At 37.6% G+C, this 60,948-nt stretch overlaps 4 protein-coding genes across 5 annotated transcripts; 1 reads left to right on the top strand and 3 right to left on the bottom strand.

Moving 5' to 3' along the window:
* The first annotated feature begins 15,134 nt into the window (after window positions 1–15,134).
* Window positions 15,135–17,369, top strand: LOC115710240 (thioredoxin-like protein HCF164, chloroplastic). Of its 2 annotated transcripts, none has more exons than XM_030638592.2 (4): window positions 15,135–15,402; window positions 15,993–16,214; window positions 16,728–16,831; window positions 16,951–17,369. In XM_030638592.2, the coding sequence occupies exons 1-4, from the start codon at window positions 15,232–15,234 to the stop codon at window positions 17,231–17,233; spliced, it is 780 nt and encodes a 259-aa protein (XP_030494452.1). In that variant the 5' UTR covers window positions 15,135–15,231; the 3' UTR covers window positions 17,234–17,369. The 2 variants fall into 2 exon arrangements, with proteins under 2 accessions (XP_030494452.1, XP_060962803.1); XM_061106820.1 differs by having other exon boundaries at window positions 15,154–15,402; window positions 15,996–16,214.
* A 2,249-nt stretch (window positions 17,370–19,618) lies between these two features.
* On the bottom strand, window positions 19,619–20,891 carry LOC133032683 (protein ALP1-like). The gene is made up of 3 exons (XM_061106819.1): window positions 20,648–20,891; window positions 20,322–20,553; window positions 19,619–20,248 (listed from the first exon to the last, which is right to left on the bottom strand). Exons 1-3 carry the CDS (start codon window positions 20,852–20,854, stop codon window positions 19,770–19,772), a joined length of 918 nt encoding a protein of 305 aa, XP_060962802.1. The 5' UTR covers window positions 20,855–20,891; the 3' UTR covers window positions 19,619–19,769.
* LOC115714765 (uncharacterized protein At2g29880-like) lies at window positions 20,886–24,740 on the bottom strand. Its single transcript, XM_061106000.1, has 6 exons — window positions 22,911–24,740; window positions 22,509–22,837; window positions 21,978–22,313; window positions 21,405–21,895; window positions 21,007–21,152; window positions 20,886–20,899 (listed from the first exon to the last, which is right to left on the bottom strand). The coding sequence occupies exons 3-6, from the start codon at window positions 22,302–22,304 to the stop codon at window positions 20,886–20,888; spliced, it is 978 nt and encodes a 325-aa protein (XP_060961983.1). The 5' UTR covers window positions 22,305–22,313; window positions 22,509–22,837; window positions 22,911–24,740.
* A 2,939-nt stretch (window positions 24,741–27,679) lies between these two features.
* On the bottom strand, window positions 27,680–30,216 carry LOC133032684 (uncharacterized). The gene is made up of 2 exons (XM_061106821.1): window positions 29,831–30,216; window positions 27,680–27,902 (listed from the first exon to the last, which is right to left on the bottom strand). The coding sequence occupies exons 1-2, from the start codon at window positions 30,211–30,213 to the stop codon at window positions 27,899–27,901; spliced, it is 387 nt and encodes a 128-aa protein (XP_060962804.1). The 5' UTR covers window positions 30,214–30,216; the 3' UTR covers window positions 27,680–27,898.
* Between the last annotated feature and the right edge of the window lie 30,732 nt (window positions 30,217–60,948).

Here is a 60,948-nt window from a genome sequence, read left to right as displayed (position 1 = left end):
TGAGATCGAAGAAGAAGAGAAGAAGAAAAAGAAAAAAAAAATAACTTATTTTATTTTATTTATTTTTAATTTTAAAACAATTTTTGTAATATTTAATTTTTATTTTATTTTATTTTATTTTTGTAAATAGTTTTTGTAATTTTTTATTTTCTTAAATATTTATTTACGTGGACCAATAAAATTGTGTCACGTGTACACTGGGCCTACGTAGACATTCCACCATGGCAGTTAACAGCTTAAAATGGATGGAAATATTAAACTGCTAACAGAACACGAGTTTAGGGATTTTACCACCAAAAATTTAGAATTGGGAGTTAGTTGCAAAAACCTGACTACTTTAGGGGGTTATACCGCAAATTACTCGACTAAAAATACATTTAGTCACAACAAATTATAATTTATGTGACTAATACATCTAGCCATGGACCTTTTAGTCTCAACATAGGAATAATAATTTATAATTAGTCACAACTTTTTTACTTTTAGTCACAAGTTTTGTTGTGACTAAAAGTAAGATTTTTTGTAGTTTTTTGTTTTGTTAAATGACAAAATAGACCCTGTATTTTCTAAAATTGTACAAATAAGACCCAGAAATAATTTTTCGTTAAAATAAAATTTAATAATAATCTGATCTAAAGATGTTATGACGAAACTGATTAGATTTTTTGTATCTGTTCGTGTTAGAAATTGTCTTAAAGTTAGTTATATTAAAAAATAAAATTGTTGAAAATTGAGCTCATGGTCTTATTTTTACTATTTTAGAAAATATAGGCTCCATCATGTCATTTAATAAAACAGAGAGGTTAATTGATAACTTTTACAAAACACATGATCTAAAATATTTACCCTAATATACTACAAATAAAAACTGCGAAGCCACATAATTTACACTGAAAAGGTTCAATGATTTTTGTGCTTTAATTTTAGCCTTGCATAGTAATTAATTAGGATGATACATTTTTTTTTCTGAAATTTTTAACAATACAATTTTTTTTTATATTTTATTTATAATTTTTTGGCCTAAAATTTTTAATTACAAAAATATTCTTTAAAAGTTTTCAAATTACAAAAATACACTTTGTTCAGCAAAAAGTAAAAAAAAAAAAAAAACTAAAAAATAACGTAAAATTAACTCCACAACAACTATAAATAAGCTATAAAACAACTAAAAAAACAGTTTATTATTTTCACTGAAGAGATATTTTTATAAATAAAAAAATTCAAAGAAAAAATTAAAAAAAAAATTCGTGTTATGTATTTTTGTAAATTTTTTCAAATTTTTAGTTTATTATGTAATTTTTATTTTTGGTCTTTTAGATTATTTTCATAAAATTAACAAAAAAATTTGCAGATTTATATAAATATGTATACTAAAAATTAAAGAACCTTCTAACCACATATGTGTCTCTATTATGTACACTTTATACACCCAAGATATATGATTTGGCATAATATATAATAGATTTGGTTTTAATCACTTGGGGCTAGCTCAAGTGGCCATAGGTGGGTGTGTGAGTGTTGGAGGTCTGGGTTCGAGTCCCAGTAAAAACATGTTGTAAAATATAAACGCTTAAATTAAAAAAAAAAAAAAAAAAAAAAAAAAAAAAAAGGCATAATATATAATATTTTTCAAAAATAACATTATATTTTAAAAATTCTAAAGTACTTTTTAATTTCCTCTAGAGAAAAAGGTTCTTTTTAATTGGGACTTCTAAATTATTTTAAGTATTATGTAGTATTTCTCAAGTTTTTGGCACCAAATCCTAAAATATGATCAGATAGAATTTAATAATGTACTTGTCTTATTATTTTCACCATTGAATATCCTAAGGACTAAGGAGTAGGTTTGAGTTCATATATTGCTCTTACAATTCTCAATTCATTTATAAAAGAAGAATATTGCCAAGTGTTCTCTAGAGAAAAAAAGTCAATGATCTTTTCTTTCTCTAATGAAAAAGGAATCATATTATTATATGTATCAATTTATATATGTGTCATCATCGATGGGTGAGGACATAGGAATTAGTAGAAATTATTATGTTTTTGAATGAGAAAAAAAAAAAGGGTATAGGATTAGTATACTTCTCATGACTTGTAACTATTACTTCTATTATTTAATGTTAATTGCTAATCATTATTCTTCTCTTATCTTTATCCACATTAGAAACAGTTTAATAATATCATAAATTAAGAGTCTTTCATATACATGAACCAAATGAAAAATAAACCGATTATATCAAAGGAAAACAAACAAAACAAATATTTAATTGTAAATATAATAATTGCATTTGCAACCATTTTCTAGGTGAGGCATGAAAATGTTTGGTAGGTTGACACTAATTAAAGTTGATATGTGAATATTGACTAGGTCTCATATGCTTTACCTTTTGTTTTTTTTGGTCATAACAATACTAAAGAGAAATGCTAAAGGGTATTAGTGGTGTCTAGCACCCTCCTATGTGTCAATATCGCTGTTGGTCCAACTATTGGTCTCATATGCTTTACCTTTTGTTTTTTTGGTCATAACAATATATAAGAGAAATGTTAAAGGGCACTAGTGGTGCCTAGCACCTTCCTATGTGTCAATATCGCTATTGATCCAACTAAGTATCGGATCTCATATAATTTAATATAATAGCTTTTAGGGAGTATCGCTAGCCAATTGAAACACGACATGTCGAGAAGGTGCTAGGCACTACTGTTGCCTAATAGCAATGCTCAATATATAATTGTTGAGAGTTAACTGCTAATTAAATCACATTTTAAAGTATATTAAATTTTATATATCTTAATTTTTAATAAGTAATATAAGAATTCGTTAATCACTCACAACTCGATATTATTATTTTTTATTATTTTCTTTTCAAAAAATTAAATTCACACCTCGATATTATATTGATATTATATTGTATTGATATTATATTGATATTATATTGGGTATATGTATAATAGCAATACCCATAATTTATACATAAACTCATTCTCTAAATAGGATATGTTTTCTTGAGAAAAAAAAAAAGAGAATTATTCCATCTATTGTTTAATTTTTTTTCTTTAAATCAACGAATTGGGTTTATTGGTAGTTATTTCGGTAGTTTCTATGTATTATTACAATTAATCATAATATTTTCTCTTTTTGTATGTTAAAAATGAAATACTTATTAAACACCACCATAAACAATATCAAATATCAACCAAAGCACCACAAACAATATAAAATATACAAAACAAGCATAAAAGTGAGACACTAAAATTTTTACGTGGAAACCCAATGCGAAAAAAACTACGGGACCGTAGTCCGCTCAAATCATCCACTATCACCAAAGTTCAATAATAAGATTACAAAGTTCTTCTTTAGTAAAACTAGAGGCTCACAATAATATCAAAATTAAACAATCTTGTATCACCAATACAATCATATCATCTCAAAAGATGGATACACAAATAGAAAAAGTTTGGGTCTCACCAATTGAGTATTGTAGAAGAGCACCTTAGAGAGGACAATCGCCACATTGGAACTGGTAGATTTGAAGAGCACCTTGCAAGGATTCACCACCCAAAATTTGAGCTAAAATAGATAAGAATCAACCACTTGATCTTCAATACAAAGTGGCAAAACCTCTTTCTCTCTCTAACTTTCTTTCTCTTCTTTCCCTCTCTTTTTCTTTTTCTTTTTCTTTTTTTTCTGCTCACAATACCATCAACTACTTTTTTTTTTTTAATTGTTTCCTTATAATTATAAATGGGCTTTAGCCCTTATTGGTCCAAGCCCAACAATAAGGGGCAGACCCAACACTATGTAGGTTGCTATGTGGATTTTAGTTGCGATTTACATTGCTCCGTTAATTTTTATGTAAATTGCTATGTGGAATTCCATAAAAAAAACTGATTCAAAGTGTAAAAATAAAAAAAAAAAAAAACCTAAAAAATAATAATTAAAATATATGCTTCTTTGTATTATTTTATAAATTATAAATTATATTATCCCAATTCCAAATAAAAATTACATTATTATCTTAGTACTTAAATATGATGATCCTTAAATAGGATGATCCGAATTTTTTAAAAAATAAAATAATTATGAATTTTCTCAGTAATAAATTGAATGAGTATGTTGCCGTTAATACTTTTGTTTTCTTCCCTGATCTTATTTTATGTATGAAATAACATAAATTTCCATATGGCTTGTTCGAAAAAAAAAAAAAATCTTATGTCATACTAATAAAAAATGTATTTGATAAAAAAATAATCATGATATTATTAATTTTTGTGTATTTAAAAATAATAGTTGTTTATAAAGAAACAAAAAATATTTATAACTGGTTTAAATGATTCAATATTACAAATCACGATAATATTATACAAGACAAGTTATTAATTCATGTTTTTTATAGATCGTAAAGATGTCTATTTGGTACGTTGTATTGTATATTGTTTGTGTTGAATTGTATTAGTATTATCTAATAAAGTACTATATTTGATATTGATTTGTATTAATAGGTTGTGTAAAATTATATTATCTTTACAATAAACTCTACCTCAACTCTAACCCGGCCCCAGTCAAAAAAATAAAAGCAGTAACGAAGAAAGAAAATGCAGGAAAGAATGAATACTTAGCTCAATTGAGTCTGAGGCAACTGTACTGTATTTATAGGAAAAGTAATTACAATCAAGGAATATTCTGGAAATAGGACACGTATATATGACAGCTCATAGTTTGTTACACTACAGAAATTGACAAAGAAAAGATATTTTACAGGGTATCAATCATTGTCTATAACAGAATCATTTCCAAACTTCTTGGGCCATGATTGTTGATGCTGTACGGTGGGCCTCCTGGTGTTGGACTATCACACGAGTTGGCTTCAGCTGATACCTCTATATTTCTTACATTCCCTCTCAAACTAAGTGGGGTAGATACCACACCTAGTTTGTTTACCAAGGATTGAAATTGGCCGTGTGCAAGGCTTTTAGTAAGAAGATCTGCAATTTGCTCACTGGAAGGAATGTATCTCACTTCTAAGGACTTCTCAATGACTTTATCTCGAACAAAATGTACATCTAGTTCGATGTGCTTAGTCCGAGCATGGTAGACCGGATTGGAGGCTAAGGCACTAGCTCCCAAATTGTCACACCAAATTACTGGTCTTGCTGGCAGTGGGAACTCTATTTCTTTTAGCAAGCTTTGAACCCAAGACATCTCAGCTGCAACTTGGGCGAGAGCCCTATATTCAGATTCCGTGCTGGAGCGTGAAACCACGGATTGCTTCTTTAAGGTATCACCAAGATAAACGCAAGTACCTGCTATCGACCTTCTGTCATTTGGGCAACACGCCCAGTCAGCATCCGAGTAACCAACGAGACTCAGTCTATCCGAGTAGCTTATATGTAGGCCATGATGCAGTGTTCCTCTTAAGTATCTCAATATCCTTTTTGCTGCACTCCAATGAGCTGTTGTGGGAGATTTTAGAAATTGGCTGAGTTTGTTTATTGCAAAACTTATGTCTGGCCGAGTATAAGTTAAATATTGCAGTCCCCCAATAATGCTCCTATACTCTGTTGGGTTCTTTAAAGGTTCTCCATCTTTGATTGACAACACTTTCCCATTGGCCATAGGAGTTGGACAGCTTTTAACATTTAACATCTTCATCTTTCTTAATAACTCTTCTATATACTTAGGTTGGCTGAGATACATACCAGTGGAGTCACGGTTGACTTCAATGCCCAAAAAATAGTGTAGCGGTCCAAGGTCTTTCAATGCAAACTGCTGATTGAGTTTTCTGATGAAATTCTGTAAGATGATGGAGTTATTTCCAGTAACAATGATATCATCCACATAGATGAGAACCAACACTATGTGAGATGCCGATTTGAAGAAGAACAGGGAAGAATCTGCCTTGGAATTCTTGAACTTCCAGCTGATTAAAGTAGCTTTTAGCTTATCAAACCACGCTCTCGGGGCTTGTCGTAGCCCATAAATGGATTTGATTAACTTGCACACATACTCAGGTTTGTCTTTATCCTCAAAACCATAAGGTTGTCTCATGTAAACATCTTCTGTAATGTGTCCATTAAGAAAGGCGTTGTTAACGTCAAGTTGTCTCACCTCCCAACTCTTTGCCACAGCAATAGTGAGTACAATTCGGACTGTGGATGATGCTTTGATGACGGGGCTGAACGTCTCTCCAAAGTCAACTCCAGGCCGTTGATTGAACCCTTTCGCAACTATCCGAGCTTTGTTTCGCTGAAAAGAACCATCAGCATTTTGTTTTTCCTTGTATACCCACTTACAATCAATTATATTCATGTGGGGTCTGCGAGGAACTAGCTTCCATGTCCCATTCTTGATTAGAGCTAAAAATTCTGTCCACATTGCTTTATTCCAGGCTTTATGCTGCAGTGCCTCCTCGACTGAACTAGGTTCATTTTTATTTCCAACCCACTTGGTTTGAGCTAAGTACATTTTTGGCTTGAAGATACCAGCCTTGGCCCTTGTGATCATCGGGTGTGTTGCTTTTACTTGTGGAGTTGTTTGGACAGAGATCATTGGGGCACTTGGTTCTGCACTTGGCTCATGACTCGGTGTACTGGCGTCACCAGACCTGCTAGTATCATCAAAACTCGAAACAAAGTGGTCAGTATCATTCACCTGAAGTGTGCTTAATTTTTCAGGTTGTTGTTCATCTTGAGGAGTAGGATGAACTCCATCAGTTTGTGTTTGGTGAGATTGGAGTGAGGTATCAGTTGGTGGTGTGTTTGGACTATTTGGGCTATTTGTGATTGAAGTTGTAGACCAAAAGGGAACTAGAATGGATACAGGTGCTTCAGGTTTGTGTGTATTTAGGAAACCGCTCCTAAAGGGGAACTCCTCTTCATTGAATATCACATCACGTGAGATATAAAGTCTACCTGTACTAGATAAACATTTATACCCTTTATGACTCTCACTATATCCCAAGTTGACACACTTGGTTGAATGGAATTGAAATTTATGGTTTTGATATGCACGAAGGCAGGGAAAACATGATACACCAAAGACCTTAAGGAAGCTATAGTCTGGTTGTTTTCCAAATAAAACCTCCATTGGTGTCTTAAGCTTTAGGACAGGAGTAGGAAGTCTATTTATCAAATAGACTGCAGTTTGGAAGGCATCCCACCAGAATTTTTGTGGTACATATGCTTGAGCAAGTAGGGTGAGACCCATTTCGACTATGTGTCGATGCTTGCGCTCGGCTCTACCATTTTGAAGGGAGGTGTGTGGACATGGATGTTGAGAACTAATCCCATTTTCACTCACAAATCTAGTAAAACTTTGATATTCTTCCCCCCCCCCCCCCCCAAATCGGTTTGAATCTTTTTGATTCGACAGTTAAGCTGATTTTCTACTAGAGTTTTAAACTGCACAAAGGCACTAAGAGCTTCTGATTTTGCACGTAGTGGATAAATCCATGTATATCGACTAAAGTCGTCGATAAAATGGATGTAATACCTGAAGTTAGTATTTGACATAATGGGTGAAGGACCCCATATATCAGTGTGTATTAATTCAAGAGGTGTTTGTGCACGATTTGGATTGTTTGTAAATGGCAGGGAGTGTGATTTTCCCAGTTGACACGAATCACAGAAGCTGATTTTGGAATTAGTATTTTTAACATTGATTTTGTTTAAGATAACATCAAGAACCCGATTAGATGGGTGGCCTAACCTCCTATGCCACCTATCTTTGATTGAGCAGAAAGATTGACTAGCCACAGGCTGTGTTACATTTGACTCAACAGACGAAACAACAACACCAGAAAAACATGAAAGAAACTGGTTGGGTTGATATGGTAGTAGCAGTGGTTGGAACATCAAACTGATAAAGTCCATCTCTAAGCCTCCCCTTGAGAACAACTTGCTTTGTCACCTTGTCCTTCACAAAGCACAAATCAGAAAAGAATTCAACATACACATTGTTATCAGATGTAAGTTTTGATATACTAAGCAAGGTTTTGTAATTTTAGGTACATGCAACATCTGATTTAAGATTAAAGGTGAGGCAGACAAGGTTTGTAAACAACCTGTACCAATATGATGAATGGGAAGACGATTGCCATTTGCAACCGTTACAGATTCCTTACCACGATAATCTTCTTTCAGATTCATTTTGTTGATTTCAGTGGTGATGTGGTTGCTAGCTCCGCTATCCGCAAACCAAGCATCGTGATCAATGGTTTCAGCAGCTGCTGTAAAAGCACTTGAGGAGTTGTTTTGAGACTTGTTTTGGTTGTTTTTTGAACCACCAGGGACGCTTCCCATGTAGGTCTCGTCATAACGGTTATAACAGTGAGCTGCGAAGTGTCCATATTTGCCACAGACTTGACAAGTTGGTCGAGAGCCATTGCCTCTTCCTCCTCTACCTCTAGATCTGGTATTAGAGCCTCTGTTGTTGTTGTTTTAGCAGCCCCTGTTGTTGTTTGTGTTGCCCCTTCCAATACTAGGATGTGGTCCTTTGTTAGCTAAGCTTGCAGAAGGATTCATAGGTCCTCCAGTGAGTTTAGTTGTACCTGAAAAAGAATGGAGTCTCTCCATTTTGCTGTCGAAACTTAGAAGCATATCTTGTAGTTACTGCCATGTAGTGGATCCTCGAGCCTCAATGAGCAGAACCATTGGAAGATATTCTATGTCTAGACCACTAAGAACATTTGATACCAGCTGATTCTCTGGATATGGTTCTCCAGCAAGGGCAAGAACATCGGCCCTCTGTCGTTTTTGACGCAAGTAGTCAGACATGGAGAGAGCTCCTTTTTTTGCTGTTTGTATTTTTGTGCGATATTCATCCATCTTAGCTTTAGAGTGTGCTCCAAATAACTCTTCGAGAGTAGTCCACAAGGAGGAGGAAGAGTCACACCCCATAACTTCACAAGCTATTCCTTCGGTCATCGACCCATATAGCCAGCCGAGTAGTAGTTGATCATTGACGATCCATTGTTCAAATGCAGGATTTACCTGTTCAACAGAGCTAACACTGCCATCCAAGTTAATAGAAGGGGGAAGGAACTCTTGTGGTCTAAGTAAAGTACCTTTGAGATAGCCATCCAGTCGTTGGCCACGTACAATGGCAGAAACCATTGTTCTCCACAGTGAGAAATTTTTTCGATCTAGCTTAAGAGCAAAAGGCTGGTTGAGGGTACTCCCAAACTGAGGTACCACGATATTTGGAGCTGAGTTTTGTGTTGTAACATTCTGAGCAGGTGCTTGCTGGTTGACTGCAGCTTCTCCTCTTGTAGCTGAGCTTCCATCAATGGCAGAGTTGTCCATGGATCTCGACACACGCCGATCTTGCTCTGATACCAAGTCAGAAAAATAAAAGCAGTAACGAAGAAAGAAAATGCAGGAAAGAATGAATACTCAGCTCAATTGAGTCTAAGGCTACTGTACTGTATTTATAGGAAAAGTAATTACAATCAAGGAATATTCTGGAAATAGGACATGTATATATGACAGCTCATAGTTTGTTACACTACAGAAATTGACAAAGAAAAGATATTTTACATGGTATCAATCATTGTCTATAACAGAATCATTTCCAAACTTCTTGGGCCATGATTGTTGATGCTATAACGGTGGGCCTCCTGGTGTTGGACTATCACACGAGTGGGCTTCAGCTGATACCTCTATATTTCTTACAGCCCCGACCCGAACTTGGACCCTAGACTAGACTCTACCCTGAACCTGGACCCCCAACCGAGTTTCAAGGTTCAATTTTGGGGTCTAGGGTTAGGATTCGGGGTCGGGTCTAGATATGGGGTCTAGCGATGGGTCCAAGCTGGGTCTAGGTTAGGGGTTTAGGGCTAGAGTCTGAGGCTGGGGCTGAGGTATGGAATTGGGGATCCGACTAGGTCCAGGACTAAGGTTGAGATTTCGAACCGAGTTTGAGGCTAATGTCCCGAGTCTAGGTTCAAGATCCAGGTCCGGGTTCAGGGTCTAGGGCCTAAGTCCAGGGTTTGGGGCCTGAGTCTAGGGTCTCGGGTCGGGGTACAGGGTCTAGGGTTGGGGCTGGGGTCCGGGGTCAAGATTCGGGTCTAGGTTCTGGTCTAGGTTAGGGTCCAGGACTAGGCTCAAGGTCCAGGTCTAGGGAGGTCTAGGTTTTTGGCTGAGGTCCTGAGTGTTAGAAATTATTTTACCAGGATCTAGATTTACTAACATGTATCTTTGGTTATAATCTGTAATCGAGCACCCTAAATATGAATATCCTAATACGATGAAATAAACACATATAAAGTTTAGAAAACCTTAAATTGATGGCCACAAAATAATATGACTCCTTCCGTTCAGATCTCTAGCCCTTGTTCCAATCTTTCGCAGAGCATTATCAAGATCTGAACTTGGATCTTCTCTCCTTCAGTTTGGTTAACCACAATCTTCCACACTATGATTGAGTACTTGACTTGCTATGAGTGGGCATGGTACTCTATCACTAAAGGAACGAAATCAATGAAGAACAAGAAGAGAGGATTCAAACTCACTATAAAAGGAGTCTCTCATTTACTAGTTGTCTGACAAAGAATGAAAATTAGGTTTAGATAGGTTAGATGAAAATGAGAGCATCATGTTCCTTTTATAGTATTTCAACTAGGGTTTAGGATTTTAATTATATGAATTAAAAAAGATAAAATAATAGGCAAATAATTGCTTTAGTGGCCGGCCACTTAATGGGCCTCACTAGTTACAATTTTGCCACTTTATTTCAACAATTTGTCTAATCTTTCAATAATGTCATATTTTCCAATTTCATTCCTATAAATGTCAAAACTATTTATTTAATAATTATAATTAATTATCAAATAAAATTTCTATTTATCTTATTTATTAATTAGACTTAACAAAATCTCTTCTTTCCTTCACAATTAAGCACTTGCTTAGGAAAAATTCATAAATAAGACATAGTCTGATTTTAGAATTATAATTGATTAATTAAAACCAATTAACTGAGTCTACAAGTCGTATTATCTCAACTAGTGTGGGGACCATGGGCCTATATAATCAAGCTTCCAATAAGTAGAACTAGAATTTACCAAGTAAATTCTCTAACTTATTAATTCCTCCTTGCGCCACTATAGATTCGGACTTGCACTCTTAATTATATGTAACACTCTATATGTACTAAGATATAGATACGCTATGAATTTTCCATCGTTCTAATCCAAATAGTCAACGATCCTCTATAGATGATTTACATCGAATAGGGACAAATTTACCTTTCTACCCTTCAATGTATTTTATCCTTAAAATACTTAGCTACCTATAAATGATATTTCAGTAAACTAATATAATTATTAAAATGAGGCCTCAATCATTTATCTCTATTAAGCCAAGCTCGAAAAAAATCATCGTTTCACTTCTAGAAATTATAGAAGTTATAGATTTCATATCTTTGATTAGCGCTCCCACTCAATTATACTATCATGTTCCCAAGATGTAAGTATTAGGCCGTCCGAGCTTTAACAAACAACTTTAAGAACAGAAATAACACAATTGAGATCGAACCTAACCATATTAGGATTAAGATCTATTGACCTAAGATCAACTAACTGATATTGACTTAGATGGATACAACGGTAAGTTTATGATATCTTATCCAAGTTCAATATCTGTCCAATCCGATGTATACTCCATACATTCGATCCTAGCATACTTTGCCAATACCATGGAAAGGACATAACACTTATCCAATGTGTAAGTAAGCTCTATCATTGATTATCATGTCAGTCTAAATCCAGTGTATTGACAAATTATGGGACTTAAACTTTGAAATATATAATCATGATTATTATATTTCACTATGTTGACAATACTATAATCATGAATAACTATATATTCCGGATTTAATAGAATTTATACATTAAACTTATAATCATGAAAGAAATCATGTGAACCATACATCATAAAATAATTTCTGATCTTTTATTAATTAGTAAACCTGATTATATTGAAATGGATTTTATTTATAGGGCACAAAACCCAACATCGAGCTGGACCTCAGACCTAAACTTCGTGCCCGACCCTAGACCTAGACCCGATGCCGAACCCAGACCCCTAGCCCCAAAACCCAACCCCATTCCCAGACCCCAGACTCAGACCCGTATTCGAACCTCGAACCTGAACCTGGACCCGGACCCAGACCCAGAGTTGGAACCAAGACTTGGGACACAAGACCTAGACCCAGCCTCGACCTGGACTTGGGACTCGGGACTCGAGACTAAGACCTAGACCCAAGGTCTAACCTCAGCCCGGACCTTGGCCCCGACCCTGGACCCCGTCCCCGACTTCAGACACAGACCCAAACCTGACACCAAACTCGGATCCAGACCCAGCCCCAAGTCTCTAGGGCCGGGGTCGAGTTTATGATAAAGATAATATAATTTCATACAATATACTAATACAAGTCAATATTAATGTATTAAATAACACTAATACAATGCATCTGTTAATAAAGATAATAGTTATTTACTCAACCAATTTTTGGGATCCAAGAAAAAGTTCTATTATATCTTACAAGTTCAAGTTTATATGTATACATTCTCTTAATGTATTTAGCTTTTAACTTAAACAATTAAGCTAAATATATCTTATTAATTAGTCTCTACTAATTTTCATGTTTTAACCTTAAGTATTTAACCAATTCCAACACCTTTTAGATACCTTAAATCCCATTTTACTATTGACCATTAGATACCTTAGAATCCATTTTATACTGACCAATGCTCAATTTTTGGATTTAAAATGAATCTGTTTAACATACTTAATCCATAAGTACACACCATACAAGACATCAAATTTCCCGCACATTAAGCATATGGGACTTTACCCATATATAATAACTTGCCACAATTGCAAATACAGTACAATCAAGAAAATCAAGAGCTTGTTTGGTTGTGTTTTCAGTTTTCAGTTTTTAAATTTGTGTTTTTAAAAGTGAGAATAGAAAACAGTTTTTTGTCATTTTAAAAATTTAATGGTGTTTGACACAAATTTTTAAAAACTGTTTTTAGATTTTCTCTTACAAAAAAAAAATCAATATTTTAGCATCATACCATGACATTAACCCATCCGGATCTAGGTTCGGGTATGGTTTCGGGTCTAGGATCCGAGTATGTGAGCAAAATATAAAATATAATATGTTAGACAAAAAAAATTGTTTTTTAAAATTGAAAACAACATTTTGATGTTTTCTGTTTTCTAATTTTTTAAAACTCAATTTTTAAAAAACAGTTTTTAAAATTTTTTGCCAAACGACTCCTAATAGTTTTTAAAAACTGTTTTTCAATTTTAAAAAATAGAAAACAGTTTTTAAACTGTAAAGCCAAACAGCCTCCAAATCTCTTTGGTGGTCTTATTTATCTGCTTTCGTTATCTCTCTCACAAGTTGATAACTTTGTAACCCAATTTGAAATAAATGAAAACAAATTGCTCAATTTTTCTTTTTCTTTTTTGTTAATGTTAATTGCCCAAATTATTATTAATTGAAATATTATTTATAATATTATTAAAATTCAACAACATATCTCATAACAATTCTTTATTAAACAGATTAGTGATATTTTTTTTAGAGGAAAAAAATTTTTATTAGAAAGGCACAAAGTAATAGGTAACAGTGTTTTTCTTTTTTTTTTTTAGACAGAACAAATCTCTTAATTGAACTAAAGTTCTATTTACTCATTCTATATTTAATAATAACTACACAATCATATATTTATAAACTTTCTTACTATTTATAAATTACTAAGAGAGCGTTTGGTACGAGGTGTTCAAAGTAATTTAATTATAGGGAATATTATGAAGGAGAATATGATTATAGGGAAATGTGTAAACTGTGTTTGACTGTGTAGGATAATATGTAATCATATTCTTGTTAATTAAATTACACTGTTTGGTTGAGTATAAGAATCTTATATATTATTTTAAAAAATTAAAATTAAAATGTTTTTTATTATATCTATTTAATGTTAATTATATATAAAAATAAAATAATTATTTATTAAAGAAATATATTTATTAATTAGTAAATATTAAATTTTATTGTATTTTTTATTAATTAAAATGAACATTTCTATATATTTTATCACTATGTTATTTATTTTTGTTTGCTATGTCATTTATACACACCATCCATATAAAATTTATCTATAATAAATATATATATGTTATTGCTAATAATATAAAAATAACTCAGTTAAAAGAAAAACCGATTTCACATACTAAATATATATATCGTAATATTTTATTTATAATAAATTATAATATTATTGATATTAAAATTTATTTATTAATTCAAAAATGCTATTCAAATGAATATAATGGACGATAATAATTCAATCCTACCATTTTTTAAGGTATCAACATTACCCTCTTTAAGGGTAGTTATATTACTTGGGGAATAACATTCTAAGGCTAAACCTTCAAAACAAACAAGGTAATGTTTCACATTACCATTCTCTTGCTAGCATTAATTAATTCATTCTAAAGAGCTCCTAATAAGCTCTTCATTAATTTATATTGTAACACAAAGAAATCTAAAAAATGTACAACCAAAATGTCAAATTAGAGGCACGGGAGAAGTTCGAGACCACCAAACTTAAGAAGCATGAAAAGATAAAGGCCAATTAGGAATTATTCTTTATTTTGTAATAGAATCATTTCTTCTTTTATTAGTTATTTATTTTGTATTACTGTGAGAACTTGTAACTTTATAGTATATATATGTTTAAGTGAGCTTTTACCTATAATCATTAATCATTTTAGGCGTCTAGCCGTAGTATCTATTTTTATGAATATCCTAACCGGGAGGTCTAATTTTTTTTAATGAACATATGTTTTAAAAAAAAAAAAAAGCACTAACATTTTTTAATCCTTTTAAAATGGTTTATTGTGACAGAAGAAAAAGAATTCCAAGCTTGAAAGATATCAAAAACAACAATGCCAAAATAAAAATAAAATATTGCTTTTGCTTGGCTATAATTTTTTTTAAATTAAAATATTAATTGTTGCTTTATTTACAAATAAAACTAATAATAAGTTAATTGAGGACAGCAACAAAAAAAAATATAATAATAATAATAATAATAATAATAATAATAATAATAAAAGTCATTGCCATGGGAATAATATAATATGTTATTATTGATTGAATATCTGTTAGTTTAATTAGCAGAGAAAGAGAACTGGAAAAACTGAATTGAAGAAGCTCTAATGGCTCGTGTGGCCACCAATCCCATAGCTTTTCATAGATTCCAAACCTGTTTTCCAAATTCCCAGTCCCTAGTAAAAACCTCTGTTCATTTCCAGACCAAGACCCACAAACGACACATCGTTTCATGTCAAACGACTCCTGAACCCACCGAACCCCAACCCTCCACTGTGGTAAGCCTTATCTCTTCCTTTTCCCTCTACTTGCAAAGATTTTGGGTTTTATTATTTTTTTCTGGGCATTTAGCCATTGAGCATGAATTTTGGTATCTGCACCTCTTAATTTACAGAAATTGGAGTTTAGGAATGTACCCTTTGCAATAATTTTGGTATTTTTTTTTGTTTGTGGAAATGTCTTTAGTTTGTATGAAGATATGATTTTGGTATTATGGTAATATAAAGTTGGGAACTTTGAAGTTGCTGAACGATACAACCTAACATTAGCTTTGTATAAATTTACCAATTATTAATAAAGAATATATGAATTCCTTATTCTCTCTATTCTTTATGTTTCTATTTCTATCTTCCTCTTCTTAGTTCTAGGAGTAAACCAACACTCAAAGTATTACTGAATCTATATGATCAATATTAGTTTGTGTTTTCAAAATTGGTTTTTCCTTCTTTTCTGGATGCATTTTGGCCTTTTGGACTTGGGTTTTTTCTTCCATATTTGAATTTGATTTGTTTTACCTGTGTTGATTCTATGGCTGATAATCTAGTTTACCAATTATATCAAAAAGTGAAAGCTATTATCATTGTTTCAGAAGAAGTTGCCTGTTGAGCCTAGCTCAGTAAGCAATGAGAGCAGTAGCCAAGCTACCAGTTCTGCCCAAGGTTCTGGCTTTCCAGAATTTCCAAGCAAAGGTCTCAACAAGCAAATAGCAGTGGTTTCTACTCTTGCAGCTGTGGGACTTTTCTTATCAGGCAGGCTGGATTTTGGTGTTTCTTTGAAGGACATAGCAGCTACTGCGTTACCTTATGAAGAGGTTTGTCAATAAGTTAATACAACCCCTCTCATTTTAGTTCTAGCTCATCATGGACATCGGGTTTAGTAGGTAGGCCGGTGTGAAGAACTCAATTGAATTTCTCTTTCTTAAGATGTGGTGGACTTGTTTATATGGCATATCTTAATGATTGTATGCAGTATAATTTAGTAATATATGGTTCAATGACAAAATTTCAGGACTCGTTAATCAAAATTTGAGGTTCTTAATTGGCATTATGATTGTCTATGCCGTATTCCATAGCCTTCCTAGTCTTATTTGGGGAAAATATAGACTTTGGAAGTCGCCCTTTTATCCATCTCTTACAGAAGCAATGTTTTCATTTCCATATACCATATAGCAGCAATGCTATTTGTTAGTTTATCATCCGCATTTGTAGATTTGTTTTCGTTCTGTTATTTTCTCTCATAATGCATCAGGTGAAGTATTTTCTGGTGTATCAATGAATGCTGTGTAAATTTATGTAATAGATAGATTTGTTGGTCGATTCCTTAGGCTCTTTCAAATGGGAAGCCTACTGTTGTGGAGTTCTATGCAGACTGGTGTGAAGTATGTCGCGAATTAGCACCAGATGTTTACAAAGTTGAGCAGGAGTACAAGTAAAGTTTTATGCTGTAGCTTGCTATTCATTATCAATCCAATTCTAAACTTTTCTGTTTTAGGTGAAGTTTTTGTGGTCATGGGCATTGATTCTTTTTTCCTGGTTTCTTCTCATCAGGGATCGGGTGAACTTTGTTGTGCTTAATGTTGACAACACAAAGTGGGAACAAGAGCTTGACGAGTTCGGTGTTGAGGGTATACCACACTTTTCATTCCTTGACAAAGAAGGAAATGAAGAAGGCAATGTAGTGGGAAGGCTTCCACAAAAATACCTGCTTGAGAATGTGGAAGCCCTTGCTCGAGGAGAAGCCTCGGTGCCCCATGCCCGAGTAGTTGGACAGTATTCAAGTGCTGAAGCCAGAAAGGTTCACCAAGTTGTTGATCCCAGAAGCCATGGGTAAATCTTACTTTCTGCGTTTGTAAAGGAACATTCACATGGGTGCCTATGGAATTAGCTCTAGAAAGGTACTCTATCAAACAAACCTGTATTATACTGAATCATGTATCATAAAAGTAAGCAATATTTTTCTGACTAAATTCAGTTATACATGTTCATTGAATATTCCACTCTTTGAAGTAAATTGAATAATATTTCCTAGTGTCGGTATATGGCTCGAATGCCACACATAAAGATAACCTTGAGAAACCTCAAAGTTGTCTTTTAGAAGCTCGCTCTTTACAAGCAACCTACTTTGCAAAGAGCGAGCTTCCAAAAGTCGGTGTCCAAGGTTGCATTCATATGGCTGCTCGTATAGCTTGGTGTCAGTTCGATAGTTTAAATATCTCGATATTTTGGGGTGTACATGGACCTTAGGTTACGAGGTTGAGCGTATTGTAATCCACTTGTTTATTTTTCTTAGTTAAATAGTTGAATTAGGCAAATTGATTGTCAAACTACTCATATCGCTTTTATTTATAAATTCTTCCCCTAGTATTGTCATTGTCATCATCAATGTTTACCACTTAATTAACTGTGAATTTCTAAAATTGAATGTTGTTTTCATAGGTTTTGATCATAATTTACATTTATAAAGAAAAAACGAAATCTTAGTTAGTATTAGAAGTAGTTGGCCAAACAACTTTGACAAAAGACATGCAGCTATGCAAGGTCAAATTATCATAAATTGACATTAAATTGTAGCTTAACTTAAACATTGTTTGGAAAGTAAGTGTTTAGTTGGAATTGAGTGTAATTCGGAGTAGTTACCAGATTTGATGTGTTTGTAATTGGGGATAATTGAAGGGTGTCAATTATTTTCTAATTTTTATGATTTTCATGAGAATTGAGTCTAAGTACAAAACTATTACTATTTTTAGATAATTAATGTTATTTTTCTATATAATTAATATTTATTTATAAAATATGAAAATAAGAATTTATATGTAATCACAGTTTACAGCCAAATACACATTGTATTTTACAATATTTGTAATTATAGTGTTTGGTAATTCTACAATTACTTTCAAATACACCAAAAATGTCAAACTTGGTCTGAGATTCGAGTACTTATATAATAATTGTTATGGTGTTTTTATGTCCTTATAGTTTTAGATTAGACAGGAAGTCTAATGTCAAGAAAGAAAAAATATGGGTTGCTTAATAATCAATTCATGCTTTTTGTAAAAGCTTTTATAGGTTGTACTTGCTTAAGCTATATATACTGAATTTTCTAAATCACAAAAATACATTATTCAAAGTTGACAAATAGAACTCACCTTCCAAAATTAAGGTAGCTTATTTGTGAAAACTTATTCACATTTTAGTCTTTTTCACACTAACACCTGAAACAAAGATGTTGTGTAATTTTATTTTTTTTTTGAATTTTCATTTTTTATGGTTTTTAAGTTGTAAGTTTACAAAAATGTAGTTTTTTTCGATAAAATTATTTTATGGAAAAAATTTAGAACAAAAATAAAAAAATGGGAAAAATAGTATAAAGTAACTAGTTATTCTTATGATAATTAGTTACTCCTACTTATGTTTTTTTTTATATATATATATTTTTTAACTTTTTCTTGATTTTTTTTTTAAATATATTTTTTTTAAATATTTTTTATCAGATAGTATAAAAACCAATAAAATTTGTATTTTTTTTTTAATCTTATGCTGTTGTCTTTTGAGATTATCATGATAATGATAGATTAGTCATAGAGTTTAGTTGGTTTCATCTTTTAGCTAGGAGATAAAAGTCACGTTGTGATATGTATGTAACTTCTAAAATTTTGAATTTGCAAAACTACAAGAACAAAGTATTGTTTAAAATTAATCCTAGAAAGGAAGCTCATGGGGCACATAATTTATTCTCGCAAAGTTTGAAGTTTGGATCCATCTAAGAATGCTTTTCGGCTTGCCAAATATTGATGAATTAAGTAGAGTCTAGTTTTTTAGTTTTTTTTTTTATCTTTTTTTGTTCTTACTTTTTTTTTTAAGGGAAGTAGTGCCTGATTTAGAAAACAAAATGTTCAAAATTACTACTAATAAAAATTTAGTGCATGTTTGGCAATGTTTTGTGTTTTTGTTTTTAAAATTATGTTCTCAAAACAAAAAATAAAAACAGTTTTTTGTAGTTTTTAAAAAGTGGAGTTGTTTGGCTAATGTTTTTAAAAACAGTTTTCCAAAAACAAAAAACAAAAAACATGTTTGGATGATGTAAAATAATTTGTTTTTTGAAAACAATTTTTTAATTTTAATTTTATTAGTTTTTTTTTCTATTTTTTTTTATTATAGCATCCTAAAATATTTTTTTATTATTCAATTTTATATAATTAAAAAAATAAACATCTCCTTCCAAAAAAAAAAAAAATAACATCTATATAGTTTTAATTTTCTTTTTTTTAAAAAAAAATAATAATTAATCTAAAATTATCATTAAGTACAATATGTCTAAAACGATAATTTTAATACTAAAATATTCTCCCATATTGAAATATAGTAAACTAATTCCTGTTTGTATAAGCACTCCACATAGCTTGAGCAATACGATCCCGACTGCGTGCCATAGCTGCAGCAGATTCATCTGATAAATTCACTTCAGATCTTGATACACTGGTGCTAGCTCTTTCTGTGTTGTCTTCTTCCTCAAATTCTTTTTCTTCCCATTCTCTAAACATATGATCATGATGTGTTCGTTGACGAATAAAATTATGAAGAGTGCAACAAGCAATAACTATCAAAGTTTGTCGACTCAATTTGTAACGTGGCATCATCTTCAGTATAGGAAAACGTGCTTTCAACACACCAAAACATCGTTCAATCACATTCCTTAATGAAGAATGCCTATAATTGAACAGTTCCTTCTTACCACGTGGTCGATTACCTCCATTATTATATTCTTGCAAGTGATATCTTTCGCCACGATATGGTGGAAGAAAACCTTTTGTACATGGGAATCCAGAATCCACAACGTAATATTCACCTAATATGCCAAAAAGAATAATTAGTATATGCATCATCACATAAAAAAAAAATCCATATTAGGCTTTCAATACCTTCTTTGGGCAATGGAAATTTATATTCTGGTTTTGTAATTGCATCTATAAATATCCTGGAATCATTTGCGGTACCTTCCCAACCGGCAGATACAAAAGTAAAAAACATGTCAAAATTACAAGCACACAAGACATTTTGTGTTACTACACCTTTCCGACCTCTATAGCTGACTTGCTTATCTTGAGGGACACATGCACTCACATGAGTTCCATCAATTGCACCAATACAATTCTGATAATACAAAACTATTAATTACCGATAAATATTTATACACAAATAATATAAGAAAATGTGAAGGTATATTATAATGAATTTAGTGAATTACCTGAAACCATGGATAATATTTTGAGGAATTGATAATACGTGAAGGAAGAGGAGTTTGAGTTGGGCGAATGATATCCTTCCCTAATTTACATATTGCCTTCAATGTTGAATGGAAGTGCCTATCAATAGTTTCAAGTGAATGTTGAAATCGGTCAGCTACAAATCTCATGCCCATATTTTGCCCAACAATTATAAGAAAGATAGCCATTGCCTCTTCAACTTTAATCTCTCGCGTGTCTTTAATGTAATTTTTCTGTTTTACACAAGTACACAATTCATTAAATACATTTTTATCCATCCGCAATAATTCATAACATGTTCTCTCGTGACCACCTAATAACTCTTTGACAAAATCTTCACCACTTAACACAGATGTTCTTTGAGGCACTTTTTCATTAAATGTCTCATTGTAATCATTTAAAAAGTAAAACATTAAGAAATCTGTGAAGTCATCAAAATCGCTATCTGAAGAAGAAGATGAGCTAGAGTCATCCATTTGATTGGTCCTGCAAAAATTATATTGACATACATAATTACTTAGAAAAACGAAGAAAAACTTATATATGAAAATTATAACAAAGTCTTTACTAGATTATCTTAGTATAACATATTGAAATAATATCAATCACACATAAAACTAGAACGAACTCAACTCCATTATCAAATATCCTATTATGAATTATTAAACTAATCTATCTAGCCAAGCTCTCCTTCTAAGAGTAGACATATTAATAAAGGTCTCTCTCCAAACTCGCAACTTCTCCACAGCTTTCATGTAGACATCATCACTAACTCCCTCTATTCCTTCAAGTACTTGCATACATTTTGTGACAGAAAATTCATCATTTCCACTTCCCCCTTCAATTGCATTTTTATTTTTTTCAGCTTTAGCTAAAGTTGTCTCAACTCTTACTTTAGCTACTTCCGTCCAAGCAGCAATTGCAGCACTCATTTGTTCTGATCTTTGTCTTTTAGCTTTTCGCTCTGTACTTGTTACAGAAGTTTTTGCTTCACTTCTAAAAACTTCATCAACAAGCCGAGTGCCCATAAAACTAGCACTATCATCAATGTCATTCAGGCCTATGCGCTCAGAGTCATTTTCAATTTCTTTTTCATCATCGGTGTTTGGTGGACCTAAAGCAGCAGACCGATGGAATTTACCACTAGCAGTAGACTTACTAAAAATTAGTTCCAACAATACATAATGATCACATCCTTTCTTGCGATAGATTGCCGCCTTTGGGTGTGCCTATAATAAAAAAAAAAACTATTTTTATCAACTTTATTTAAGACTAATTTCTAAATAAAAAATTGACTAAATTAATTCTTACCCTCAAATAATTCTCCCATATTTCATCTGGAGCAACCACAGTTTGTGTTGGACCATCCCATCCAAATCCGGTGTGTTTTCGTAGCTCATTAAATTCGCGATACTTAGTACGTAACCTATTAAACTTTTGCTTAACTTGTTTCATTGAGTAATTCCGCTTACTTTTGCATTGCAAGTCCTCAAGAATTTTCTTCCATAAATTTGAGCTAAATTGACCATTTTTCATATTCCCTTTATTCACTTCATCAACCATAATATCTATAAAAATCTTTTCTATAGTTGATCCCCATAAACAAGCATCATCAATCTCTACACTTTCACTGGCCATATTTCAAATCTAGCACAAAATTAAATGACCCTTTTATTTTTTCTATAACTAGATTATCATAATTGCATCAAATAACTTTTTAACATCAAACCGTAACATGTAAAAGTAACTGAATTAATTTAAAAAAAAAATACGTCATTGGTAAGAAATCTATGAACCAAGAGAAACCACTTAATACAATACATGGAAAATTATTATGCTAACCTTTTTTGGTGCGATTAGACCCTTCTCAAATGCATCTTGAATCATGCCAATTCTGGTAAACAGAAGATCAACAAAGCCAAATGCATGGTTAATCAAAGTATTCACAAATAAAATATATGGTTAGACTTAGAGGTACACCTGCAAACCTACCCTTCAAACTTCTCCACTTAGATTCATTTCACATTTTGTTTTTGTTATGGTTTTTAATAGTTTAAAAACAAAAAATGCAGCACCAACCAACCAACCTCGATTATAGAACCTCGAACATGCACCATACATATTGGGAATCGTTGTCCAACAATGTGTGCTTTATGAAATCGACTCCTAATCTATAATAAGAGATCAGTAATCAACAAAAAGTGGGGGGATAACAAATCTCAAAACAGTGCAAAATTGAATTACCTGCTTAAGATTAGCAGTGGTAATGACATCAAAATCTTTAGGTGTTCTTTTCAGGATCAAATCTCTAACACATCCACCCACTAAGTAGGCATCAAATCCTGTTATATTACAATCAAACCAAAGCACCAAAGAGTATAAGTAGAGCTTTTCTCACATATGAATATAATTACTGTAGTAGTGAAAGTTAATATTGATAAGCTAATTTAAACAGAAACAGCAATTAGTATATTACAATTTACAAACACAGATCTTTGAACAAAAGAATCTTACATTTCTTATGAAAGTACAGACAAATTTACCGAGATGTAATCTAGTTTGTAGCCACTGTTTTTCTTTAGATCATCAAAACAAACACAGGTATTGGACAATTAAAAGTAATATTCTTCATTATATTACTTCTAATACATGTTATATTCTTATTATCCTCAAACTGGGCGGAGTCTCCAGGCTGAGATCATTAGAATTATTCCAAGTATATTATATGGGCAAACATGATTTTGACATCTGAATTAACATAGGACCAATATATCTTATTTTGTACTAAGATTGCTATTTTGTCTTTAAATAGTGACTCAATCAAGTCTTATGATCATATCTAGTGTGCATACAGGGTCAGTTCTCTCTCATATAATCTCAACTACTTTCTACACTCTCTCATTCGAAGGAGTCACATAACATATACACACATATTTTACACTGATCCATTTCTTCTGTAAGTATAAATCGCCACCCTGAAATTGAAGTTTTAAGTGTGTTGACTTTTATTTTTTATGACTCAAGCTGCATGCTACTCTTATCATCATAATAACTACATTTAATAGATAATCTACAAAGATGGCTATCTGTTCACTAACACTCAATAATTCATCAAACCAGCATAGGTAAAAAACTTGCTAAATGAACAAGCTTCTGATGTAATTTGAAGAGACATAATTCACCCCTTTGGAGTTCAATGATGAAAAATATACTCATTATTGAGAAATCACTATTGACCAAGTAGTCAACAAAGATCTAAAATTGGAAAAAGAAAAAGTAAAAGCAAAAGGGTCAACCAACATTATCAAATTTAGAGTAACTGTGAAGGTGAAATATGAACACCCAAGAGTTTACTTAACTCAAGAGCTCTCTTTGATTCACTAAAACCACCTCCTGTTGAAGAAAATTCAACAAGACTTACACCAATCCAGATTACATAATAAAATACAAGCAAACAATCAAATCATTAGGAGTGTATTTAATCTGTTTAGTCAAACAACTCACCATTGGTCAATAATATATAAGGAATTCTCAAAGCACCTGTCAAAGAAGAAAGAAACGATTAAAAAAGTTACTAAGGAAAATCATAAGAAAAGAGAGTTGTTTTGAAGTAAAATTTAGACCAGAGTTGTTGTATAATCGTTTAAGAGCTTGAGACCGTCTATGTCGAACGCAATACCGAACGAAGCTCTATCAAATAAATCAAACCCTAACAACAGTTCAGATTCATGGGAGAAAGAAAAACAATGAAAAGCAAAGAATGCAAGGAAGGAAGACATACGAACCTGGCTCAATCTTCTCTGTAGCAGCCGAAACCCTAGCCGCCCAATAGGTAGCCGCTCAATGTTCTCTGCATCTTCTTTTGAAAGAGAAAAATAGAAAATAAAAACAAAAAACAAAAAATTGTTTTCTAAAAACAAGTTAGGGGTGTTTTTATAATTTTTGTTTTTTTTAACTCTGTTTTCAAAAAATTGATTTTAAAATTTTTGGCCAAACATGTACCTTGTTTTTAAAAATAGTTTTTTGTTTTAAAACACAAAAAACTGTTTTTTAGTATGCATGCCAAACATGCTCTTAGTCCTACAATTTTTGGACTTTCTCAATCTGATTTTGCCCTTGGCGAGATCCCAGATGTTGGGCCTTCTATTGTCTAATCTATAGAAATTCCTCATGAATGGATTTTTCAATCCCGTAAGCTCCATCTTTTCCTTGAACCTACTCCGGTTTGTTGGCCTATTGATAAACCTGAGAAACAAGACTTGTTTATGAAATTGATTAGGCCGGAGGCTATGGATAAATACAAAGCTCAATAATCAATTATCTCAAATCCACCTGATCTACTAGGTACTCGAAACTGCAAAGCTCATACTTGGTATACCCATGTACCAAGCTTTAGCAGGTGTTCGATCACGGAAGTCACTGAGAAATTGGAAGCCGAAGTGAATTCTATCCCAGTTGAGGAAGCTCTGTAAAGCCTAGAAGCTAATCTGGTTTTCTCGCAGGGTTTCACTGATTCGGGAGATCATTCGAAAATTAAAGGTCGAAGACAAAAGATTAAAGGTGAGGTTGAGAGCTCGGTGAGAAGGAAATCATCAGGGGTAAAGACTCGTCGTTGTAGGAAATTGACGAGTAGCAGAGGTGATGGTATCTCAGGTAATATCACTAATTTATTGGCAAGTTGTATTGATGTCATAGTTCACTATGATCAAAATTTTGGTGTTGGCGAGGAGGCGGCTAGAAGCATGCCCCCACCTCTCTAATGAGGTACCTATCTTGGAACTATCGTGGGTTATGAAGGCCTGTGGCAGAACGAACCCTTCGGGGTTTGATTCGGGAAGCGGAAGTGGACGTTCTTTTCCTTTCGGAGACTAAGGTAGGTGTCGAGGTAATAGTTCAAGTTCTGAATCGACTAGGCTTTATCAATAGTTGTTGTATTTCAGCTTTGGGGACTGCGGGAGGCTATTATTTATCGTGGAGATCAGGATTATAGTTGGAAATGGAGGAAGTTTTTGAGTTAGGTTTCAAAGCTAAAGTTTCCCCTGCACTTAGGTATGCTAAATGGAATCTCTTTTGTGTGTACGAGACCAGTTACAACAATTTGAAGATCACAGAAAAATCCAAGATTACTTTGATCACTGGATGATGATGGAAGATCTTAACGTCATCCTTGATGATTCTGAAAAAGAAGATGAGTGCAAGTTTCACTATAGAGAAGGGGACTTACTTAGAGACTTCTTATTTAACACAGAAGGTGTTGACTTGGGATTTGAAGGGGTCTTTTGCATGGCAAAATTCCAAAATTTCCAATTAAAGGGTTTGAAAGCGCCTTGATAGAGTAGTTACGGATACACAATGGTGCTTAGATTTTTTTTGAGGTTGAAGTTATTTATTATTTGATCTTAAGCTCAAATCATGCGCCTTTACTTGTGAAACTGTGGGATGTTGGGGAAAAGCTTAAATTTCATCTTAGGTTCATGAAAGTGTGGATCTCTAGCCCCCAATGTTGAGAGGTCATATTAGAAGCTTGGTGCTCAACAGTGCAAGGCAATCATAGTGTTATCATAATCGAAAAAATTAGCAATACGAAGAAGGCTCTTAAGATTTGGAATCAACGAAGTTTCAGGTTTTGTGATAGAAAATTGAGAGAGCTCAAACAAAAGTTATCTTTATGCCAGAGTGTGGCTTTTTCCCAATCAAGTCTGGAAGAAGAAGTGACTTTACAACTTGATATTTTGGATATGGAGAATAAAATGGAGCGAGTTTGGAAATAAAAATCTCAAGAATGTTGGCTGCGATATGGAGATGGGAACACGAAGTTTTTCCATTTAACTTTGATTCGAAGAAGGCGTAATCGAATTTGTTGTATTGAATCTTTGCCTGGATCTAAATTTGAGATCGAAGAATGATTGGAGATTATTTTCTAGCTAATTTTGCTGAGGTTTTCCATACATCAAACCCAGTGATTGACAATGATTTCGAGATTTTATTCTTAGATTTTATTTATGAGGAGGAAAACGATGAATAAATCCATAAAATAGTGTTCAAGTTGCACCCATTGAAGGCCCCAAGCTTGGATGGATTCTCTGGTATTTTTTTACCAAATTATTAGCATATTGTGGGTGGCTAGGTGTAATGCATGGTCAAGGAGATTTTTAGGACTAGTTTGCTGCAAAAACAAATGAATCACACCTTCCTCTATCTGATCTCGAAGGTGGAGAATGTTGTTGGGCTTGATTAATTCCGTCTGATAAGCTTATGTAATTTCGGTTACAAAATCATTTCTCATGAATCGTCTCAAAGAAATCATTGATAGACTTGTTTCTCCTAATCAATTTGCTTTTATTCATTGGAGATGGATTGTTGAGTGCTCTCTTATGGCATAAGAAGTTCTTCGTTTCATTATAGGTAAAAAGGCAAAAAAGGGTCTTAGGGCGGTTAAAACGGATATGAATGACCGTATTGAATTGTATTTCCTTCGACGTATGTTAAAGGCAAATGGTTTTAATCAAAAGGCTTTTCTTCTTCTTATGGCTTGCGTGACTTCAGTTAGTTTCTCGATCCTCCTCAATGGTGCTCTGTTGGCTCCCTTCAATCCTAATCGTGGTCTTAGACAGAGGGATCCCCTTTCACCTGTTCTGTTCATTCTTTGTAGCAAAGTCCTCTCTAAGCTGGTTTTGAGAGCTGAGTAGTTATGAGAGATCTTTGGGATTAAGATTTCTCGTGGTACTTCGCCTTTGTCTCACCTTTTCTATGCAAATGATGTCATTTTCTTCTTCTTCGATTAGTGAAGCTTCTGTGCTTTTGGAGTGTTTGCAGAAGTATGAAAGGTGACCTGGTCAAAAGATTATTTACAAGAAAAGAGGGTTGGTTTTTTTACCAAATACTAACAGAGTCTGTGTAACACCCTAACTATCTTAGGCGTATTACGTGATTTTTAAACGTACTGTGCAGCTCGTTGCTAATCAACGAGGTTTATGGAAAAACGTGATTAATTAAAATTTTGCTTTTTCATTAAACTTATAAACCATTTGACAAAAGTCTCGGGATCCCGATTTATAAAATATTTACAAAAGTTTTAACTGATTAACTTTTACATCAAAATGAAAGTCGTCTAACGACAGTTACAAAAATCTCAGCCGTGCTGTCCCGAGGATCGTACGCTCCAGGCCTAACCGCCCCGACATGTACAATCTCATAAGCTCGCTCACGGTCCATCAGCAACTGCCTTGCCTTTACCTACACATGAACGTAAACTGTGAGTCGACAGACTCAGTAAGAAAAGCATAATAATATCATACATGAAACTGACTGCCGTGTCCAACACGATACTGAGTCCCGCTACTGCCATGTCCAACATGGTACTGAGCACTACCGCCATGTCCAACATGGTACTGAGTTTTGAACGTTCAGGGGACGGTACTATTGACAAGTATCCTCCTGATCGGTCGAACCGGTCATACTCCGCCGCCGGTCATACTCCACTCGTACCGACGGGATAGGTCAATGATCGAACCACCAACCAAGTGTCGACTGATCGGTCGAACCGGTCATACTCCGGCCGGTCATACTCCACTCGTACCGACGTGACAGGGTTGGATGGTTCGAAGCCTAAATACATATCTAATGTAATCTAGCAGGCTTCCTACATGCACGCTAAACATGTAATCTACATATGCATACTGTTATACTAATCTTACCTGGATTCCGATTTCGTGTGTGCGGCCAACCCGACCGGAACCGAAGCCGAACTGGACATCGGCTCCTAAACCATAAAAATCACAACGCTATAAGTGACACGCTAAATCACTTCCCGGGGACTAAAACTTGAAACTAAAAGTTTCCCTATCGATAAAAAGCATGGCAATACCCCTAAAAACCCAAAAACGAGGAAAACTAGGGTTCTGAAAAATCCCCCAACCGGCAGACCGGTTGCCCAACCGGAATTCCGTTCGGGAAATTCGAACCCCCATCCGGAATTCCGGATGCTCAACCGAATTCGGTTCCTCGCAGTGCGACCAACTAAAAATCTCCTAACTTGACCAATTCAAACCCAATTGGTCCCAAACTTTCCAGACCTGTTCTATATGCCCCAAATAACAATTCTAGAGCATCAAACCTACCCAGAAATCACATAGGCAAAATTCACCATTGGAGCTCAAGCTTTGAGTTCCAAACTCAAGCTTGAGCAAAACCACCTAACATGCATCCTAACCTATTTAATTCTACTCAAGTAAGCATATAAACATCTCTGAAAACATACAAGAACACCCAGCAATTCACAGAAACATAATCACACTAATTTCATCAAAATCACACATTTTGCATAGAAAATTTCCAAGCTTTAACAATCTAACCTACATGCTTCTAACATAGCTTAATTCATTTCAATTTAACATGCTTACACCACAACAATTAACCACAGAATCACAGCAACAACAATCTATCCAAAACATGCATGCATTTCATTAAATTTACTTAAAACTCAAGAAAACACAAAAGGAAGTTCTAAGAGATCACACCTTGATTAGATTACACAAAGATGAGATGGAAATCACAAGAATTGGAGGAGAAAAATCCCTGCCCTAGCAGCCAAGCCTTGGCCGAAAAGAGGGAGAAAGAGAGAGCTTTGAGTGTTTGAAATTTTCTTAATTTTTTTGACTAAGTGATGAATGCTTGAGAAAAGAGGAATATAATCACATTTATTCATTTATTTCAGCCATGAATAATAAAAATAAACATTTATTTTTCCATCTCATAAAGCCACAAAAGACAAAACACTAATGGGGCAAAAAGACCATTTTGCCCCTCCACCATAAAATCATGAAACTCATACTAAAGGGGTATTTTTGGGACATTCTAAATTCCCGGCCATTCCCGACATTCCCAATGTCTAAAACCCGTCCCCAAATTACTAACATACTAAGTTGTGATTCCTATTGAGCCAAACGCCGAGTTCCAAAATACCGGACACCGGAAATGCGAAATATAAAAGCTACTGATAACATACTCATGCATATCTGAATTCCATAAATATCCATAATAAATTATTTAAATGGCTATAAATAATTTCATGATTAAACATAAACAACTGCTAATTTCCAAATTAACTAAGCGGGCTTTACAACTATTCCCCCCTTAAAAGGATTTCGTCCCCGAAATCTAACCTGAATAACTCTGGATATTGAGCTCGCATATCTGACTCAAGCTCCCAGGTGGCTTCCTCCACCTTGCTGTTTCTCCAGAGAACCTTGACCAATGCTATGGTCTTATTCCGAAGGACTTTATCCTTTCTATCCAGGATCTGCACTGGCTGTTCCTCATAAGACATATCTGACTGAAGCTGAAGGCTCTCATAACTGAGTATATGAGAGGGGTCTGAAACGTATTTTCTCAACATTGAGACATGAAATACGTTGTGCACTGCTGATAAGGCTGGAGGCAATGCTAACCGATATGCCACTTGACCTATCTTCTCGAGAATCTCGAAAGGTCCTGTAAACCTAGGGCATAACTTGCCTCTTTTCCCGAAACGTTTAATCCCCTTCATCGGAGATACTCGCAAAAACACATGGTCCCCTACTCGGAACTCAACATCTCTACGTTTCGGACCGCGTAACTCTTCGTCCGCTCCGTGAGGCAAGCATTCTAGCTTTTATCTTTTCTATTGCCTCATTGGTCCGCTGAACTGACTCCGGACCTAGGTATTTCCTCTCCCCTGTCTCATCCCAGTGGATAGGGGATCTACACTTTCTACCGTACAACAGTTCATAGGGTGCCATCCCTATCGTACTCTGATAACTGTTGTTGTACGAAAATTCTATCAATGGCAGATATTTACTCCATGAACCCTCAAAGTCCATAACACAGGCTCTCAACATATCCTCCAATATCTGAATTGTCCTTTCGGACTGACCATCTGTCTGAGGATGGAATGCTGTACTGAATTTCAGCTTCGTACCCATTGCCCGTTGCAAACTTTGCCAAAATTTGGAGGTGAATTTCGGATCCCTGTCCGAAACTATAGACTTAGGTACCCCGTGAAGTCTCACTATCTCCCTGACGTACAGTTCTGCCAACTGATCCACTGAAAATGTTGTTCTGACCGGCAGAAAATGAGCAGATTTCGTAAATCGGTCCACCACTACCCAGATGGAATCATACATACCCGTGGTCCTAGGTAACCCGACCACAAAATCCATCGTAATATCCTCCCATTTCCATTCTGGTAGGGTTAGAGGCTGCAACAACCCCGCCGGGTCTCGATGTTCGGCCTTGATCCGCCGACGGTGAGGCATCTCGATACGAATTCTACCAAATTCTTCTTCATACCGCTCCACCAGAAGTACGGTTTCAAATCTTGGTACATCTTGGTGGTGCCGGGATGCAGAGAATATGGAGTAGAATGAGCCTCCTCAAAGATCTCGTTTCTCAATTCCACACTGTTCGGAACACAAACCCTGGCTTTATACAAAAGCATCCCACTATCTGACACTGAAAAGTCTTTGGCTTGACCAGCCAATACCTCATCTCGGATTTTCACTAACTCTGGATCCGTCGTCTGAGCAACCTTTATTCTTTCTAACAGGTCAGATTGCAGCGTCAAGTTGTGAAGCTGACCTACCACAAACTCAATGCTGGATCTAACCATATCCTCAGCTAGCTGGGGTGAGATCTGAACCATGCTAGCTACTTGCCCGGGACCCTTTCTACTTAGGGCATCGGCCACTACATTGGCTTTTCCGGGATGATAGAGGATCTCGCAATCATAATCCTTCACTAACTCCAACCAACGCCTTTGTCTCATGTTCAAATCTTTCTGAGTAAAGAAATACTTGAGACTTTTATGGTCGGTATAGATCTCGCACTTCTCCCCGTAAAGGTAATGCCGCCAAATCTTCAGTGCAAAAACCACTGCGGCCAATTCTAAATCATGAGTCGGGTATCGCTGTTCATAATCCTTTAACTGACGGGAGGCATAAGCGATAACCCGATCGGCTTGCATCAATACGCACCCCAAACCCTGTTTGGATGCGTCACAGTAGACTACGAACTTCTCCTCGTCCGAAGGCAAAGCTAGTACTGGAGCAGTAATCAATCTCTGCTTCAGCTCCTGAAAACTAGCTTCGCATTTATCTGACCAGATAAAACGCTGATTCTTCTTTGTAAGCTCGGTTAGGGGCATTGAAATTTTGGAGAACCCCTCCACGAACCTACGGTAGTACCCAGCTAATCCCAAGAAGCTTCGATCTCATCCTTGTCTTCGGTCTCGGCCAATCCCTGACGGATTCAATCTTCCCGGGATCCACCTTGATCCCATCTTTACTCACAATGTGCCCTAGGAAGGACACCTGAGACAACCAGAACTCACATTTCTTGAACTTGGCGTAGAGCTTATGTTCTCGAAGTCGTTGCAGTACCATCTGAAGATGTAACTCATGCTCCTCTTCTGATTGAGAGTACACGAGGATGTCGTCGATAAACACAATCACACAGATATCGAGGAAATCCTTGAATACTCTATTCATCAGGTCCATGAATGCTGCAGGAGCATTGGTTAGTCCAAACGACATAACCAGAAACTCGTAGTGTCCATACCTAGTGCGGAAAGCCGTCTTTGGAATGTCCTCCTCTCGGATTCTCAACTGATGATAACCCGAACGGAGATCAATCTTAGAAAAGACCGTCTTCCCCTGAAGCTGATCGAACAAGTCATCGATCCTAGGTAATGGATATTTATTCTTCACCGTCAGCTTGTTCAACTCTCTGTAGTCGATGCACATCCTCATAGATCCATCTTTCTTCTTCACGAACAAAACCGGGGCTCCCCAGGGTGACACACTGGGCCGAATGAACCCTATGTCAAGCAACCCTTGGAGCTGAATCTTTAATTCCTTAAGTTCAGCTGGAGCCATCCTATACGGGGCTTTGGAAACCGGATCCACCCCTGGTGCCAAGTCAATCACGAAGTCAATCTCCCGCTGAGGTGGTAACCCTGGAAGTTCTTCGAGAAAAACGTCTAAAAATTCCCGAACTACTCTGATGTCCTCTGGCCGAATGGTGTCTGGCCGAGTGGTGTCCACCACCACGGCCAGAAACCCTAAGCACCCACCGTGCAATAATTCTCTCGCTGACATAGCCGAGATCACCGGGATCCGAGATCCCTGAACCGAACCCACAAACACGAACGGTTCTTCACTTTCCGGTTGGAAGACCACCATCTTCCTCTTACAGTCAATGCTCGCCGAATATTTAGATAGGAAATCCATTCCTAAAATAATATCGAATTCGACTAAGCTCATCTCTATCGATCGCCGCTTAACTCTCTACCATCTATCCCGATCGGCATAGACCTAATCCACCTATTGGAGATAACCAATTCTCCGCTGTGTAACAGGTTCCAAACCCTGATTCATATCTATCATAGGGTCTACCCAACTTACTAAAGACTCTGGCCGCCACATAAGAGCGTGTAGCCCCAGAATCAAACAGCACTGAATAAAGCGAGTCGTTAATAAAAAGCTGACCTGTAACAACCGATGGGCATCCGCATCGGCTGCGTGATAGCGAACACCGGGCCGAGGTGGGTATCGCCTGGAGCTCTCGGTGCCTCCGGCCGAGGCCCGGGGACATTCCCTCTTGAAGTGTCCGGGCATGCCACAATGAAAGCATCCCTGCACCTTGCACTCACCCCGATGATGCCTCTTGCAGCTAGGGCACTCGGGATAGGAGAATCGGGTCTCATTACCACCAGGACGACTCCCTCGTTCGGTTCCCCCGAACCTCTTGTTCGACTCGAGCCGCCGAAGCGGTGGGTGCCCTCTTCCTCTGATCAATGGCCGAACCACTACTCCCCCTGCTAAAGCCTGATGCAGGAGGGGTAGGAGCCCCGCCACCAACCGGAGTACTGACTGAATCTGACATGCACCCCACTGCGCCCTCGCCCGCAAGTGCCTTCTCCACCATCCGAGCATAGGTGGTGCCGTCGTCGGTGGTAATCATCGGGTCATGCCCGATCTTGGGATTCAACCCGTCCGGATACTTCTCCTTCCCCGCCGAAGTCGGTCGGCACAATTCCCGAGGCTAACCTCGCCAACCGGTCAAACTGAGTAGTATACTCAGTGACGCTCATGTTCTCCCGCTGGGTCAGGTGAACGAACTCTTTCCTCTTGGCGCTTCTGACCGCCTCATTATAATATTTCGCGTTGAAGAGTTCTTGGAACCTCTCCCAAGTCATGGTGGTGACATCGTGAATCTGAGACACCATGTCCCACCATACCAGGGCGTCCTCCTGGAACTGAAACGTGGCGCACACCACTCTGTCGTTACCGGTGACACCCATGAAATTCAGGATTCGGGTAATCACCGTCAGCCACTGCTCGGCTTTCGATACATCTGGACCTCCCAAGAATACCGGAGGTGCTTGCTTCCGGAACCGCTCATACAAAGGTTCCAATCTGTGGGCCGCCACCACTATCTCGGCACAGGCGGCAGGGGCAGGTGCCACCGGTACAATAGGCACCGGAACCGGCAGGAGCACCCCTCGTCTCAACCTCTCGAATCTCGAGGTCTTGCTCTTCGATCCCGGCTTGCATCTCCGCAAACCGTAACTCCCGGCCGGGCTCCCCGATCGGCCTGGGAGCCTGGGCAGCCTGTGGCGGGTTCTCATCACCCCGACCACGAGCCCTGCCTCGGGGACCTCTGCCTCGGCCCCTAGCAGGTGGGGGAAACTGAGCTCCCTGACCCTGATTCGACCCCACGGAGTTGCCCTGACTCCTGGTAGTCCGCCTGGCGTCCATCTAGTTAGAACCGCCTGCGAAACCAAGAGTTGGCATATCAGGTCGTATTCAAGGCGAGCTTACTAATGCCGCTTAATTGGGAAATTAAAAATGAAACATGCGCCTATTCTACTATCAGGCTACTAACATGCTTCCTAACAGGCTTTTCTTTTTCATAACTGAATAAAATAAACTACTAAAGCAATAAAGGCTTACTGAACCGTGAACCGAGCTAACTGCTGATGATGATTGTACATGTCGTGACGATCTTCGGAAGACAACACAGCGGCTACGATACCAAATTGTAACACCCTAACTATCTTAGGCGTATTACGTGATTTTTAAACGCATCTTGTGCAAATTTCGTTGCTAATCAACGAGGTTTATGGAAAAACGTGATTAATTAAAATTTTGCTTTTTCATTAAACTTATAAACCATTTGACAAAAGTCTCGGGATCCCGATTTATAAAATATTTACAAAAGTTTTAACTGATTAACTTTTACATCAAAATGAAAGTCGTCTAACGACAGTTACAAAAATCTCAGCCGTCGTCCCGAGGATCGTACGCTCCAGCCTAACCGCCCCGACATGTACAATCTCATAAGCTCGCTCACGGTCCATCAAGAATCGCCTTGCCTTTACCTACACATGAACGTAAACCGTGAGTCGACGGACTCGCAAGAAAAGCATAATAATATCATACATGAAATCGATCGCCGTGTCCAACACGATACCGAGTCCCGCCATCGCCATGTCCAACATGGTACCGAGCACTACCGCCATGTCCAACATGGTACCGAGTTTTGAACGTTCGGGACGGTACTATTGACAAGTATCCTCTGATCGGCCGAACCTGGTCATACTCCGCCGCCGGTCATACTCCGGCTCGTACCGACGGGATAGGTCAATAATCGAACCACCAACCAAGTGTCGGCTGATCGGCCGAACCTGGCCATACTCCGGCTGCTGGTCATACTCCAGCCTGTACCGACGTGACAGGGTTGGATGGTTCGAAGCCTAAATACATATCTAATGTAATCTAGCAGGCTTCCTACATGCACGCTAAACATGTAATCTACATATGCATATTGTTATACTAATCTTACCTGGATTCCGATTTCGTGTGCCGTCAACCCGACTCGGAATCGAAGCCGAACGGCGGACATCGGCTCCTAAACCATAAAAATCACAACGCTATAAGTGACACGCTAAATCACTTCCCGGGGACTAAAACTTGAAACTAAAAGTTTCCCTATCGATAAAAAGCATGGCAATACCCCTAAAAACCCAAAAACGAGGAAAACTAGGGTTCTGAAAAATCCCCCAACCGGCAGACCGGTTGCCCAACCGGAATTCCGGTTCTGGGAAATTCTGAACCCCCATCCGGAATTCCGGATGCTCAACCGGAATTCCGGTTCCTCGCAGGCAGCCAACTAAAAATCTCCTAACTTGACCAATTCAAACCCAATTGGTCCCAAACTTTCCAGACCTGTTCTATATGCCCCAAATAACAATTCTAGAGCATCAAACCTACCCAGAAATCACATAGGCAAAATTCACCATTGGAGCTCAAGCTTTGAGTTCCAAACTCAAGCTTGAGCAAAACCACCTAACATGCATCCTAACCTATTTAATTCTACTCAAGTAAGCATATAAACATCTCTGAAAACATACAAGAACACCTAGCAATTCACAGAAACATAATCACACTAATTTCATCAAAATCACACATTTTGCATAGAAAATTTCCAAGCTTTAACAATCTAACCTACATGCTTCTAACATAGCTTAATTCATTTCAATTTAACATGCTTACACCACAACAATTAACCACAGAATCACAGCAACAACAATCTATCCAAAACATGCATGCATTTCATTAAATTTACTTAAAACTCAAGAAAACACAAAAGGAAGTTCTAAGAGATCACACCTTGATTAGATTACACAAAGATGAGATGGAAATCACAAGAATTGGAGGAGAAAAATCCCTGCCCTAGCAGCCAAGCCTTGGCCGAAAAGAGGGAGAAAGAGAGAGCTTTGAGTGTTTGAAATTTTCTTAATTTTTTTGACTAAGTGATGAATGCTTGAGAAAAGAGGAATATAATCACATTTATTCATTTATTTCAGCCATGAATAATAAAAATAAACATTTATTTTTCCATCTCATAAAGCCACAAAAGACAAAACACTAATGGGGCAAAAAGACCATTTTGCCCCTCCACCATAAAATCATGAAACTCATACTAAAGGGGTATTTTTGGGACATTCTAAATTCCCGGCCATTCCCGACATTCCCAATGTCTAAAACCCGTCCCCAAATTACTAACATACTAAGTTGTGATTCCTATTGAGCCAAACGCCGAGTTCCAAAATACCGGACACCGGAAATGCGAAATATAAAAGCTACTGATAACATACTCATGCATATCTGAATTCCATAAATATCCATAATAAATTATTTAAATGGCTATAAATAATTTCATGATTAAACATAAACAACTGCTAATTTCCAAATTAACTAAGCGGGCTTTACAGTCTGCAAAGATCAGGTGAAGAATGTTCTTGGTATGGGACATATTAGAGCAAAGGAGAAATATAGTTCTATAATTACTAAGAGTTCAATTCCATATTTATAGTGGAATAATCATGAAATTAATAAACATGATTCTTTGGTTGATGAGATTCAATAAATAATCTAGCTTATCGGAGCTTAGAATTATAGGTCAATGGTCCCTAATTGCCACCTTGAAACACTGTCAAGGATAGTGATAGAAGTTTTATTTATACATTTTTTTTATCAAAAACTTATTCATTAAAATTAGTGAAATGTATAATTTTGAATTATTTTATACATAAGTTTTCAAAATTCAAAATATTATTAATTAAACAATAGTTACTTAAATTAATTCTAAGAAAAATAATATGACAATAAAATTATACATTATTTTTAAATTACTAGAAAATTTATATAAATATTTTAAAAAATTAATATTTATATTAAATTAGTGATTAAATTAGTGTTTAAGATAAAAAATTTTATATTATTTAAATATTTTTATTTTACTATTTTAATTATTTATTGAATAAAAAATATGATAAAATTTTATTATATATTTATGATATATACTTGATTATATAGGATATATTTTTTTATTTTATTTTATAATTTAATTATTTTTTATTTTTATTTTTTGTTGTGATTTATTCATTTTTATTTATTTATTATCATATATTTTAATTTTAATTTATTATTATTTATTTTTATTTTAATTTAAGTTTTTCATTTTCTAAAAGAAAATAAATAAAATAGTCCAATCTATTCTTAAACCAAACACATGATTACTTTCACCATAATCCAATCTTGTCAGTCCAGTCCAGTCCAATCATTTTCAGTCCAATCCAGTCCAATCCTACGTATCAAACGGGCCCTTAAGGTAATTGAAAGATTCCCTCAACTGGTTGAGAAATTCACTCGATCAGTTATAGAAAATAAATATCTATAACTAATTCAGTTATATTATTTATTCAAATAATTAAATATGACTTAATAAATTATTTAAATTTAAATAATTAGTCAAATAAAATATTGATCTGTTTTAATTTAACTTTGTCGTATAAACCAAAAAATTGAGACGCATTATCTATTTTTGGATAAGTCTAAAAAGGATTAATAAGAGTAATCACTTTTCTATAATCTCTCAAAAAGAAGTTCTTCTCATGTATTGAGAATAAAACCAAAAAAATTATATACACTATATCCTACTAGCCTACACTAGTCTTTGTGTGTGGTGGAAGATTTGAAAGACTACGGTGTGAGTACTTTGAGATCAACTAAGGATATAATACACAAAAATATTCGAGGATACCCTGATAGGCTTTGAGAGGTAAATTATATTTTTGTCAATTTTTTTTTCCATATTTAATATATATATACATGTGGTTATCCTGAGAATGTGGTGCGATGATAATCAGAAAATATTTTCTGTTGCGTACCTGATTTAGTACTACAAAATCAACATAATGTACAACCTGGGGTGAGCGAGGGTATCCCGTCCTATGCATGAGCCTGAGAGGAGTGAGTAGGGCTGAAAATCAGGCGGGTTGACTGGGTTTTGAGTTCGTGGGTTTTGGGTTCAAAAAATTGTACCCTGAACCGACCCGTGAAATGGTTCAGGTTTGCAGGTTTCGGACTTGCGAGTTCGCAGATTCACGGGTTCGGATTGACCGGGTCAACGGGTTGACCTAGTCAACTTGTTAATTTATTTTTTTAAATCATATTTTATGTGGTTTTTTCTATATATATTAAATTGAGCATATAAGTAATAAACTTGTAACGTCATAAGCTATATTAGTTAGATTAAAATAAAATAAAAAATACATTAACTTTAAATCTAAAATACAAAAGTTAAACTCCAAACTATATATAATATATTATATATTGTTATTTTTAATATATTATCTATGTAATAAAAAAAAAATAATTAATTTTTTTTTAATTTTTAATATATTATATATGTAATAAAAAAAAGTGACCGGGTTGGTGGGTGGGTTTGGGTTCAACCCGACTCGGTAACTATAAAAAACCAACCCATGAACCTGCCCGATGGTGCACCGGGTTTAACCCGACCCGCCTGAACAGAACGGGTTTTTTAAAAAATTTTGGGTTGAGCGGGTCGGGTCCGGGCGGATTGGTCGAATTCGGGTCAAACCAGGTCAAAATGTTCTGTTCTAGGAGTGAGGGGTACCTTCATGTGCGTTGGTTTGAGAAGAGTGAGGGTACCCCTTCGTGTGTGTTGGTCTGAGAAGAGCGACGGTACCCCCTCTCGTGCGTGGGCCCAAGAGGAGCGAGGATACCCCTTCACGTGCATGACATAGATTGATCGAAGCCACCCCCTCGCATTTGTGGCCCGAGGTGAGCGAGGGCGCCCCCTCACACGGGTATGTGCCCAAAAAGTCTCGACCACCTTGCTTATTTTGTTTATTCTTATATCTACAATGTTAAGGTACTAAGATGTGACTATATTGTTCTGTATACAGGCCCCGCAGTTATCCTTTTCCTGTCTTCACTAAGTCATGGAGGAAAGACCTTACTTTATCTACTCCAGACATTTAAATGGAGTAAGAGAGGTGCTTGATGAGAACATACCATGACCAAATTACTTAATGACATTAGTAAGTATAGGTCTCACAATACTCGAACAGCAAATTATTTAGAAGAACCTATACACACTAGTTTGTGGCTAGCTCGATGGTACAAAGGTACTGTGTACAGCGTTTGACTAGGGACCAGGTGGATGGGCCTACCTCTAAAAAGTTTGGGCAAGTAGTGGATGTACAAAGAGTAGTGGAGACAAAATTCATAAGTGTTAGTACAATTTGACACCCGACCACCACTACCTCCACTATCCAATGCTAATTTTGTAGGTACAAATCATGGTGTAATTTTACTTTTGTGACTACTTGTATACTATAACAATTAGAGCCACTATAAATAGAAACCCCTCCATTAGAAAGGGGATTGGAAAATCTAACCTTGTAATTGATATTCTGAAATTAATAGAACAGTAACTACATGGTATGTTTTCAAAGCTCAAGGAGGCTGCATCAAAAATTTGTAGCATTGTCCTCAATAGAAATTGAGTATGTTGCTGATACAAAATCCATTATAGAGGCAATATGAATTAATGGATTGACCAAGGAACTAGGATTCAATTCTAATGTCATAGTTGTGTATTGTGACAACCAAGGTACTTTATAGTTAAGTCAAAAATCTTATGTTCCATGAAACATATAAAATTATTGACATCAAATTCTATTTCATCAAAGATATTGTCACTACTACAAAAAGGCTTATTCTTGACAGTTTTCAAATTAGTTTTTTTTAGAAAAGTTGCTAATAAAGATATGTGACTATTTAAAATAATTGGCTATAGTGGAGTATTCCCGATGGTTTATTATAGTCACAAAATTATATGTTAAAATTTTTAAAAAAGGGTATTCGACCGTGTAAAATCGTCGGGTATACCTTAGTCGACAGTTTAAAACCGTCAGCTAAGGTATACCCAACGATTTTAAACCGTCAAGATACCCCCTTCTACAATAAAATCCTCATTCTCACGCCAATCTCTCTCATTTCACACCGTAGTATACCCAACAGTTTAAACCACCGGGGGATACAATATTTTAAATATATCAAACCCCAAAAAAAAACTCATTTTGTTTAAACATATTTAGATCTCTCTCTCTCTCTCTCTCTCTCTCTCTCTCTCTCTCTCTCTCTCTCTCTCTCTCTCTCTCTTTTCTTCAAACCCTAGAATAGGAACCCACCAACCACCACCACCATAGAACCCACCAACCACCACCACGAAACGCGAAACCCATAACCACCACCACAAAACCCACCAACTACCACCATGGAACCCAATCACAGTCGAGAATCCAGTAGTGGAGTTGTGGAAGACAAATGGAGATTGTGAAGCTCAGTGTTCGGAATCGTTTGTTGTCTGTTGTCATGGCTTGGGCTTCGTCCTTGAGAGGTCTTCGTCTTCAACGTTTCAATTTTGTAGGGTTTTAAATGTAACCCTAATAATATTGTTTCTTTTTATTTTCTATGTTTTTACTGGTTATTGTTAAGGGTTACATTGATGGTTGACAACCACCGTGTATGGTGGAGCTCCGACAAGCTTAGGCAGTAGCTACATGTATTTCTTTAATTATTTTTTTTTATTAATTTATATATATAAAGGTATGCCGACTGTTATAAACAGTCAACTATACTGCTCAACGTCCTTGACGATTTTTTACCGTCGCCTATTCTACCCACTTCTTCGATGGTTGAATATGCAACGGTTTTAGAGACTGACGAGAACACTTTACCTAACTGTTTAAAATAGTCGGAAAAACTCAATTTTTTAATTTTTTAATAGTGTGTCAATGGTAAGGAAGTTTAATTGAAGAAGGTCAATACTAAGGACAACCTTGCACACATGTTTACCAAAGTGGTGACAGTGGGTAATTTTAAAGCAAAGGTGAATTTGTACTGATTGGTTGAAGTTCCTATGCTCAATACATTTAATACTGATATGCCACGTAAGCCAAGTGATGGTTAATACCGTTGCTCTTCGAAGCTCAACTCCTTCTACCAAGCTATAAAAGGATGTTGAGACACCAAACCTTGAATGACACTACTTAGATTTCTCTTTCTCTCTATTTATCTAAAACTAAGTTATTGGAGCAAAGTTCAGCTCAAGAATCGATGTACCATTGGTGTTTTTCACACCATTAAACTTTGTAATTAAAAATCAAAGAGCAAAAAAATCCTAAGCCATCAATAGTTATTTTCTCCCTGAGTCAAACTAAGTTTATTTTGTCAAATTTTATGTATTAATCTTTGCTACAATTCATTTCTTTTAGTTGGTGAATCTATTAATAATAAGTTGTTCTGTGTTTGTGGTGTGTATGTTTCGAATCACAACATAATATATATATATATATTATTATATAAAAATATATATATTATATATTATATCATACATGTATATAAAAATTTAGAAAAATTTATAATACACACCACATTAAAAGTTTGTTTTGGTACATTTCACTACTACAAAAATCCCCTCACTACAAAAAATCTTACTTTTAGTCACAACAAAATTTATGACTAAAAAGTGAAAAAATTGTGACTAATTATAAATTATGATTCTTAGGTTGTGACTAAAAGGTCGGTGGCTAAAAATATTAGTCACAAAAATTACAATTTGTTGTGACTAAATGTACTTTTAGTCACAATACTTGTTGTGACTAAAACTAAATTAGTGATAACTTGTAACTAAATACTATGTATTAGTCACAAGTAACATTTTGTTGTCACAAAAAAATTATGTTGTGACTAAAAAATTGTCACTAAAAGTAGCAGTTTTTTGTAGTGCCTTTAGAGGCGGTTTTTTAGTCCTTTCAGCGTCGGTTTTGGCAAAATTCGCTACTGACGCTGATCAGGGCGACGCTAAAGGGTTATAAACAACCGACGCTATTTGTACCCTATGGCGTCAGTTATTACCTAGGAACCGACGCCATAGGGTACATATGGCGTTGGTTCCTAGCTAATAACCGACGCCATATGTGGCGTAAGAACCGACGCCATAGGTGAGCGTTTTTCAGTTTTTTTAATTTTATATAATATATTTAAATTATAAATTTATTAATTTATATATTATTTAATTTAATTTAAATTTAAATTACATATTTATTTTTTAAAAGGTAAATTAAATATTATTTAAATTAATTTTAAAATTGGCTAAAATACATAATTTCATTTCATAAAAGTAATTAAATATTACACAAATATTGTAAAATTAGTCCAAATATTAATAAGTTAATAAATCTAACTACAAGTTAATCTAAAAAAAATTACATAGGGAAGAAAAATTCTTGGGCCTTTTAACCTCAATCGTCATCGTGAATCACCGCCATCAATCGTTCTATCCACTGTCGCTGTAATTGTAACAATTCAGTTTTTGGATCGTATTGCCCCATACCTCCAAACTGTTAAAAAAATTAAAAATTTATATTAGTTTATATATATGTATATTATATATTTGTTATTATAATAAATACTATAATCAATAATTAAAACTTACAGTTTTTTGATCTTGTATGTAACGGTTGGGGTTGCACGTGCAACGATGTCAGTCATGTATTTCAAAACATAAAAACCACATTCTTAGTTTTTAGGTTGTCTTAGACAATTTGCTAGTGAAATTCCTTGTCACGAGTCAAGATACTCATGTGTGTCCCCTATATATCTGAATGCAAAGTTTGAAAGATTATATTAGCATTTCAATTCATTAGTTAATTTAAAGTTGTTTAAGAAGTCATTAAATTATTACCTTCGATCATTTGAGTAATTTCTTCGGAAATTGGGCGGCCACGTATAGGGTCTAAATGGATAATTTTCTTTGGCGTAACGACCTCTAGCATCCAATGCGCACTAGAAAATTATATTGGAATATAAGTAAGATAGTATAAAAATAATTTGAAGTCATAATATAGAAATAAACAATTAGCACTAAAGAATTAAATAGAGTTTACCCGATATTCCGAGGAATAAAGAACATTTGGTGGTTGTTATTCATCAATGATAACCAAGCAACCAATCGTCTTGCCGCATTGTCAAAAGACTGACTCTTCTCTTCATCAGTTATCCCATTCACTGCGAGAAGCTCTGGGTCGTAAAACTTAAAAAAATTTCTCATATCGTTGATGCTCTCCCAGATGTGCCTGCCAAAAAAAAAAAGGATTTTTTTCTATTTTAAGCTAAAATTACTTAAAATAAACTTTTATACTACTGATGGATCAACCCATCACATTCACGGAAGAAGACGCTATGTAACGCCCTAAATAATTAGGCACGCTACCCAAAATACTTATGAAGCCCTAATCCCCTAACCGGGATTACTAATTAAAATAGCGCAGAATTTAAACTTTTATATTAAACAGACTGAAAATAAACTTGTAATATATTTAAACTTTTCAAAATAGTTGGGATCCCAAAAATATTTACAAACTTATTACAAGTTCTTTCTTACTAGCCGACCTAAGCGGCAAAACAAAATACAAAAGTCAACACTGTTAGACCCATAACCCGCTTGGTCTGAAGTGGCATGAACATGTACATTCTTCGCCCTGCTCCTGAAACTCATGGCTGATCAGCTAATGCCTTACCCTTTCCCCGCACAAGAGAGCACCCGTGAGCCAAGCCCAAGAAGACAAGATAAATCATAACAAATATATTATGCTCATTCACATATGTCTGTATAGCACAGACCTGATCATTATTTCATCATGCCCATTTATGTCTACGTGGCGTAGACCTATGTGTTGCGCTCACACATCTAATTAAATCTACGTGACGTAGACCCACGTGTTACTCTCACACGTCTAAATACATTAAGGCCTTAGAAGCGGTTCATCTCGGTTATGAGTACCGAGTCCAACCTGATTATGCCTTGAGCACATAATCCTTAAATCTCATTTCAATTAACATGGCATGGCATTTATACACATACATCACTAGGGTAATAACCCTAGGCTATTAAACCGTTCCTATTAGGGTAATAACCCTAATCCCGGTTACTTAACATTCATGCATATCATTCTCAACATAAGCGCCACTGCGCATACTCTACGTGCTAATCACTGTCTTACCTGTTGTCCCGCAATAGTAGAGATTCCAAATCCCCGGTGCTCCCGACCAGTGCCGTAATCCTAGTCACACACAATCCGGATTTTCACAAATAGGGTTAACCCCTGATTTCACATTCATAAAATAAATTCATGGCATTTCAAATACAGATAATCACATAGAGCTCGAAAAGAGCTTTCCAACGGTATAAAGAACGTCCCAAACGGAGTCCCGAGTCAAAAGTTATGGCCAAAACAAATTTCAGCATTTCCCGATGAACTCCAACCGGAATTCCGGATGAACCAACCGGAATTCCGGTTGTCTGGGCAGAGAACACGAAATTTCTCAATCTTTAAACCCCCAAAACTCACTCAAATCATCCCCAAACATTCCCAAACTTTCCAGAGCATCAATATATGTCATAATAAACATATTCCACAACTTAAACCCAACAATTGCACTAAAAATCAAAAAGTGCCATTAAAGCACCAAACTTGAGTTCCATGAACTCAAGCTTGCTTTTCACAACCAAAATCACAATTAATCCACTTAGAGCAGCTAGGAAATATTATAGGGTCTAAAACACATATTTATGCATCAAAATTCAACAATAAACCCCATAATTTCAGATTGCACAATAATTAAAATCATGCCTTAAACTCCAAAACTTCAAGCTCTAAACTTGAGCTTCAAACTAACATCTTTCCAATATTTTCCAGCAGCTCAAGACCAAATAAAACATGTATTTTCAACCTAGAAAATACCCTAAAATCTTACTCCAAACTCAACAAGCATAAGTCCCAACTAAATCATGCAATTTCACCAAGATTAAACACCAAACTTAACAACATGCATACACAAGAACACATCAACTATACATGCTATTAAAGCATAAAATTCAGCAAGGAAAATCAATTAGAAACTCAATTAAAAACTGTAGAGAATACCTCAAGACTAAGCAAGAATAATCCCCACAATCAAGCTCCAAAAATTAGCTCCAATTCACACCAATTTTCTTCAAATTCAACTTGTAAATAACAAGAGGGTTTGGGAGAGAGAGGGGGTCGGCCAAGAGGAAAGCAAAACCAGAAAATTGCTTTTCATTTCATCAAAAATCAATTTTAATCAAACATAGTAAATAGGGGTCAAATGACCAAAATGCCCTCATGGCTTATTATTCACACCTACACCCTCACAAGGGTAAATAAGTCATTTCAATACTCAATTAATTTCAAATAAATTTCAGATTATCATTCATCAAATAAAATGCCAAATAATCAATCCAATTTACATTTCGGGCCCGAACCTGCTCACCCGAAATTCCGGTTGTGACTATACCGCGCTAACTCCGTCGTAACACACCTGAAAAGACAACACAGGCATACTATATAATAATATAGTTATATTAAGCACGTAATTAAATTAATTTCATCATTTTACCCTTCTCGGGTCATAATTACCAAAATGCCCCTGGCTCACCAACGGGGTCTTTAATATATTAAAATTCATATAAAATCACATATATTAAATTATATAATAATATAATTTCCTCAATTATACATAATTATCTAGTTAGGGTTTTGCTAATCCATTTCTTAATTCCGGGTATTACAATTACCCCCTCCTTATAGAAATTTCGTCCCGAAATTTACCTGAACAACTCCGGATATTTCTGCTGCATATCCGTCTCGAGTTCCCAGGTTGCCTCTTCTACTTTACCGTTCCTCCACGCACTTTCACTGCTGCCACAGTCTTGCTTCTCAAGACTTTTTCTCTTCTATCAAGTATCTGCACTGGTTGTTCCTCGTATGACAAGTCCGGCTGAAGTTCCAATGCTTCATAACTCAGAACATGGGACGAGTCTGAGACATATTTCCGAAGCATTGAAACATGAAACACATTATGTACAGCTGCCAGCGCTGGGGGCATAGCCAACCTGTACGCTACTTGCCCTATCCTCTCAAGGATTTCAAAAGGTCCAATGAACCTCGGGCTAAGCTTTCCTTTCTTCCCAAAGCGTTTTATGCCTTTCATCGGAGATATTCGGAGAAATACCATGTCCCCGACTTGAAAATCAATATCTCGACGCTTTGGATCAGCGTAACTCTTTTGCCTACTCTGAGCCGCGAGCATTCGCGCTCTAATCTTATCAACTGCCTCACTTGTTTTCCGAATGTACTTCGGGACCTGGGAACTTTCTTTCACCCACTTCATCCCGTTGAATGGGCGATCTACATTTTCTTCCATACAAAAGTTCATAGGGAGCCATCCCGATTGTTGCTTGATAGCTGTTATTATAAGAAAACTCGATCAGGGGAAGGTACTTTACCCATGATCCCTCAAAGTCAAGCACACATGCCCGTAGCATGTCCTCTAAAATCTGAATGGTCCTCTCGGATTGCCCATCCGTCTGAGGATGAAAAGCTGTGCTGAACTTTAACTGAGTTCCCATAGCTCGATGCAGACTCTCCCAGAATCTCGATGTAAACTTCGGATCTCTATCCGACACAATGGACTTTGGGACACCGTGCAGACGAACAATTTCTCTAACATATAATTCAGCATACTGATCAATGGAGAAATTCGTCCGAACAGGTAAAAAGTGAGCAGACTTTGTAAACCTGTCCACTATGACCCACACAGAGTCAAATTGTCCCGTGGTTCTAGGCATACCTACCACGAAGTCCATAGCTATATCTTCCCATTTCCATTCTGGTATTTTCAGTGGTTGCAGCAACCCCACGGTGTCGCTGGTGTTCAGCTTTCACTTGCTGACATGTAAGGCACTTTGCAACATACTCGCCGATGTCATTCTTCATGCCTGGCCACCAAAACATGGCTTTCAGGTCTTGGTACATCTTTGTCGACCCTGGATGAACTGAATAAGGAGTTGTGTGAGACTCATCCATGATCTCTTTCTTAATGTTTTCATTCATAGGCACACAAACTCGACTTCCAAATCTCAACATTCCCGTTTCATCTACTGAGAAATCACTAGCCTTCCCAGCCAAAACCCTAGCTTGGGTTTTTATCAACTCTGAATCTTGCTTTTGTGTTTCTTTAATTCTCTCTAAAAGAGTGGATTGTAGGGTAATATTAGCCAATTGCCCCACAACCAACTCAATCTGAGCTCGAGTCATTTCATTTGCTAACTGTCGGGAGATTTGCTTCATAGTACTCAACTGACTCTGACCTTTTCTACTCAAAGCGTCAGCAACCACATTGGCTTTACCAGGATGATAAAGGATCTCACAATCATAATCCTTCACCAATTCTAGCCAACGTCTTTGTCTCATATTCAAGTCCTTCTGGGTGAAGAAGTATTTCAGACTTTTATGATCAGTGTATATCTCACATTTCTCGCCATAAAGGTAATGCCGCCAAATCTTTAGCGCAAATACCACTGCTGCGAGTTCTAAATCGTGAGTAGGGTACCTCTGCTCGTACTCCTTTAACTGCCGAGAAGCATAAGCTATTACCCTCCCAGCCTGCATAAGCACACAGCCGAGACCCTGTCTCGAGGCATCACAATATACCACAAACTTTTCCTTATCTGAAGGAAGAGTTAGTACAGGAGCGGTAATCAAGCGTTGCTTTAACTCCAGGAAACTTTTCTCACACCGATCAGTCCAAACAAACTTCTGGTTCTTTCGGGTCAGCTCCGTTAAGGGTACAGCAATCTTTGAAAAACCCTCAACGAACCGACGATAATAACCAGCCAAACCCAGAAAACTTCTGACCTCTGTAGCTGACTTCGGTACTGGCCAATCCCGTACAGCTTCAATTTTAGCCGGATCCACCATGATCCCATCTTTATCCACTATGTGCCCCAAAAATGAGACACGAGATAACCAGAATTCACACTTTTTGAACTTAGCATAAAGCTTGTGATCCCGTAATCTTTGCAAAACCGCTCTGAGATGCAATTCATGCTCTTCTTCTGACTCAGAGTACACCAAAATGTCATCGATAAACACAATCACAAACCTATCCAGGTAATCCTTAAACACTCGATTCATCAAATCCATGAATGCCGCCGGGGCATTAGTGAGTCCAAAAGACATCACAAGAAATTCATAGTGTCCATACCGAGTACGAAACGCAGTTTTCGGGATATCTTCCTCTCGAATTCTCAGCTGATGATAGCCTGAGCGAAGATCAATCTTGGAAAAGACCGTCTTTCCCTTCAGTTGATCAAACAGATCATCAATTCGAGGTAAAGGATACTTGTTCTTAATGGTAAGCTTGTTCAACTCCCGGTAGTCAATACACATTCGCAGGGTTCCGTCTTTCTTCTTCACAAACAAAACCGGAGCACCCCAAGGTGAGTAGCTCGGTCTGATGAATCCCAGATTCAGTAACTCTTGCAATTGTATCTTCAATTCCTTCAACTCAGCTGGAGCCATTCGGTACGGTGCCTTAGACACTGGATCCACTCCCGGAGCCAATTCAATAACAAATTCAATTTCCCGAACAGGTGGCAATCCCGGCAAATCTTCTGGAAAGACATCAAGGAATTCACATACCAATCTCGTATTCTCAGGCCCTGATGTCACAGGTTGGCTAGTGTCCACTGTAGTAACTATGAACCCTAGACAACCTCTACCCATCAGGTCTTTAGCTTTCAACAGTGATATTCTCGGTATGCGTGCCCCTTGAACTTTACCCACGAACACCGCAGGGTTAGCACTGTCGGGCTCAAACACCACCATCTTCCGTTTGCAGTCAATCATCGCTCCATATTTTGACAGAAAATCCATTCCCAGGATTATGTCAAAATCAGATAATTGCAGCTCAATTAGATTGGCGGTCAACTCACAACCGTCAATCCAAAAAGACAAGGACCGAATCCACCTTGTGGATATTATCAGGTCTCCCAAGGGTAGCAGGGTTCCAAACCCCGAAACATAAATATCACATGGCTTATGTAAACTTTCTATCACTCTACTCGATACATATGAATGAGTAGCTCCCGAATCAAATAACACAGTATAAGCACAACCATTAATAGATAACTGACTCCGTCACAACTGACGGACTAGCATCAGCATCTGCCTGAGTTATAGTGAAAAGTCGCCCCGGGTTCTGAGCAACATTCTTCTTAGGCTCTTCTCTCTTGGCTTGGGGACAGTCTCTGATAAAGTGGCCCACCATGCCACAATGGAAACATGCCTTGGCTCGGCACTCACCAGGATGATGCTTCTTGCATTTAGAACATTCTGGATATGATCGGAATGAGGACCCGCGACCCTGACGGCCACCTCTGTTTCCCCGAAACTTTCTATTTCCCCTTGAAGCTCCGAAGTCTCGGCCTTCCGTTTGTGCTCGTGGTTGCCACCGTCGGTCCCCTGCGACATTACCACCGCCAGAGGGTTTGATGCCATGGCGGCATCCTTTGCAGCCTGCTCCTTCATTACTTGCTGCTCGGCCTCCTCAGCAATTAAGGCCAAGTCTACCACTCTCTTATACAGAGTGTCATGTGATGTGGTAATCTTCAAGTCCCGACTAATTGTAGCATTTAGTCCTCGAACATATTTCTGCTTTCTGGTAAAATCTGTAGGCACCGCATCACCAAGAAATTTAGATAACCGATCGAATTCCAGAGTATATTCAGCCACAGACATTTTCCCCTGAGTCAACTTCACAAAATCTTCTTGGTGTGAAGTCCTCACTGCAACGTTATAAAACTTTTCTTCAAAAAGTTTCTTGAACTCTTCCCATGTCATGACACTGACATCTCGAGTCTGATTCACTATATCCCACCATACGCGGGCATGATCTTGAAACATAAAGGCCGCACAATTCACCCTCTCAGTTCCCGTCACCCCCATATTATCGAGGATACGGGTAACAGTGCTCATCCATTGATCGGCCTTAATAATATCAATGCCTCCCAGAAAAGCCGGAGGTTGCAGCTTCACAAACCGCTCGAACACAGAGTCCCGGTGCGGCATAATATACCCTTGGTTACCCACCACTGGCACAGGAGCTGGTGGTAACCCTTGATTCACTGGGGCAGCTTGTTGCCTTAAACGTCGCAACTCTTCCTCTTGACGAAGTATGACACTTCGCATTTCATGAAACATCTGCTGCCAGTCAGCAGGAGGATTAGCATTAACGGCCCCCGCATTATCCCCCGGATTTTGCGGAGGTGGAGGCAGTGCTGGTGGATCGGTTTGGGTAACCCCGGGCTCTACTTGCTCGCCCTGTGGTCTAGATGATTGCGGAGGGTCCATTACTAGTACCCCTGTAATCAACAACCCCAGCGAGTTAAGCACCAATACCACACTTACGCACTTATTGCCTTAAACCCTAACTCATCTATTTACCTCATACATATTTACATAAACAAATAGCATTTATAGCATGGCATCACATAACACATACATACTCTAGATGCTTGCATACTGCCTAAAATGGAAAGCGGTAAACAGATGATCACACATACAGTCAAGTATTTACTCTCAATACTTACTGCACCATGAGTCGAGCCTATCTCTGACGACGAATGTACATGTTCGGCCGGTCTACAGGAAGTTTAAAAACCTTGGCGCTCTGATACCAAATTGTAACGCCCTAAATAATTAGGCACGCTACCCAAAATACTTATGAAGCCCTAATCCCCTAACCGGGATTACTAATTAAAATAGCGCAGAATTTAAACTTTTATATTAAACAGACTGAAAATAAACTTGTAATATATTTAAACTTTTCAAAATAGTTGGGATCCCAAAAATATTTACAAACTTATTACAAGTTCTTTCTTACTAGCCGACCTAAGCGGCAAAACAGAATACAAAAGTCAACACTGTTAGACCCATAACCCGCTTGGTCTGAAGTGGCATGAACATGTACATTCTTCGCCCTGCTCCTGAAACTCATGGCTGATCAGCTAATGCCTTACCCTTTCCTGCACAGTAGAGCACCCGTGAGCCAAGCCCAGCAAGACAGTATAAATCATAACAAATATATTATGCTCATTCACATATGTCTGTATAGCACAGACCTGATCATTATTTCATCATGCCCATTTATGTCTACGTGGCGTAGACCTATGTGTTGCGCTCACACATCTAATTAAATCTACGTGACGTAGACCCACGTGTTACTCTCACACGTCTAAATACATTAAGGCCTTAGAAGCGGTTCATCTCGGTTATGAGTACCGAGTCCAACCTGATTATGCCTTGAGCACATAATCCTTAAATCTCATTTCAATTAACATGGCATGGCATTTATACACATACATCACTAGGGTAATAACCCTAGGCTATTAAACCGTTCCTATTAGGGTAATAACCCTAATCCCGGTTACTTAACATTCATGCATATCATTCTCAACATAAGCGCCATCGCGCATACTCTACGTGCTAATCACTGTCTTACCTGTTGTCCCGCAATAGTAGAGATTCCAAATCCCCGGGTGCTCCCGACTGTGTGCGGTAATCCTAGTCACACACAATCCGGATTTTCACAAATAGGGTTAACCCCTGATTTCACATTCATAAAATAAATTCATGGCATTTCAAATACAGATAATCACATAGAGCTCGAAAAGAGCTTTCCAACGGTATAAAGAACGTCCCAAACGGAGTCCCGAGTCAAAAGTTATGGCCAAAACAAATTTCAGCATTTCCCGATGAACTCCAACCGAATTCGGATGAACCAACCGGAATTCCGGTTGTCCGGGCGAAGAACACGAAATTTCTCAATCTTTAAACCCCCAAAACTCACTCAAATCATCCCCAAACATTCCCAAACTTTCCAGAGCATCAATATATGTCATAATAAACATATTCCACAACTTAAACCCAACAATTGCACTAAAAATCAAAAAGTGCCATTAAAGCACCAAACTTGAGTTCCATGAACTCAAGCTTGCTTTTCACAACCAAAATCACAATTAATCCACTTAGAGCAGCTAGGAAATATTATAGGGTCTAAAACACATATTTATGCATCAAAATTCAACAATAAACCCCATAATTTCAGATTGCACAATAATTAAAATCATGCCTTAAACTCCAAAACTTCAAGCTCTAAACTTGAGCTTCAAACTAACATCTTTCCAATATTTTCCAGCAGCTCAAGACCAAATAAAACATGTATTTTCAACCTAGAAAATACCCTAAAATCTTACTCCAAACTCAACAAGCATAAGTCCCAACTAAATCATGCAATTTCACCAAGATTAAACACCAAACTTAACAACATGCATACACAAGAACACATCAACTATACATGCTATTAAAGCATAAAATTCAGCAAGGAAAATCAATTAGAAACTCAATTAAAAACTGTAGAGAATACCTCAAGACTAAGCAAGAATAATCCCCACAATCAAGCTCCAAAAATTAGCTCCAATTCACACCAATTTTCTTCAAATTCAACTTGTAAATAACAAGAGGGTTTGGGAGAGAGAGGGGGTCGGCCAAGAGGAAAGCAAAACCAGAAAATTGCTTTTCATTTCATCAAAAATCAATTTTAATCAAACATAGTAAATAGGGGTCAAATGACCAAAATGCCCTCATGGCTTATTATTCACACCTACACCCTCACAAGGGTAAATAAGTCATTTCAATACTCAATTAATTTCAAATAAATTTCAGATTATCATTCATCAAATAAAATGCCAAATAATCAATCCAATTTACATTTCGGGCCCGAACCCGGTTCGGCCCGAAATTCCCGGTTGTGACTATACCGCGCTAACCTGTCAGAACACACCTGAAAAGACAACACAGGCATACTATATAATAATATAGTTATATTAAGCACGTAATTAAATTAATTTCATCATTTTACCCTTCTCGGGTCATAATTACCAAAATGCCCCTGGCTCACCAACGGGGTCTTTAATATATTAAAATTCATATAAAATCACATATATTAAATTATATAATAATATAATTTCCTCAATTATACATAATTATCTAGTTAGGGTTTTGCTAATCCATTTCTTAATTCCGGGTATTACACGCTAAGACGGTGCGTTTTCCCCACCATGACCCGTTGGTCATAGAGACCCCCATCGCCACTAAAGTGGTGGCCAGAGTCCTGATCGACAATGGGAGTTCCGTGAATTTACTTTTCAAAGAGGCCTTTACTGTAATAGGCCTGACGGACCGAGACCTCTCACCAAGTGGTTTCCAACTCACAGGGTTTAATGGAACAACACTTATCACAATGGGGAAGGTGAGACTTCTAGTCACCTTGTGCCCGGACACCCCCTCAGAGCACGTTCAAGTACTGTACTTTCGTGGTGGTGGACTTTGGTAGACTTTGGCGCAGTCACATCAATACGGCAATTATGCTTGAAGTTCCCAACCCAGGAAGCTGGGATAAGGACGGTGAGAGGAAATCAAGGGGAGGTGAGACAATGCTACAACGTTGCCACCCACCTACCCGTGCTGATGGTCCGGGAAACTATTAAGCCAGAAATAGCTAAAGAAGACGAGTTGGATCCCCGCGTGGGGTCCGAAAAAATCGTAGAACCAATGGAGGACGTCGAGGAAATATCAGTGTGTGACCTCGACTCCACCAAGGTACTCCGGCTAGGAAAGAGCCTAGAACCGGAGGAAAAGGAAAAACTAATAAAGACACTGAAGGGCGCCATTGACATTTTTGCATGGTGCCAAGAGGACATGACTGGCATAAGTCCCCACGTCATCACCCATGTCCTCAACGTTAACCCGGACATGCCGCCGGTCCAACAAAAGCGATGACCCCTCGATTCAGTAAAGGCCGAGGCCTTAGAGAAAGAGGTGGATAAGCTTTTAGCAAACGACATGATCCGCGACGTTTACTACCCTGAATGGCTAGCCAACCCGGTCCTGGTGCCGAAGCCTAATGGAACCTAACGAGTTTGTATAGATTTCACTGATCTAAACAAGGCTTGTCCAAAGGACTGTTTCCCTCTGCCCAGGACCGACTAGATGGTAGACGCCACTTCCGGATTTAAGCTACTGTCCTTCATGGACGCATACGCCGGTTACAACCAAATAAAGATGCACACGGTAGATCAAGAGTGCACTAGCTTTAGGACCGATAAGGGGGTATACTGCTACCTGGTCATGCCTTTCGGATTGAAGAACGCTGGCGCAACCTATCAAAGAATGGTCAACCGGATGTTCAAAGGCCTCCTGGGGTGAAACATGGAGGTGTACGTAGATGACATGTTAGTCAAGCTAAAGCGTGCAATAGCCACGCAGACGACTTAGAAGAATGTTTTGAGGTAGTCCGGAGATACAGAATGAAGCTCAACCTAAAGAAATGCACCTTTGGGGTCAAATCAGGAAAGTTCCTAGGCTTCATCGTCAGCCAGAGAGGGATTGAGGCAAACCCGGAGAAAATTCAAGCTCTCCTGAGCATGCCATCCCCCAAGAAGCATAAAGACGTGCAGAGCCTAACCGGAAAGGTTGATGCCCTGAGCTGTTTTATCTCCCGATCTACAGACAAGTGCATTCCCTTCTTCAACATTTTGAAAAAGTGCCAAAAGTTTGAATTGCCTGACGAGTGCGAGGAGGCATTCAAAAAATTGAAGGAGCACATGGCCAAGCCTCCAATCCTGTCAAAACCCGTTCTCGGAGAGGACCTGTTCTTGTACTTGGTCGTCTCCGAACACGCGGTCAGCGCGACCTTAGTCCTGGAAGAAGAAAAAACTCAACATCCCGTGTACTACGTCAGCAAGGGCATGATAGGGGCGGAGATGCGGTACCCCATCATCGAAAAACTAGTTTTCTGCCTCCTAATGGCCTCAAGAAAATTGAGGCCTTATTTCCAAGCGCACCCAATCAAGGTGTTGACCAATCACCCACTCCGGCAAGTCCTGCAAAAGCCAGAGGCGTCCGGAAGGCTCCTCAAATGGGAAATGGAGTTAAGTCAATTCGACTTGCACTACATACCCCGTATCTCCATAAAGGGACAAGCGTTAGCGGACTTCATCACAGAATGTAATGAAGCCGAGGCAACCGCGAACACGCCGGTATCGTCGGTCCCCACATGGGAAGTATTTGTGGACGGAGCCTCCAACGAGAATGGATCCGGAGCAGGGGTTGCAATGATATCCCCGAGCGGACTTCGACTCCAGGCAGCCTTACGGTTCGACTTTTCAGCTTCAAACAACGAAGCCGAGTATGAAGCCTTGATAGCAGGGCTGAGATTAGCAAAGGCTGTGGGGGCCAAAAGAGTAGAAGTCTACAGCTACTCCCAACTGGTCGTGAACCAGATATCGGGAGAGTACCAAACGCGCGGCGAAAGTATGGCCGCATATGTAACGATAGTCCGGGAACTGCTCCACGAGTTCACGGACTATAAAGTAGAAAGAATCCCCAGGGAAAAGAACGCTCACGCGGACTACCTGGCTAAGTTAGCTTCGGACAGTGAAATTGAAGGACTGGGGGTAGTACCCGTGGAACGCTTGACAGAGCCAAGCATCAAAATAAAAGAGGCCATAGCAACGGTTGGGCAAGAACCTAACTGGATGGTCCCCATCATAGAATACATAACAAAAGGTGAGTTGCCCCAAGAAAGGGCACTGTCCAGAAAGATTCAGTATCAGGCTCATCGTTATGTAATGATGGATAAAATTCTCTACCGAAGAGGACTCGGCATGCCTTATTTAAGGTGTGTATCGGACCCTGAAGCTAGGCAAATTATGCTAGAGGTCCATGAAGGGTTCTGTGGAGATCATACAAGAGGACCAAGTCTCTCAAAGAAAATATTGAGACAAGGATACTTCTGGCCAACAATGAAAAAAGATTGCATAGACTATGTCCAAAAATGTGATTTGTGCCAAAGGTTCGCGAACATACCGAGAGCTCCTCCCAATGAGATTACCCTGATGACTAGTCCCCTGCCCTTCGCAGTCTGGGGGATAGATCTTATTGGGTCCCTGCCAACAGGAAAGGGAGGAGTAAAGTATGCAATAGTAGCAGTAGACTACTTCACCAAATGGACGGAGGCTGAGCCCATGAAGACTACAACTGCTAAAAAAGCACTAGACTTTGTTATTAAAAACATAGTGTGTCGATATGGCTTGCCTCACAAAATAGTCTCTGACAATGGAAAGCAATTTGATTGCGAAGAGTTCACTGATTTGTGCAACCAACACGGAGTCGTAAAAAGCTTCTCTGCGGTGGCAAGGCCGCAAACAAACGGACAAGCAGAAGCAGTCAACAAAATTCTAAAGGTCACCCTAAAGAAAAAGATGCTGGCCTGCAAAAATAATTGGCCCGAAGAGTTGCCAAGAGTGTTATGGGCCTACCGGACGACCCCCAGAACCACGACCGGCCACTCGCCTTTCTCAATGGCATACGGTTGTGAAGCAATGGTCCCGGTAGAAACGTTATTCCCGTCCCACAGGAGAACGACTTACGATCCAGCTACAAACCAAGCTTTATTACAGGAAGCGCTGGATCAAGTTGAAGAACTCCGGGACGAGTCACAAATACGAATGGCAGCTTATCAGAAGAAGGTGACCAAATATTTTAACTCCAAAGTTAAAAACAGAAAATTCACTATTGGGGATATGGTCTTAAGAAGAGTCTTCACAGCCACCCAAGAACCCGGAGTGGGGGCACTTGGGCCAAATTGGGAAGGGCCATATGAAATCGAGGACGAAATCGGCTCCGGAACTTATAAGCTAAAAAGGATGGATGGAACCATTGTGCCAAGGGCCTGGAACGCCGATCACCTCCGAAAATATTACCAATAGTCCAAATGTGTAGCTTAGGCTTTGTTTAAAGGATTTGTACCGTCTAAGTGTAAGCAACCTCTGTATTTTAAATAAGACTGAGTGCCTTAAAAACTAAGTTTTCATGCCACTCATGGGGGTACTAAAGCATACCACACAGACAGATGAAAAATAAACCGAAAGTAAAATATCCGGACCCAAAGGGCAGGTCCAAAAAGAAAAAATTATGCATAAAAAAGGAGCATATGTATAAATATCCTGACTCAAAAGGCAGGTCCAAAAAAAAATCATGTATATAAAAATCCTGCCCCCAAGGACAGGTCAAAATAAAAAATATATACATACAAAGGGCCCGGGGACAGGCCTTAATCATTGTCTCCCCTTAGAAAATAAGGCAGCTAATAAGATAAAGATTGTCTTAAACAAAAGAAAAATAGCTGTAAATAAAAAAAAGATTAGAAAAAGCTTGGTGAAGTGAGCTGGATTCAAACGACCTAATCAATGCGAGGAGGAAGGCGAGGACCAATACGCGCCTCAAGCATGGCGTCAAGTTTCTTCTTCTTCTCTCGAAATTTGGCAATCATCTCCTCAGGTTTGGGGTAGAAGTCAAGCTTGATGCTCTGGCCATTTACTGACCAGGCCATGTAGACGCCATCATCAAAGCGCTTAATGCAACGCCTGCAGGAAACGGGGGAGAGGAGTTCATCTCTCTTAGCCTTCTTTAAGGCTTGGTCTTTAAAGTCCTTGAGCTCCTTCATCTCCACGGCTAAGTTAGCCCTGGACTCCAAGTCCGCCTAGTGCAATTCCTCTAAGGACCTCACCTTGGCGGCCATCTCGTCTAGGGCCTCCTTGGCCTCCTGAAGCTCGCGTTTCGCCTTAGCAGTGGCCTCGCCCTCCGCCCTCAAGGCCTCCCGGTGCCTCGCCTCCAGCCTATCCCTCCGAAGGACCTCCTCTCGGAGCATCGCCTCCGCCTGGGCTTCCCTTTGTTTAGCCTCCTCCTCGAGCTTCGCCTTAACAAGAGCCTCCTTTCGCTCAGCCTCCTCCTGGAATGCCCGCCTTTCAGCAGACAGGTCCTGCAGGATTTTCACGACCTCATCTATGCCCCCAAATTCGGACAAGACGAAGCCATGATTAACTATGGTCTTGGAAAGGCGGCTGGCCTCCGCAGAAATATGGAAAGGAAAGTAAGAGTGAGAATGAAAGCATTAAGTAAAATATTGAGGAAAGAAATAAATCACAAAGTACTTACCGCAGCCAGGGCATGGCTGATGTCCTGAACCTGGTAGACGGAGTTCAAGGATGCACAAGCAGCGTACCGTTTAGGCGGGAATCGAGTCAGATGGGAGACGTACTCACTGGTCATCTCAGAGGCGAAAGGGGCCAAGGTGGGCCCGAGGAAACGGTTGAACCAGTCCGTCAGGGGGTCTATGTTCAGATCCCACGGATTCTGAAAGTTCTCCTCGTTAAGAGAGTTTTGCAACTCCTCTCGCAAAACCCTCCTCAAGGCTTCCACCTCAGCGTGCCCCCGGGTGTACTCGTCAAGGGCATAATTATATTTGGCTACCCGAAGCTCTTGCCTCTCCTCATCTCCGGGGACCAGAGTCAGCACAATGCCATGAGGCACTGTATACTCCTCCGCCTCAGGGGGGATCCCGGAGTCATGACTCGGGGCAGGAGTGTCCACCCTCCGCGTGCGTTTAGAAGACTCCTCGGCTACCATCTTGCCTTTACGCTTGCGTACAAGAGCAACCTCTTGCTCTTCTTCACCTTCTTCAACTTCCTCAGGAAGAGCCCCTTGCTCTTCTTCACCTTCTTCAGCTTCCTCAAGAAGTACCTCCTCCTCGTCCACTAAGTCAATAGTGTTCGGAGGGGCGCTGGAAGAAGCTTTCCCCGGGGTGGCCATCTGGGAAGAAGTAGGGGGAGGGGAAACATCAGGACCGTGGGCTCCGGCAAGGGTGGCCAAGATCGCATCCATGGGATCAACTGCTGCAATAAGTGTTAGGTTATAATAAACCTATATTTCGGGTCTTTAAAGTTAGCATTATCTCGTCTATTGGTGTCTTTTGGAGCAGTTTTACGCTTGATTTTCATTATTTCAGGTTCCCGGGGTGTTAAAGTTCGAATTCAGTCAAATGGCGAAAAACTGGGATAAACTTGGAAAAATTGGAAAATTCGGTTCCAGAAGTGTCAGTAGTCGCGACCTCCAGAGAGCCAGGCCGCGACCCTTTTTCCTGGTCGCGACCCTGGTCGCGACTTCGTAAGTTAGGCAGAAACTCGGTTTTTCGAGTTTTGCCTGTAGTCGCGACGAGCTTAAATGCTATTCGCGACTATGTACGGAAATCGCAGATTTGACCTAATTTTGATTTTTCACTCAATTGGAGGCTCACCACTCATCCCTATATAAGGAATACGACATTGAAGGTCAGATCTGAGCAAAAACAGACCTAATAGTGGAAGCAAGTGGAGAGGAAGCTATCTTGAAGACCCGGAGCGATACCACCTTCTAGTTTCTTTCTTTTACCCTTTTATTCATCTTTATGTTTGTTTTTATTTCTGAATTAATCGTGGATGTTTTTAGAGTTATTATGAACTAAATTTCCCAATAAGGGAGGATGATGATTGTTGTTTAAGTTTATGCCTAGTTAATAAATAATTGCCATTCCTTCATCTTATGTGTGAATATTATCTTTATTTGTGTTTAATTTCATGTGCAAGCTTGATCACCTTTTACATGTTCTATGATCCTAATTCAAAATCTGAAAAGTGAGAATTGGGAATGCTAAAATTTGGATAGTCTAGGTTTTGATGTAAAACGAAAGTATTTACATAGCCTTAGTGACTAATAGATTGTTGCTTAATGCTGATTTTGTGTTGATCTAATTAAGAAGTTAATTAGAGAACATATTATTTAGAACCTAAAAAGATCTGAAAGGAGTTAGGTTAATTTATAATCTGTCTTCCACATTGAGATAAGGATAGCAATTAGGTATTAACATAGGTAGCTTATCAACAGGATTCACCTCCCTAATCTCTCATCTTGATTAATCTTCGTTTATTTTCTCTTTAATTTCTGAGTTATTTACTTTTAAAAATTGCAAACTTATTATTTTACCAAATAGAATCATAAGTATAGTTTAGTAGTACTTAATCCAATTCCCTGTGGTTCGATCTCACTTGCGTGAGATACTACTTGATACGTACACTTGCGTGATAAACAGAATATTCGTAACAATAAGAGAAAAAAGTCAAGTGTTAGAATGTCTGTGAAATCAGTGAACACTTAAAAAGCAATCAAGCTAGCCCTACCCTGACTCTCTAATTCGGCCCTAGCAAAGTCCCGAATCTTAACACTGGCTGCATCATCCCCGAGATAGCTGTCTGAGGGACGGAACCAGCTAGAAGACAGATAGGCTGAAGGATCCAAGGGAACGGGCACCGGAGGCCCAAAATCCATCCGGGACCGGCCTAAATAATCGCCTAAGTTGGAGAAGTAATACTCCTTTGCATGATCCCCCCACCGAGTAGAGGGCATCGTAAACCTAAGGAGACGTTCATCGAACCCTATAGGCCTAAGGCTAGCGTATTCACGAACAAGAGGGACGTAATGTATCGTTAAAGGGGACTTACC

Source organism: Cannabis sativa, chromosome X (genome assembly GCF_029168945.1).
Source record: "Cannabis sativa cultivar Pink pepper isolate KNU-18-1 chromosome X, ASM2916894v1, whole genome shotgun sequence".
NCBI lineage: Eukaryota > Viridiplantae > Streptophyta > Magnoliopsida > Rosales > Cannabaceae > Cannabis > Cannabis sativa.
Note: the sequence above shows the minus strand (reverse complement) of the source record. Positions and strands in the feature narration are given on the sequence as shown.

What these genes read in the sequence shown, in the direction of transcription:
- LOC115710240 (XM_030638592.2), top strand. Translation starts at nt 15,232, where the DNA reads ATGGCTCGTGTGGCCACCAATCCCATAGCTTTTCATAGATTCCAAACC. An exon ending in AACCCCAACCCTCCACTGTG is followed by an intron (nt 15,403 to 15,992) that starts GTAAGCCTTATC and finishes TCATTGTTTCAG; the next exon opens with AAGAAGTTGCCTGTTGAGCC. An exon ending in AAAGTTGAGCAGGAGTACAA is followed by an intron (nt 16,832 to 16,950) that starts GTAAAGTTTTAT and finishes TCTTCTCATCAG; the next exon opens with GGATCGGGTGAACTTTGTTG.
- LOC133032683 (XM_061106819.1), bottom strand. Translation starts at nt 20,854, where the DNA reads ATGGCTATCTTTCTTATAATTGTTGGGCAAAATATGGGCATGAGATTT. An exon ending in AATATTATCCATGGTTTCAG is followed by an intron (nt 20,554 to 20,647) that starts GTAATTCACTAA and finishes TTGTATTATCAG; the next exon opens with AATTGTATTGGTGCAATTGA. An exon ending in ATTTCCATTGCCCAAAGAAG is followed by an intron (nt 20,249 to 20,321) that starts GTATTGAAAGCC and finishes TTGGCATATTAG; the next exon opens with GTGAATATTACGTTGTGGAT.
- LOC115714765 (XM_061106000.1), bottom strand. Translation starts at nt 22,304, where the DNA reads ATGGCCAGTGAAAGTGTAGAGATTGATGATGCTTGTTTATGGGGATCA. An exon ending in TATGGGAGAATTATTTGAGG is followed by an intron (nt 21,896 to 21,977) that starts GTAAGAATTAAT and finishes TTTTTATTATAG; the next exon opens with GCACACCCAAAGGCGGCAAT. An exon ending in TACATGAAAGCTGTGGAGAA is followed by an intron (nt 21,153 to 21,404) that starts GTTGCGAGTTTG and finishes TAATTTTTGCAG; the next exon opens with GACCAATCAAATGGATGACT.
- LOC133032684 (XM_061106821.1), bottom strand. Translation starts at nt 30,213, where the DNA reads ATGAAGGGGATTAAACGTTTCGGGAAAAGAGGCAAGTTATGCCCTAGG.